Raw genomic sequence first — 72,089 nt, forward strand, 5'->3', positions numbered from 1 at the left:
ATACAAATATTTCCTCAAAGTATATGTCTTCTCTTTTCAAAAATCCCTTTGCAACTAATCGAGTCTTATGCTTGATTATTTCACCCTTGGGATTTTCCGTTACTTTGTACACCTATCTTACCATAATCGGCTTCTTTCCTTCCGTTAAAAATACTAGTTCCCATGTATTATATTTCTCAATTGACTTCGGCTCCTCCTTCATAACACATATCCACTTTTGATCACTCAATGCCTCCTCTGTTTTCATGGGTTTTGAACCCACCATGAATGTAAAATGGACAAGATCACCATAATCTTATAGTTTTGCGGGAATGTCTCTTTGCCTTGTTGATCTTCTCACATTTTCTTGAACTTCACCAAATGTATTTTCTACATTTTCAAACACTGCAAAAACAATTCCAGCACCATTGAGTTAAATTTTTCACGTTGCGTGTCCTTCAATTCATCAAAAATCACATCTTTATTGATTATAATTTTGTTGAATGCATCATAGAGTTTGTAGCCATCTGTAGAATGGCATCCAACAAGTATCATTTACTTTCCCTTTCCATCTAGATTCTTTCTAAACTGGTTCGGAACATGTCTATACACTACCAAACCAAATACCTTCAAGTGACTTAGGTTTGGCTTGAATCCAGGCCAAGATTTTACGGGTGTAATATTTTTCAGCTTCTTTGTTGAACACTTATTCAACAAATATGCACTCGTGGACACAGTTTCTCCTCATAATCCTTTTGGCAAGTTCTACCCATTCAACATGCTTCTGACCATGTTCATAATTTATTGATTCTTCCTCTTGAGGACTCCATTTTTTTAGGCGTATAGGGTGGCACTACCTCGTGTGCAATGCCCTTTTGATCATAAAATTTTCCAAAATCATTTAATATATAATCACCTTCAGTATTTTTTTTAGTTTTGAATTTGTGATCGCTTTATCTTTCAACCATGGATTTAAACTTCTTGAATACTTCCAGCATGTCATCTTTTCTTTTAATCAAGAAAATCCATAATTGTGTATTAAAATCATCAATGAAAGTGATAAAGTACCTATTGCCTCTGATTGAGTCAACTTGCAGCAGTCCGCAAATGTCTTAATATACCACCTCAAGATGACACTTGGTTTTGCATGCATCTTTGCTAAAGTTGCCTCGATGTTGCTTGACTTGCACACACTCTTCACATACTTCGGTTGACATATCGATCGATTGCATCCCCGTAACTACGTTATTTTTCTGCATAGTATTAAGGTCCTTGAAATTCAAATGCGTACGCCTATGGTGACATATTCATTCTTCTCTACTAGCAACCGTTGTGATACATCTATGCTCCATTACTTTCAATTCAACTTTGAAAGTTCTGTTTTGAGCCATATGATCCTTTAGAATCAAATTCTCATTTGCATCTATAACTTTCAACACTTTGTTTTCCATGTAAATCTTATAATTTCTTTCAAGCAATTGGCCAATGCTCAAAATATTACATTTTATTTCTGGAATATACATCATATCTTTAATCAAATAATGCTCACCATTATTCTTCTTGATTGATACGTCACCAATACCTTCTGCTGCAAGTATGCTATCATATGTTAATTTCACCTTGTTCTTGAATGCTTGATTGATTTTAATAAATCAATATTTCTTTCCCTTCATGTGCGTTGAACGCCCAGAGTCAAGGTACCATTTATTGTTGCATTGTGCATCTTCTTGCGTAGTCACCATCATGTTTTCAAGCGATTGTATTCGGCTTTGGCTGGATTTTTCAGCATTATTTTCTGCTTTAGAAATCACCATTAATAATGTGCTCTCATCATCTTCTTTCCTTGCAAACTTTGCTTCATCTTGTTATGGATCATTCTTGTTGACGTGACATTCGCGAGTAAAATGTCCAAGCTTTTAGCAGCTGTAACACTGAACATTGTTATTTTCATTCTTCCATCTTCCTCTTCTTCCTCTATTGTTTCCACTTTTGTAATTGCTTAATCCACCACCTTTGTTTACACTACTTTCACCCTTTTAGAATGTTAAATTTTTGGAATTTTTGGAGTCTCTCCCACCATTGTTGTGGTGGTTTCCTTTACCTCTACTCATGGACCACTTTCCCTTCACTTTGTTATCCTTTCCAACGAAACAAGCTTATAAAACTATTTCAGCCTTCACTTTGTCAACATTCCTCTCCTTCATTCTCTGCTCATGAGCCTCAAGAGAACTTTGCAACTCTTATTTGCTCATAGTTAAAATATCTTTGGACTCTTCAATGGAAACCACTACATTATCGAATCTTGATGTCAACGGTCTCAAGATTTTACCAACCACATATTGCTCAGTGATTGTCTCTCTGCAAGCTTTCACTTGATTCGTCAATCTTATGATTCTTGTAGTAAATTCACTAATGGTTTCCTTCTCCCCCATTTGAATTAACTCCAACTTTCTCTTATGATTTTGTAACTTCACCATATTTGCCTTATTAGCCCATGCATAACTCTTCTCCAAGATTTTACAAGCTTTCTTTGAGGATGTGCGGTCATAACCTTCTTAAAATTATCAGCATCAACACATTGATGAGGAGATACAAAGTTTTGATACCTTTTGTCTTCTCCTCCTTGTGTGTGGTTCTTTGTACAATCGTTGCACCTTATACAAGTGGATTAACATCGTTCTTGGTCACTTCAAGAACATTTTGGTAACCAATCAGCACTTTCATTTGGTTGCACCACTTGTCATAATTCATCGCATTGAGAATTGAGAGATTTGCAGGGATACCTTTGTTGGAGATGGAAAGCATTTTTGCAAATTAAGTAAGTGTTCTATTTGTTAACAGTCTCACGTCGGATAATATATGGCATGAACATGTGCTTATAAGTGGAGGCAATCATCACCCAACAAGCTGGTTTTGTAGGGTTGAGTTATGCTCAACCATATTTCTTTACATGGTATCAAAATTATTGGTTTAAGATTCGGTGGACCACCTGCTATCAGGTTTACGCTAATGGACCACCCACCATTTATTTTCACACTCTAGTTATCTAATCCTAAGCGTGAAAGGGTGTGTTGAGAGTCTCACATCGGATAACATATGGTTTGAACATCTGCTTAAAAGTGGGGGAAATCTTCACCCTACGAGCCGATTATGTAGGGTTGAGGTAGGCTCAACCACATTTTTTTAACACTATCAAAGAACGAGGCGCTTAATGTCAAATATTGGGTAAAACCCCAATCACAAGAATAATGGTGAATAATTGAGAGATGGAGAGAATGAGAGAATTAGAAAAAATTAAGGCGAAAATATAACATTCTAACATTAATGACCCAACATGGATATTTAAACCAGCATACAAAATAATACAGTTAACCAACTAATGAGAAAAACAAACTTCTCAGACTTGCAACTGGTTGCACATTTTGTGCAACCGATTGCACTAAGTCTCTGCCTCAAAATACAAAAATTGGAATGGGTGCAACCTGTTGCACATTTACTATAATCTATTGCGCCAAATCTTTGTATGAAAACTGAACACTACATAATAGAGGTGTAATTTGTTTCTCACACATATATATATATATATATATATATATATATATAATATATATATATATATATATATATATATATATATATATATATATTATATATATATATATATATATATATATATATATATATATATTATATATATATATATATATATATATATATATATATATGTGTGTGTGTGAAAACATAACGTATATGCTTTTTCAAATGGTAAAAAATGCATATATAATACAATAATCACTTCAATTATGAAAATTCTAGGGTTTCAACAGTAATTACAACATACATGCATTGCTTCAGACACATAGAATAGTGTGTTGAGAAACTCTCATCGATGTTTTTTTCGCAGGTCCACCAATTATATCACGTACATCACAATAGATGAACAACACGTTGAGTTTTCGAAATAGATCTAAAAAAATTAAAAGAAATATGTTGTGCACAAAGTGAAGTTTAGCTTTGATACCGCCTCGCTTAGGGATTTGGAGTTTAGTTTCTATTTTTTATCTCCAGTGATTTTGCGTCTCTATGTTAGATTTTTGTGGAGGTGTGAAAAGAAGAAGTGTGGGTTGTATTGGAATTTTTAGAAAACAGATTGTCTCCAAACCAAAACACGGAGGAGAAGAAAGAGTAAGAGGAAGAAGGAGATGAAATTGGTAGTGCAAAGGGGGAGAGAGAGAAAGATGAAAGTTGAAAGTGCATAGGAAGAGAGAAATTTTTGGGAAAAAAAAGCATTGATGTGATGAGACAAAAAGGTAATCAATCTGATTTGACTATAAGTTGAAAACTCATTGGAAAACAAAAAAAAAAGAATAAAAAGTTGGAATGAAGTAGTTCCATCGTAAGTAATAGGAGGAAAATTAGTTAAAAGAGTGTAAAATGAAAGAAAATAGAAACATTATCAACCAAATTGATTCAATATAGTAGTTTGGTTGCAAAAAGTAAATTTCGGATCAAAATTACCCTTAATTTAATGATGTGGCAGAATTATAGAAAAAGGCAAAATTTAGTTTACCAGAACATCTTATTTTTTTATATTATAGATTGAATTTCGATGTCTACATAAAAAAGTTATAATTATAAATATTAATTTTTATGTGTAATTTTTTTTAAGTAGCTTAATAAATGGAATTTAACTTTTAAAGATATATAAGTGAGATGTCACTAAGTTTGAATTTTCATTTATAGTTGATGTTTTTAAATAACTAACAACTAAATTGATCAATATGTGCAATTTATTTGACTTCATTTAAACATCTAAAACTATATATATATATATATATATATATATATATATAAGGGCTGCTTTTGAATCAAATTTTAGCATTGTGCTAAATCAATTAAACAAAACAAAACTTCGGAGACTATTTGATTTATCAAAAAATGAAAATAATAATACCTTATTTTATCTAACTACTATTTATTCAACATAACTTTTAAGAAAGAAACTAAACAATTGCCTCAAACGATTCTAAAAATTACATTGGATGAGGTATCATCACAACTCCGTTCTTAATAAGTTGTCTGTCCTCAAACAACAAATCTTTCAAAATGATTGAAACTTGAACTTCAAACATCATATTAGACTCTTTTATCAACTTACTTTCAAACAAAAAGAAATTAAACTTATCATCATCTTAAAAAAATCATTCTCAATAACGACAATCAATTCAGCTTGTAATAACTAATTCAACAATTATTCCTCAAGTTCACTTCATTTTCTCACAAGAGATTTTACATCATTCAAGTTGAAAATAGAGTTGCATATTGTGCAAGACCCCGAAATCCTCAATCATAACAGCTAATTATTAAAGTCAATTAATTATGTCACCTTTTTCTAGCTTATGATTAAAAGGATTTTTCTGAGACAAAAATTTTACAGACAAGGCTCTTTATTCAAAAAGTTACATGGTTAAACATCTACATTTCAATTTCATCATCAATGATTGAATACCTGAATAATGATACAAGTACAACTAACTTTCAGTGGACCAAAGCTGTTTCATGTACATTCTTAAGTGAATTTCCTAGACAATGTAGTTAAGGATATGTTGTCTGGTATGACTTACACAGTGTCCCTGTCTTTCCAAAGACACAGAACCTTTTTCTCACTCTTTTTACAACATGAGTAATGTTGGTCTTTTTCCAAGTGGGTCAAAGGGTCAACTCAGGGTGTGAGTTTTATCAAGTGCATCAAATTCCCATTCACTTATCTCTTCTGCTGAGTCATCCTCGCTTGATTTATCGAGTTCTTCAATTGATATTGTTCTCAAAGTAAATGATGGAGATTTTTTCTTTTTATCTTGCTTGTTTTTATTAGGCAACTTGGAAGTAGGGGATGGAGTTGAGTGTATTTGACTTGAGGGTGTTTCTGACTTTTCAATTGGTGCCTCAATTTGCAACTTTGGTCTCTCAATTGATTCAAAATCTTGTTTTATTTTCTCAATGGCGTGTGATAGTTCTGTCACCTTGTCCTTATCTTTTCTGTATCAAAACCGTAATTGTATAAGCAAACAACGCGTTATAAGTGTAACGCGTAACATGAGAAAAAGAGACAATGATAGAGGTAGTGTAAGAAAGAGAGTAAGAAACATCGACCACCACGAGAATCACACATTTATGAAATCAAGAGATTTCAGTTGTTGGATAGAGATGGGATGATTCATATTGTGTCTTCATCAAATAGATTTAACTGATGGCGATACATGCATGACTAGAATCCAATTCCAAGACACAATGGATTTTGACCTCCACGCATTAAATGTATGACGCGGTAACTGATTTTGGTTATTGATCTCAGATCAGTGGTGTAGACGATTTAAAGATGATTTGAAGGAGGTCTAATATGATCCAAATGATCTCAAATCAATGGTCTAGATCAATAGTAGGGAATCTATATTCAAACACAGCATACCTGAAAATGCCTTGCTTTTGAATGTGAAACTGCTTGTTCATGAAGTCCACTATATTCAAAGTGGTTAAAAACTGACAAGTCGAAAAAACAAAGATCATTAGTTTTATGTTATACCTACCTTAGGAGTATATGATTACCTTACATTAAAGCTATGACAGGTTATAAATTCACATAAGGAGATAAAAACAAACATTATAAATATAAGTTACCTTGGATTCTATGTCCAAATACTCTTCTTCAAGCTTTTTCCTTGGATTCTCTACTTTGGAACCGTCATTATCTACGTCTACTGGTATTTCTAACCTGATAAAAATCAACCGTTGAAGGCATCGGTTTGACACAAATAACAATTCAGAAAGGCTGAATACAATACATACCCTTGACTTGATCTTAAATTCTCCACAAGTGTTCTTATTTGAGTAACAGATGAACCCAAATTTTCCTAACATAAGCGTAAGCCAGTGATGTGAAGATGAGAAAAATGAAATAAATAAGTTTATATTAAAAAAATTAAAAAGAAATCTCAAGTTAGGATTGTTTATTACCTTATAAGAAGACAGAAGATTAACAACCAAATTCACAAAATAATCTCCATATCTCTCCAATTCAGCACTTCAGATGTAAAAACAAAACAAAAAATCAATAGATGAAAATACACATTTTAAGTCACATAAAATAACTATCATGCCATATATTTATTTGTAGAACAAACTCAAAAAAAGTATAATTTCAAATGTTAATTGATCATATTTGATTGTTAAAACTACATGACATACTTGATCTGCTCTTCATTTCTCTTGGTAAGAGAGGTTTTAAATATCCATGTGTGCTCTAGAAAATTGACCCATGTATCAACAACCTTGGCTTCGGTTGTATAAGAAGCAATGGCTCGTAACATCTCGTCTTCCTAATATAAGGAAAACTTTAATAATAAAATGGTATGGTTGTATTACGAGCTTCCTAACGATCTGCATGGAATAAAAAACTTTTGTACCTTTGTTTTTAAATGTAAAATAATTTCATTGCTTGCATCCTCAAATTGGTCTTTTTCTTCTTTTGCATTGCGGAGACGTGTACGAGCAGATGTCAACAAAGTGTTCACCTACAATAATATCTTAGTCGCGTAAACTGGATATAATCAATGCAGATGCTATGCAACAAAATATAAAAAGGTGCAGTCCCTGATTTCAACTGTTTTTTAGCATTGTAATTAAAGCATTCAAGAAGAGGTGAACTAAAAAACCTTTTTAAGTTTGTCTTCGAGCTCATTTTTCTGCTTCTCGAGTTCTTCAATCTCCACTCCCAGCTCCTGAAATAGTACTTTGGCATGTAACTTGACATATTCATCGATTTCATTTCATATATCTTAATTCTTTTCTATATCTACATCAAGACAAAATAATCTGATAATGTACCTTCTCAATTTCGCTAACCTCACTGGACTTGGTTACCCGAAAATGAAGTGCATCTTCTTTCTGAGATCTGCTTGAGAATAAAAACAACAATAACATTTATGGAAGAAAAATATTTAAAAAATTCATTCAACATTTTCATTGTTTCCATACAAACTTTCATCTAACCAAAAGATTAGTTGAGATGCAACAAGTATCAAAACTTTACTTCAAAACGAAAATTATATGTATCGTGCAACATAAAGTCTGTTTAGTACCTTTGCGCGATATGAAAGCAGTTGAATATACAAGAAAAAAACAGTTTTATTCTTTTCTTTAATCTTAAGAAACTGAGAAGCATAATAACTATTCTGTCACCTGTGCTCCGAAATGCGACTCTGAGCTTTTGTGGTAGAATTTGCAAGAGATTCTGACAAAACTTTCATTTTATCAACCTGGAAGTGATTCAATCACCCAGCATCACCCACAAAAAGTTTAACATCAAGAGCAGGAAATTGAGCATCATTTCACTGTGAATAAAAAAAGTATGCCTACTTACAAATGCAATTGAAGTATAAATAATACAACATTGATTAGTGTAGAACACATAAATGTGTTCAAACTTTAGGACTCTACAAGTTTATGGCAAATAATTGATAAAAATGAATTTACATAATTATGGAAATTCCAGAATTCAGGTTAGATCAGCCTAAAGCAGGTGGAAATATTAAATGTTCAACCAAACCGAAAACACTGAAACATTGCTTGGTGCCCCCTCAAAGCCACTTATTTAACGAATTACAAATACATTATCAAATTTGATTAGTTTTTATGCTCTTTTCGGTGAATCATGAAGAAACCATAACGTAATTAGATAAAACGCTTCATTAGTAGAAGAGATAAGAAAATGACCTTTTCAGCATGAAGTTCTGGAGAATCACCAGAGCTAAAGTCTTTCTTTTTCAATAAGAGTTCCTCCAACTTAGAACACATTTGAATATTTTTCATAGCTTCATCTAAAGCCTGAGCATAGACAAAAATGCTCAATTGCAACTAAGGTATAAATTTACATATAGATACATGATCACGTGATCTTAATCCATTAATAATTGCCAAAAATATCTCACCTCTATTGTAACAGACTTTGTCTCGACTGAATTTGATGCCTTCATCTTGTCAATTTTATCTTTCAGATTGCAGGCTTCAACTTCTATTCTGAGATAGGAGAGTGTATCACATACAAGAGGAGAAAAGAAAAGTAAATTTACTCTTGAGTCTCAACATTGGTTCAAAGCATATTAAGTCAAGAAGATCAATATTCTTTTGTAACAACCTCATAAGATCAGCATTTACTTTCAGCCCTGAAATCGAAGCTTGAACATATTGAAGTAACTCTTCTCGTTTTGCCTGTTGAAAATATAAAGTGGAAAGGGAAAATGAGTATATGCGTACATGTTCCTCACAATGTGTGTAGGTTTATATTAACGATAAACGAATAAGTCTATAGAAAAGTATATTAAAACACTTACCAGTACTTCGTCTTCATATCCAGAAAATGCTTTTGCCAACTTCTGTACACTGGTTAACAAGGCAGTTTGTTCCTCCTTCCCCCCTTTAATGCAAAGCCTAAACAAAACCGAACCGGAAACTATTTTAAGGAAGTTAATCCTGATGTGAAAACCGCTAACTATCTTCGACCAACATTTGGCTTCAGAATATCAGTTAACCAAAGAAAAGAGATAAATAAAGACAAATTTACCCATATATCTCTAAAAGTAGCGAAACTTCTTCCTCATTTGGTTCTTCAAGAATCTGAGTCACACAAAAGAGTTAACCTGCGGTTAAGTTCCATAAATCAGCAAATATAAAGCTAAACTTTGAGCAACTGTAAATTTGAAATATATTGCGTCAAGTAACTCACCATTGACAATGTTATGCCCTCAAGAGCTTGACTGTGGAGAAAAACATCTTGAAAAGTTTTTGGTTCACCCGGGACACCAGGGTCTACATAGTAAATCTGTACATGGTTATATACTATGAGAATAAATAAATTACTTGGCTAACAAGTAAACTAAAGCAAAGTTACAAAAACAGTAATCTTGTGAAAAAGAGATTGGGGTAACTTAGCATATAATGATATAACTGAGGCCATAAAATAACACAAATGATGAAGGGCTTAACAAACCAATGTAGGTGCTGTAGGCGAATCCTTATTATCATCAGAAACAAAGTGGTCGTCTTGATCTTTTGCATTGGCGGTGTCAGTGACGGTGCTTGTAGCAGAAAGTCTCTCAACTTCTTTGAGGGCAACTAACCACCTTCTAAGCAACTGAACTCTCTCTATCCCTCTACATGAAACAGAAACTTCTTCTAACCGTTTTACAGTATGCCTAAAACTTTGCATATTCCGCGATACCTATTCATTCATCAATAATAACAAAACCATATCAGACCTAACACGAATTTGAAGGTTCGTGATTCTACTATTGCTTACACTACAAGGTACACAGCCAAGTAAAAACTTTTCACCAAACATACTATTTTAGAGACATTCTCTTCTATTGATTGAAATTGATATGACTCATTCAGCCGTTTCCAAAACACATTGAGTCATTTGTCACAATCTCAAGTAATAATAACAATCTCAAGTCATTTGTCATACATTGACGCATAAGATAACAACATTTGACTCCAACGGAATAATGTTTAAGAAGAAAAGGAAAAATGACATACAATGCGATCCTGTATGATTTTGGCACCTCCGGCGACGGCGTTGCTTGCATGGTGAACGACGGTGTCGGCGTAATTGCGAACAGTGCGGGTGAGATTGCTCTGGCCACCTGCTTCGACGGCTCTGTTGACCGCCGATCTTACCCACGACATTGTTCTTAATTGTTTCAAATTCCTCCACCTTTTCGTTGCATGCATGTGTATGTGCGATTAAAGGGGAAAAAGGTGTATCTGTTTTTGATCGGTGATTATGGTATAGAATGGTGATGAAGAAAAATGGAGAAAGAAAGGAAGAAGAAGTCAAACATGTTGAGATCAAAGTTCTATGCTTTGGCATCAATTTCGATTCCTTTGCCTTCACTTACGCTCTCTGTTTATTCAAATTATAATTATAATTATTCTGTTCTTACTATTTTTACCTCTAAAATCTCTATCAATTAACGTTAGGGATAATTAACTTCTTGCAATAAAATAAAATATATGGGACAAATTCATCCCCCAAAATTTAAATTTAAAAAAGTAGATAAAATATCTTTCCTTTTTTTTTCACTTAATTATGTTTTTGGATTCAGATTAGTCCCTTAATTTTTTTTCGTGTCACTTTGATTTTTTAACTTTTGAAACATCGTCACGTTTGTCCTTCCGGTAGTGCCGTTAGTCAAAGTCAAAAAAACAACTTTCAAGTGCAAGTGACGTGGATATGAGATTCAACATAGCAACCAAAATGTTATGGTGTTGTTCAAAAGCTAAAGATACGATTTAACCCTAAGCTGAAGATACGGTTGAACCCTAAGCTGAAGATTTCGAAGAAACGATTGAACTGGCGTTTGAAGCCGCGCAGTCTAGTGAAATCAAGGAATTGAAGAATTGAAGACGAAGTTTCGAATACAGGTATGTTGACCATGCCGTGACTGTATATAAAATATAGTCTATCAGATACTTGACTGCAAGTGCACAGTCTAGTCGTTTAGTTTTAAAAGATATCGAACCCACAAGGACCGATGGTCAAACTAATGCTATTGATGTTACTCTCGTGGCAAAACCGTATTAAATAGCTTCTCACTCTCATGACAAAGTTAATTAAATTCAAATTAAAAACCACAGTCAGAAAGATTATTTGAGAAAAGAAGTTTACACCGATTATTATTAAATCCCGTCTAATTAAATTGTTTACATACTGATACTGGTAGTTTAGCCGGACATGTTAAATAATGCAAATGCAGACGAACATAAACAATTTAACAATAAATCAAACATGATTATTTAATAATAAAGCAATAATAATAATTGAATAAAAAACCTGGAACTTTGATTAATTGAATAGGCTGAATCTTGAAGTACTCGAGCAGTCCTCCACAAGTCGGTAGGATTCTGCTTCTTCGAAACAAATGCTTAAACTAAACTAACTAAGTTGCAGTAGTTCCCCAATGTAGGAAACTACTACTTTTGGCTAAGTGAAAAATGGAAAGGAAAAAGGGAAAAATCAAAGCTCTGAACGGAAAGGTAAACAAATTGCAGTCAAAGAAAATAATGCTTGCTGAAGAAAAATAACGTGAAAATAAAATTGCAGGAGCGGAAAGAAAAAAAACAGAGAGATAGGACGAGCGAGCGGGAGTCCTGGAAGTTTCCAACTTCCATTCTTTTATAATCCCTCTTGGTCTTCGTGCTTAATAAAAGTAAGGAGGACTTAGTTGAGTGAGGGATTCACGGGAAGGTGGTTTAAGGAGCGAAGACTGGGTTGAGTTGAGGGCGACGTGGACCACTTCTGTTTGAAACTCTAATTTTGCATACCTGACGGTCGTGATGGACTTGTGGCGTTCGTCACACTTAATGGTAGCGTGACAATCGTGATGGTGTGTGACGGTCGTCATATTCACAAAGTTCATATTTTCTGATTTTTCTGTTGTTTCTCTTATGTTTCTTCTTATTTTCCTTCCTTTTCTATACTTTGCTCATTTAAGCATTGGAATTGAAATACCTGCAAAAATTACTTAAACACTTGCGGAATAATCGGAATATAAATGAAAACGGTACGATTTTTGAATGTAAATCAAGGCGAATATACGATACATTTTCGCGTTATCAAACTCCCCTATACTTGAATGTTTGATTGTCCTCAAGTAAATAATCAGTATAAAATTCGAAACACTAGTTAAACGCGAATACATGACACATTTCCAATTCGTACGTGGTTGTTAGGTATTTCGTTAGAATGACAGATACTCAAGTAAAACACTAAAGATACAGTAATGACACAAGCAACAAGCATTAACATAAATCTCTCCTCTATACAAACTAGTTCGAATCATGCTATTATAGCTCAACCTAATGCTTCTTGTTTCTATTTCACCCGGTTTCATTCTAGCGCAATCACATTAAGCCCTTTGCCTTTACACGCACTTAGTGAAGTAGCCAGTTAGTGACTTTGATCCTTTTTTAGCACAGTGTCTGGTACACGAGTGTGGTAACCCTTTATATATCCCAATTGAAGGTTGTGGGGGATCGAACCGTAGTTCGCCTTACCGAGTCCAGTACCAGGTACCTCTGAACCAACCGACAACTGGTTTTTCTTTCCTTTTGTATATCTTGCAACCGTTTATATGGTGCATTTTCAATTTCTCAATAGCAAAAGTATGAAGGATTTTTTCAATTTGTAGGTACCAATCACTTATATTTATCGGCTCTTCACATGGTTTGTGTTTAAGACGGTGATCACTGCTAGTATAAACTACTAGGGGTTAATCTAGAACGGAAACTTAAGGTATCGGTATAATGGGTATTCAAACTGATCTCACAAAAGTGAGAGATCTAAGGTTTCAGGACGGTATCAATCATGTTAGATTTTTCTCAGCTTCCTAACATAACCTATGTAAGACAACCTATATACTCGTAGGGTATGCATTTAACATAAAAAAAATAATTGTTATGGCTAATTAGAAAGAAGCAAATAAACGAAACGGTAAGGATTCCCTCCCACACTTAGACCGAGCATTGTCCTCAATGCGACAAAATAAAGTGAGAAAAAGGGAGAAACGGGATGATCACTACTCTTCGCCACGACGTTGGGCTCTACGTGCTCTAGCTCTTGCTCGTGCACATTGACTTCTACCATGCTGGTTAGGATCCAAACCTACATGCTGAGTGTATTCCTGGATGGCATCAACACGATGTGTCAAGGCACGTATTTCTTCGGATAGTTTCGTCATCCCTTGGTCATGCCAGTTTGCATAGTCACGCTGGTCTCTTTGTATTTACTGGATCGCTTGCATCATTTCGATTTGGCACTCTTCCGTCCTTTGGTTATGTCGCAACATCTCAGCATAGATGTCTTCCATGGTGGTGGGTTAGCGCTCATTTCTTTGTTGGTTTCGGGAAGATGTCTCTGCAGCATGCTCAAGAGGTGGCTGTGGGATCTCAGCAGGTATAGGCTGGGGCACCTGTCGGTCTAGCTCTTCTTCAATTTCATCAGCTCCATTATTATTAGGATCTTCTTCAATGGGCTCAGGAGCATTCAGATCAAAAGTCCAATTTGCCATGTTCTACGGATCTATACGATTCCTATTAGGCAAAATGACGCATCGGACTATCTTGTTCCGAACCACAAGGTGATATCTCCCATCGTCTCTGATTTTGATAAGGTGCGAGGAGCGGAAATAATCGGTATTAAGGAACTCGGCCGGCAAGGAAGGTAAGTTAGCAAGCCTATCTCCCAGATTCAGGCCCAATGCTATGGAAGTGATGATTCCTCCAAAACAGAATGATGTGTTGCCTCTCATGCAGTTAGCCTGGATGTTGGCCAATAAGAACGGGGTAGCATTGAACGCCACCGGAGTGAACACACAGTGAAGAAAGAAAAGCTCCTTAGAGTTTACTTTATGGTTGTTGACTCTTCCGAAGACCGTGTGTCCTAAAACTCGGTAGAAATATCTGATAGTCGGGTTGTGAATGTATGTTGCGTTGAGTGCATCCCAGCTTGTGACGTTAACATTGGTAATACTATGCCATAATCCAAACACTATTGCAGGCCATCCGTCAGGGATACGACAGTGAACTCCATCTCCATGTCGGAAACCAAGTATTTGGGCTATTTGTGTTTGGTTCAAAGAATACTCAGTGCCGAACATTCTGAATGTGGCGAGCCCGGTGAAAAACTGAGTTGCACCGGGAGGTGTTATGTAGGAGAATGAACTCAAGAATTCTAGGGTTAAAGCTTCATATGTTGGTTGTGGGTTGGTACAGAGCTGCGTTAAACCAGAGATGTTTAGCATCCATCCCACGCCATCTAAAAGCCCCAACTCCTTAATACAATCATTATCAACATACCTCGTGGGTTGAACTGAACGTTGATAGTACTCGAGGTAGTTGTCTCTTTGTCGTTCATCAGCCTCTCCCTCTCTGGATATGATAGTTGAAAGGTCGGGAGCAGGTCTCTCTTGATGGGCCATGGTGTATGCAAATTGAGATTAGGAATAGAAGAAGTGGGTTTTGTTTGAGATTAGGGTTTCGTGAGTTATAGAAAACTCACTTGTTTATGTTTAAGTAGGGAGTGACGGAAGGGGTAATGGAGTGAGTAATTAGGGGTTAATGGAGAAACAAATGGGTGTGAGTGGGACGGTTATGGTGTGGGTGGAGGGTTAAGGAAACAAAAACGAGTAGATGAGGAAGAAGAAAAGGATAGTGCGCCTCTGTTTTAATTAAAACAGAGAACACACATTCTGGAGGCATGACGAGCGTCACGTACCTGTTACGGTCGTAAGACGCATAACGGTCGTGACGTTCATGTGACGAGCGTCACATACGCAGATTTTGTTTTCTGATCTGCAACGATCATATTTTTGCATAGGAAAAATGGAAAAACTGAATGCATGTTTTATGACTACTGACATTAATTTTTAACTGTTTGCATGTTATGAGTAAATCATATTGTCAGAACCATAGCAAAAATAGACATTATAATAACTAGAAGAAAGTAAAGACAGTAACAGTATAGAAACAGAGTAACAAAACAATAGCAGCAATACAAATAAAATAGCAGCAGTATGGAAACAAAATAACAAGACAGTAACAGCAGTAAAAGTAACAAAATTGAACTGAGTAAGAACGGAATTTGTCTAAAGCGAACACAACAGCTAGAAGTTCCTTTTCAGTGGTGGCATAGTTCATTTGGGAAGGATCTAAGGTTCTACTTGAATAGTAGATCGCATGATGTTTTTTATCCTTCCTTTGTCCTAGCACTGGGCCTACGGCATAGTCACTCGCATCACACATGATTTCGAATGGTAATCTCCAGTCAGGTGGTTGCATGATAGGTGGGTGATTAAAGTTGTTTTTAATTGTTCAAACGTTGTTAAACATTTCTCATCAAAGATAAAGTCAGCGTCTTTCATTAATAAACCAGTCAGTGGTTTGGTAATTTTCGAGAAATCTTTGATAAAGCATCGGTAGAAACCAGCGTGTCCTAAGAAGCTTTGTATTTCTCGTACGGTTTTTGGAGGTTGAAGATTTTCTATAATTTTGATTTTAGCTTTGTCTACTTCAATTCCTTTATCAGATACTACGTGTCCTAGCATGATTCCTTGTTGGACCATGAAATGGCATTTCTCCCAATTCAATACGAGATTCACCTTTACGCATCTTTCAAGTACCATTTCAAGGTTTGATAGACATCCTTCAAAGCTCTGCCCACAAGCAGAAAAATTATCCATAAAGACTTCCATAATGTCGTCTATAAAGTCAGCGGAGATTGACATCATGCATCTTTGGAATGTTGCGGGAGCGTAGCATAGTCCAAATGGCATTCGTTGATAAGCAAATGTACCATAAGGGCATGTGAAGGTTGTTTTCTCTTGGTCGTCAGGATGGATAGGAATTTGAAAGAATCCCGAATAACCGTCTAGATAGCAGAAGTAGGAATGCTTAGCTAATCGTTCAAGCATTTGATCAATGAAAGGCAGAGGAAAATGATCCTTTCGAGTGGCTTTGTTCAGTTTCCTATAGTCGATGCACATTCTACTTCCGGTCACAACTCTTTGTGATATAGATTCGCCTTTCTCGTTCTTAACAACTGTAACACCCCCTTTCTTGGGTACTACATGAACGGGGCTAACCCATTGACTATCGGAGATCGGATATATGATTCCTGCATCTAATAACTTCTTTACTTCATCCTTGATTACAGTACTTAAGATTGGGTTGATCCTTCTATGGTGTTCTCTAGAGGTTTTACAATCTTCCTCTGGCATAATGCGATGCATACAGATAGAAGGACTTATTCCTTTTAGATCAGCGATATTGTAGCCTAACGCGGTTGGATATTTTCTTAAGACATCTAGTAACTTTTCAGTTTCAATTTGTCCTAAGTCTGCATTCACTACGCCAAAAAAGACCTATGAGAGCGCTTTTTTTGGCCTTTAAAAGCGCTTAAAAGCGCTGTCGTAGGTGGCGCTGCTATAGGTTTTAGCAGCGCTTTTTGTTTACTAAAAAGCGCTGCTAAAGGTTGTCAATAGAGAGCGCTTTTTAGTAAAAAGCGCTGCTAAAGGTGGTATATAGACAACCTTTAAGAGCGCTTTTTACTAAAAAGCGCTCTCTATTGACAACCTTTAGCAGCGCTTTTGAGTAAAAAGCGCTCTTAAAGGTTGTCTACATACCACCTATAGCAGCGCTTTTTACTAAAAAGCGCTCTCTATTGACAACCTATAGCAGCGCTTTTTAGTAAAAAGCGCTCTCTATTGACAACTTTTAGCAGCGCTTTTTACTAAAAAGCGCTGTCTTTTCCTCTAGTAAAATAACAAAACGCTGCCTTCAGTTTAAGCCTACCATTTCAACCTGTAATATTTTTTGGGAATAATCCCATAAACCTGTAAATCAAGCCTCTCTAATTCAAGCATTTGGAGTCATAATTCAAGCATTTGTAATTTTTTAAACCAACACAAGCAAACCAACACAAGAATGAACACATTTGGAGTCATAATTCAAGCAAACCAACACAAGGATAGATAGGCACTGAACACATTTGGAGTCATAATTCAAGCATTTGTAATTTTTTAAAGCAAACCAACACAAGAATGAACACATTAATCTATCCATGAAATTAAAGATATCACTAAAATTATAAAGAACTATACACAAGTCAAAACTAATATGTTATACGGCCTATTTGGAGTCATAACTAATCTGTTAAAAATATAAAGAACTATACACTTGCCAACCAGAAACCATTCTTCATCAAAGTATTCATGTTATTTTGAAACCATTATATACTAATTAATCTTTTCTCAATAAAATATTGACACAATTCCTCCTTGATTTGTTCCAACTGCAGTCTCGTGTAATGAGCACACTTGTATTCATCAAAGTACTACATAACAAAACATAATATGCATGATTTAGTTAAAAGTAATAAATAATATGAAATATTCGATAAATATTAAAACAAATCCTAAGTTATAAATCCATACCGTGATTGGAATCTCTATTTGAGTCATAAACCTCATTACAAAATATAAAAATCCATAATCAATAATCCATATATATATTGAATAATATAAAATGACATAGGCTATAATTAAATTTTCTTGAATGACATAGGCTATAATTATACTATTACCTTTTTCAGTAACGTCTCTTTCTTTTCTTGGTAGGAATATGTTCTACTTTTCTTTTAACAACGCGGACGGTTGGATTGATCCAAATACCAACTCTAACACTCTTTTATTGGGTGAAACTCGTCTAAGTCCCACTATTTTGAGTCTTTTGTCTGTCTCCTTTCCAAGAACTCAAGAGCTTGTTGCGACCAAAACACAGTTCCAAATATCATAACTGCTTCCTAATGCATAACTAGAGCTAAATAATATAAAACTGTCTAATTAGCTCAGACCAATCACTTTGAACCTCTAGGCCACCACTCATGATCTTTACTAGTAAGAGGTCATATAGATTTAAGACGGAATACATCCCACACAGGCAGTTTAATTGGAACAGTACCACATATAACTGGTTGTACATAGTTACTGGTTGTAAACAGAACTATATTAAGTGCACAAGTACCTGAGTTTGTCGCTTTGAGATTAAAAAATATAGGACAGAACCGGACAGCTACAACAGCTTTGCTTGCGCAGGGAATCTGTATAGCAGGCCTGCATATCAAGGTCAAATAATAAAGCAACATACATAACTAACATATTTTGGTAACTTGATTCATTAGCTTAACATGAATAATTGAACATAATGATTCATTCTAGATACTAAATGATTAAACACATGCTTTGGGTTTGTATAATATTTAAGCTGAAAGACATACCGAGAAAGATCTTTTCTAGAAAATATGTAAGCTGCATTAACAGATTCAGACGCAGTACCGATTTTGTAAGAACCTGAAATGGGCAAAGACGTGAAGTTTTCAATTAGACGCAAACCATGTAATAAAAGCTAAGCAAGAATTTATCTATAAAGGAAGAAAACAACATATATGGTTCCCTCAGATCCTCAAGACCTCCTATTTGCTCACCACGATACTCAACAACCTGCAGACAAGCACATGAAAAATGTACATATAGTCCATCAGGGTTCATTTTACACTACAGTGACCATCTTAAAAATTCACATAATATTAAAACATCATTTTACAACATTAAATAGGATTGCCAAAATATGACTGTAGCAGACAAAGTTATGCCAAAATATGAATGTACATTTTGAAGTTTAACTGTTCATTCAAACCAACATGTAATAGGATTGCCAAAATATGAGACATTGCTCTAAGTTCTTGAAACCATATCACATATATCACTGTAGCAGACAAAGTTATTCCATTTGAGTATCCAACATTTAACATCAAAATCACTTTCTGAAATTTCAGTAATAGTTAGAATATGAGGATACAATGGTGCAAACATATCAGTTCATTCCTTCCTACTTTCTCAGCAAATTTAAACAAATGTTGAAAAGGCACTGATTCTATTAGAACTCCCAACATTATTTCTAAGTCAATGGCGATGCAAGTTACAGAATATCATTTATATCAGAACAAGATGAAACTTTCGGTAAGTTACAGAATATTAAGCAAACATAGTCACAAACTCTAATAATCGATACTGACAAATAAATAACCCATAATGTAGCAATGCAAGTCCATTCAAACCAAAATCGACCACCTATTCTTTGACTTCTAGGGCAAAACAGAAAGACACGAAAACCTAACCTTAAAACGCAATGAGATTTCCAGGTATTGAATCCTTCTCTTTCGAATGCAGTCTCTTTCAAATTTGCAGTGTTTATCGTTGAGATTTCCAGGTACTCTGTGGAATTTTTTCCAGGGCAGCGAGAGCTTCGAACGAGAGAGAGTGAAAGAGGGATTTCTGAAAGTCAGGGATTTTGTAATATTAGATTTATTATAATTTTTATAAATGACCTATGAGAGCGCTTTTACCTTAAAAGCGCTTTCATAAGTGTGAAACCCATGAGACCTATAAGAGCGCTTTTACCTTAAAAGCGCTTTCATAAGTGTGAAACTCATAGATGTGAGACTGAGACCTATAAGAGCGCTTTTACCTTAAAAGCGCTTTCATAAGTGTGAAACCCATGAGACCTATAAGAGCGCTTTTACCTTAAAAGCGCTTTCATAAGTGTGAAACTCATAGATGTGAGACTGAGACCTATAAGAGCGCTTTTACCTTAAAAGCGCTTTCATAAGTGGAGACCTATAAGAGCGCTTTTACCTTAAAAGCGCTTTCTTTACATAGGCGAATTTTTTTTCAAGCTATTACAGCGCTTTTTTTAAAAAGCGCTTTCTTTTTGGTGCTGCCAAAAGCACTTTTTGGCGTAGTGATTGACTATTACTGGTCTTTTGAGTTCAGTGTCTAGGAATTCGTATCTTAGGTTCTTGGGTAGTGTTTTTAATTCTAAGTCTGGTTTCTTCGGGCATGGCATGTGATTGGGTGTAAGTGTTAAGCATTCGCTTAGACTGTCATTTTGGTATGGTTCACGTCAATTATCATCTTTAAAGATTGGAGGGATTCGGTTTTTCATTATATCAGAATATGTGGTTTCTTGCATCTCCATCTCTCTTACGCACTCGTCTATGACATCAAGTAGATAACAAGTATCGTCTATAGCTGGCGCTTGTAAGAATTGTGTCAAGATGAGTTCAACTTTTTCTTCTCCAATTTCGAATGCTAGCTTGCCTCTTTTCACGTCTATTATGGCTCTGGCGGTAGCTAAGAATGGTCTTCCTAATATAATAGGTGTAGTGGCATCTTCTTTGATGTCCATGATTATGAAGTCGGTAGGAATGTAGAATTGTCCTACACGTACTGGAACATTCTCTAGCATACCAACAGGATATTTGATTGAGCGGTCAGATAGTTGAACAGACATCTTGGTTGGTCTTAGTTCTCCCATGTTGAGCCTTTTAAATATTGATAAGGGCATTACACTAATGTTGGCTCCTAAGTCGCATAGAGCTTTGTCTATGACGAACTTTCCAATGACACAGGGTATGGAGAAACTACCTGGGTCTTTCAGTTTGGGAGGCATGTTGTTTTGGATTATTGCGCTACACTCAGCAGTAAGTGTAATTGTTTCGTTACCCTCGATGTTTTTCTTATTGGATAGGATATCTTTGAGAAACTTGGCATATGGGGGCATTTGTGTGATAGCTTCTGTAAAGGGTATTGTGATATTCAGTTGCTTCAGAAGTTCAACAAATTTCTTAAATTGCCCTGCAGTTTTAGAATTTGCGAATCTTTGAGGATACGGAATGGGTGGTTTATAAGGTGGTGGAGGCACATAAGGTTTTTCTTTCACTTCGGCCTCTTGGGTATTATCTTCCATCTCCTTCACCCTCTTGGGTGGTCTTAGTTCTTTTTCACTTCTCAATATAACGGCGTTTGTGTAACACCCTTCTAAAATACCCCAAATATTTAATTAAAATAACAACATATAAATCAGAGTAATCATGCAATTAAGGGTGTCACACAAACACTTCACACCATTCACCATAATATTTGGTCATGCTCATTATTTAACTCAAAACATAAAGTATTGCACAATACGCAGCGGATAGAGATCAAATCGATCATTCAAAACATGTAACATACTACATGTAAACTGGTTCAGCAAACATCAACAACACAATTAAAATGTTCCCTCCCGATGTTACATCTATCAGAGCATGACCCACTAAGGAGACTACACTAGACTCCAAGCATTAGCTTCTACTCAATCACTGCTCGTTACCTGAAAAATAGTTGTAAGGGTGAGTTCCTCAATCGATATAATAAGCATTATAGAATATAATGTCATGTTAAGTAATTTAACACATTAATCACCCTAATCGTATCACACATTCAGTAACGGCACATCAACTCAAACATCATACTCAATATCAACACAATTCATACTCATGCTCAATGCCAACACAACACACGTATAACATTGGAATACATCCATTCATATTATACACTACACATATATTATGCAATGAGACTCCATGCATGCGGTACCGACTATTTGTGAACATATAGTTCAACTTCACCGACCAAATCCAGGTACGGCTACCAAGCTCACCAGTCCCACTCATTTGAGACCTAGTGACTCACATCACTAATTCCTCACCATGGGAATTAGCTACCACCCCAAGGGCCATGCTATGCACGCTAATTCACCTAGCATCCAAACATCAAAAACAGTCCAAATGACTAACATCACTAATTCCTCACCATGGGAATTAGCTACCACCATAAAGGCCACATTATGCACGCTAATCACCTAGCAATGCAACATCACAACAATAATCCACAATGGACCGATGCTCACTCTCTAAGCCATAAAACAGTCCATTCACAACACATGCATAACATACACATTCACAACGTTATGCATACCATCATACAGTATCAACACATGTATCACACATCATATCATGTCAAATAATTAAACACAGTATTAGCACACTCTACTAATACCTATACTGCTCAAAACAGCGGGAAATAATCCCTACTATATCACACGCCGATATAGGCAACCATCAATTAGGCACACAACATTTTAATTAACAATTTTTCCACTCTGCAACAGTGTTAACCGGTTAACGCCCTGGGTTAACCGGTTAACGCAGCACAAACACGCTTCCTGCCCAAAACTTAACAGTGTTAACCGGTTAACGCCCTGGGTTAACCGGTTAACGCAGCACAAACAGCCATATCTCAGCATTCACAACAGTGTTAACCGGTTAACGCCCTGGGTTAACCGGTTAACGCAGACAAAACAGCAATTATTCAGAATACATAACAGTGTTAACCGGTTAACACCCTGAGTTAACCGGTTAACGCAAGACAGAAGCTGTTCCTGCGCTAACACAAGGCAGAATGCAGAATTCTCCGCATTTTCCGCCGTTGGAGGACTTCCGGACCTCCGATTCCAATCCCGTAAAAAGCTATACGTTCGGAAATTCACAACTAACCCAAACACAGATTCAATTACAGCCTAAACACAGTTTATCCAACATAATTTTCCAGCATTCATGATCCCAATTAGGGTCGATTCAACGGCTTATCACTACCCATTACATGCTAACCCATAATACCCATTAAACGACGATAAACCCCCCTTACCTGAGTTAATCCGGAAATCTCTAAGCTCCAAGCTTTTCTCTTCTCCAACCTTTGCCCTTGCTCTTCCTCTTTGCCCTTTCTCCACTTTCCACTTTTCAGCCGCTTCTCTGTTTCACGTAAAACTCTTTTTACCAAATGGGATTCTTTTTCCTTACTTCACACTTATATATTTTCCAATAATTATTATTCCAAAATAATAATAATAATAATCCAATAATTCCAATTATTTAACTAAATTAATAAATATAACATTAATTTAAATCAAATAATTATCTTATTTTTATTGGGGTGTTACAACTCTCCCCCACTAAAAGAGTTTTCGTCCTCGAAAACATACCTCAAGCGAATAACTCCGGATAAGACTCCTTCATCTGACTCTCCAGTTCCCAAGTCACATTGCCACCTGCTGGTCCTCCCCAAGCTACCTTCACCAAGGCAATCTCTTTACCCCGCAACTGCTTCAACTCTCGATCCTCAATCCTCATAGGTGATGTTTCAACAGTCAGGTTATCTCTCACCTGTACATCATCTATTTGGACTACATGCGACGGATCATGAATGTACCTCCTCAGCTGAGACACATGAAAAACCTCATGCAAATTCGCAAGCGACGGCGGTAAAGCGATACGATAGGCTACCTCCCCTATCCTCTCCAAAATCTGATAAGGACCAATAAATCGAGGTGTCAACTTCTTCGACTTCAAAGCTCGACCAACACCAGTTATCGGAGTGACACGAAGAAACACATGATCTCCCTCTTGAAACTCAAGTGACTTCCTCCTCTTGTCGTGATAACTCTTCTGACGACTCTGAGCAATTCTCATCTTCTCCTGAATCATCTTAATCTTTTCCGTGGTTTGTTGAACAATCTCCGGTCCAACCACAGCACTCTCACCGGACTCATACCAACATAAAGGTGTCCGACATCTCCTACCATACAAAGCTTCAAACGGTGCCATACCAATGCTCGAATGAAAACTATTGTTGTAGGTAAACTCAATCAAAGGTAAATAACAATCCCAAGCACCTCCCTTTTCCAAAACACAAGCCCTCAAAAGATCCTCTAATGACTGAATCGTCCTCTCAGTCTGACCATCAGTCTGCGGATGATATGCAGAACTCAATCTCAGCTTAGTTCCCATAGCCTTCTGCAAACCTTCCCAGAACTTCGATGTAAATCTAGGATCTCTGTCCGAAACAATACTCGACGGAATACCATGCAAACTTACAATCTTCTCAATATACAACTCAGCTAATTTCTCTAACGGATAATCCATTCTGATCGGAATGAAATGAGCCGACTTTGTCAATCTGTCAATAATCACCCAAATAGCTTCACAATTCTTATTTGTCCTCGGCAAACCAGACACAAAATCCATACTGATACTATCCCACTTCCACTCCGGAATAGTCAACGGTTGCATTAGCCCAGACGGCTTCTGATGCTCAATCTTTGACTTCTGACAAGTCAAACAGGAATAAACAAAACTTGCAATTTCTCTTTTCATTCCCGGCCACCAAAATAACTTTTTCAAATCATGATACATCTTCGTAGCTCCAGGATGAATACTCAGGCCACTACGATGTCCTTCCTCAAGAATACTCTTCTTAAGTTCGATAACATCCGGAATACACACCCGATTACCAAATTTCAAAACACCATTCTCATCAACTCTGAATTCACCACCTTGACCTTGATTCACTAGAGTCAACTTATCAACCAAAAGCACATCGGATTTCTGACCCTCTCTGATATCATCCAGAATACCACTCGTTAACTTCAACATTCCCAATTTAACACTATTGTGAGTACTCTCACACACCAAACTCAAGTCTCTAAACTGTTCAATTAAATCCAATTCCTTAACCATTAACATAGACATATGCAATGATTTCCGACTCAATGCATCAGCCACTACGTTTGCTTTACCCGGATGGTAATTCAAACCAAAGTCATAATCCTTCAGAAACTCTAACCATCTCCTCTGTCTCATATTCAGCTCTTTCTGATCAAACAAATACTTTAAACTCTTATGGTCACTGAAAATCTCAAATCTTGACCCGTACAAGTAATGCCTCCATAACTTCAGAACAAATACCACAGCTGCCAACTCTAAATCGTGTGTCGGATAGTTCCTCTCATGAACCCTCAGTTGTCTCGAAGCATAAGCTATAACCCGCTTATTCTGCATCAACACACCACCCAAACCCAACAATGAAGCATCACAGTAAACCTCAAATGATTCCGACGAACTCGGTAATATCAGAACAGGAGCAGTAGTCAACCTTCTCTTTAACTCTTGGAAACCTTCTTCACATTTTGAGTCCCAAACAAATGCTTGCCCCTTTCTAGTCAACATCGTCAACGGTAACGCCAACTTAGAAAATCCCTCAATGAATTTCCTATAGTAACCAGCCAATCCAAGGAAACTTCGAATCTCAGCAACAGACTTCGGAGCTTCCCACTTAGACACCGCTTCTATCTTAGAAGGATCAACAGCAATACCACCTCTTGAAATCACATGACCAAGAAAACTAACCTCCTCTAACCAAAATTCACACTTGGATAGTTTAGCAAATAACTTCTTTTCTCGTAGAGCTTCTAAAACCACTCTCAAATGCTCAACATGCTCTTCTTCAGATTTCGAATACACCAAAATGTCATCAATAAACACCACAACAAACTTGTCTAGGTACGGATGGAAAATCCTATTCATATACTCCATGAATACTCCAGGCGCATTAGTCACACCAAAAGGCATTACAGAATACTCATAATGTCCATACCTTGTTCTGAAAGCAGTCTTCTGAATATCCTCAGTTTTCACACGTATCTGATGATATCCCGATCTCAAATCTATCTTGCTGAACACACTCGCACCAACCAACTGATCCATCAAATCATCAATCCTCGGCAAAGGATACCGATTCTTGATCGTCACTTTATTCAGTTGCCTGTAGTCCACACACAACCTCATAGTACCTTCTTTCTTCTTAACCAATAACAGTGGTGCACCCCACGGTGACACACTCGGACGAATAAATTTCTTATCCAACAGATCTTCCAGCTGACTCTTCAATTCAGCTAACTCAACAGCAGACATACGGTACGGAGCCATCGATATCGGTCTAGTACCAGGTACCAAATCAATCGAGAATTCAACTTCACGCTCTGGCGGCAATTCATTCACTTCTTCAGGAAACACATCAGGAAAATCACACACCACGGCTAGATCGCCAATCACCAGTTTATCTTTAGCCTCCAAAGTCGCTAACATCATAAACAACTCTGCCCCACCTGCTACTTCCTCATTCACCTGCCTTGCTGATAGAAACAAATCCTTACCTTCCTCAATCTCAGGAAATATCACAGTCTTATCAAAACAGTTGATAGAAACTCGGTTAAACACCAACCAGTTCATACCCAAGATAACATCAATCTGCACTAATGGAAGACACACAAGGTCTATCCCAAAGTCTCTACCAAAAATACTCAAAGGACAATTCAAACAAACTGAAGTAGTAGTCACTGAACCCTTCGCAGGAGTATCAATCACCATACTTCCATGCATCTCAGATATCTCTAACTTAAGTTTCACAGCACAGTCCAAAGATATAAAGGAATGAGTAGCACCGGTGTCAATAATAGCTACAAGAGGAAAGCCATTAATATAACACGTACCTCGGATCAAACGATCGTCTGCAAAAGTCTCAGAACCCGATAAAGCAAAGACCTTGCCTCCCGACTGGTTCTCCTTCTTTGGCTTAGGACACTGTGGACTGATATGACCCACCTCTCCACAGTTGAAGCAAGTCAGAGTCTTCAACCGGCACTCTGCAGCCAAATGACCACCTTTACCACACTTGAAACACTTCTTCTCAGCACTGGTACACTCGTGGAAACGATGTCCCGCCTGACCACATCTGTAACACTTAGCAGGAGCACTAGAGTCTCCCCCACTAGGCCTCTTCATCCCACTCTGTCTCTGGAAACCTTTGCCAGCTGCATACGGTTTCCCACGATCATTCTGATTCTTGCCTCTCCTATCAACCCTCTGCTGATAGCTCTCCGCTCTGGCTTTGGAATCCTGTTCAAAAATCCTGCAACAGTCCACCAAATCAGAAAACACTCTAATCCGCTGATACCCAATAGCCTGCTTGATCTCGGGACGTAACCCGTTCTCAAACTTCACACATTTCGAAAATTCCCCAGTAGCCTCATCATAGGGAGTGTAATATTTCGACAGCTCTGTGAACTTAGCAGCATACTCAGTAACAGACCTGTTACCCTGCTTCAATTCTAAGAACTCTATCTCTTTCTTTCCTCTGACATCCTCTGGAAAGTACTTTCTCAGGAATCTCTCTCTGAACACAGCCCAAGTGATCTCAGCATTCCCAGCAGATTCCAACTCAGTGCGGGTAGCAACCCACCAATCATCAGCCTCTTCTGACAGCATATGCGTACCGAACCTGACCTTCTGGTTATCGGCACACTCAGTCACTCGGAAGATTCTCTCGATCTCCTTCAACCACTTCTGAGCGCCATCTGGATCGTATGCTCCCTTGAACATTGGAGGATTGTTCTTCTGGAACTCACTCAGTTGACGAGCAGCTCCCATTCCCACAACATTCGGATTCCCTCCAAGTACTCCAGCTAGCATACCCAGAGCCTCAGCAATCGCAGCATCGTCTCTACCTCTTCCAGCCATCTCTATTCTGAAAACCCAATCAAGCTAAAACAATAAGTACTGATAGGGTTACACAACACCTATCCCGTACAGGGGAAACAGAATAATTACGACTCGACTCGACCGACTATGCTCTGATACCACTAATGTAACACCCTTCTAAAATACCCCAAATATTTAATTAAAATAACAACATATAAATCAGAGTAATCATGCAATTAAGGGTGTCACACAAACACTTCACACCATTCACCATAATATTTGGTCATGCTCATTATTTAACTCAAAACATAAAGTATTGCACAATACGCAGCGGATAGAGATCAAATCGATCATTCAAAACATGTAACATACTACATGTAAACTGGTTCAGCAAACATCAACAACACAATTAAAATGTTCCCTCCCGATGTTACATCTATCAGAGCATGACCCACTAAGGAGACTACACTAGACTCCAAGCATTAGCTTCTACTCAATCACTGCTCGTTACCTGAAAAATAGTTGTAAGGGTGAGTTCCTCAATCGATATAATAAGCATTATAGAATATAATGTCATGTTAAGTAATTTAACACATTAATCACCCTAATCGTATCACACATTCAGTAACGGCACATCAACTCAAACATCATACTCAATATCAACACAATTCATACTCATGCTCAATGCCAACACAACACACGTATAACATTGGAATACATCCATTCATATTATACACTACACATATATTATGCAATGAGACTCCATGCATGCGGTACCGACTATTTGTGAACATATAGTTCAACTTCACCGACCAAATCCAGGTACGGCTACCAAGCTCACCAGTCCCACTCATTTGAGACCTAGTGACTCACATCACTAATTCCTCACCATGGGAATTAGCTACCACCCCAAGGGCCATGCTATGCACGCTAATTCACCTAGCATCCAAACATCAAAAACAGTCCAAATGACTAACATCACTAATTCCTCACCATGGGAATTAGCTACCACCATAAAGGCCACATTATGCACGCTAATCACCTAGCAATGCAACATCACAACAATAATCCACAATGGACCGATGCTCACTCTCTAAGCCATAAAACAGTCCATTCACAACACATGCATAACATACACATTCACAACGTTATGCATACCATCATACAGTATCAACACATGTATCACACATCATATCATGTCAAATAATTAAACACAGTATTAGCACACTCTACTAATACCTATACTGCTCAAAACAGCGGGAAATAATCCCTACTATATCACACGCCGATATAGGCAACCATCAATTAGGCACACAACATTTTAATTAACAATTTTTCCACTCTGCAACAGTGTTAACCGGTTAACGCCCTGGGTTAACCGGTTAACGCAGCACAAACACGCTTCCTGCCCAAAACTTAACAGTGTTAACCGGTTAACGCCCTGGGTTAACCGGTTAACGCAGCACAAACAGCCATATCTCAGCATTCACAACAGTGTTAACCGGTTAACGCCCTGGGTTAACCGGTTAACGCAGACAAAACAGCAATTATTCAGAATACATAACAGTGTTAACCGGTTAACACCCTGGGTTAACCGGTTAACGCAAGACAGAAGCTGTTCCTGCGCTAACACAAGGCAGAATGCAGAATTCTCCGCATTTTCCGCCGTTGGAGGACTTCCGGACCTCCGATTCCAATCCCGTAAAAAGCTATACGTTCGGAAATTCACAACTAACCCAAACACAGATTCAATTACAGCCTAAACACAGTTTATCCAACATAATTTTCCAGCATTCATGATCCCAATTAGGGTCGATTCAACGACTTATCACTACCCATTACATGCTAACCCATAATACCCATTAAACGACGATAAACCCCCCTTACCTGAGTTAATCCGGCAATCTCTAAGCTCCAAGCTTTTCTCTTCTCCAACCTTTGCCCTTGCTCTTCCTCTTTGCCCTTTCTCCACTTTCCACTTTTCAGCCGCTTCTCTGTTTCACGTAAAACTCTTTTTACCAAATGGGATTCTTTTTCCTTACTTCACACTTATATATTTTCCAATAATTATTATTCCAAAATAATAATAATAATAATCCAATAATTCCAATTATTTAACTAAATTAATAAATATAATATTAATTTAAATCAAATAATTATCTTATTTTTATTGGGGTGTTACAGTTTGCATGTCCTTTTGAATTAGGTCGTGGTTGTCCAGGAAATGTGCTGGCAGGAGCAGCAGTAGATGCTTGTTGTTGAGCCACTTGTGAAATCTGTGTTTCAAGCATTTTGTTATGGGTGGCTAAAGTGTCTACTTTGTTTGCTAATTGCTTAAGCTGTTCACTAGTGTGTATGTTTTGGTTCAAGAAGTATTTGTTCGTTTGAGCTTGGGTAGCTATAAAACTTTCCATCATTAATTCAAGGTTGGAATTCCTAGGAATGTTAGGAGAATTAGTAGTTGGCTTTTGATATCCAGGTGGAATAGCAGGTGCTTGGCCAGGTGCATACAAGGCGTTGTTGTTCTTGTACGAAAAGTTAGAATGGTTTTTCCAACCTGGGTTGTAGGTATTCAAATAAGGGTTTCCTTGAGCATAATTCACTTGATCAGTGGAGACTCCTGCTAATATCTGACATTTTGGTGCAGTGTGTCCAGGAACTCCACATAACTCGCAGTTTGGAGTTACGGCAGCCACGGTGGTTGCGGGTGTTATGGTCAAGTTATCTAAATTTTGAGCAAGGGCATCTACCTTAGCATGGACATGGTCAAGGCTACTGATTTCGCACATTCCACCTTTTGTTTGGGACTTTTCTACTGGAGTTCTTTCACCTCCCCATTGGCAATGGTTTTGGGCCATGTTTTCAATGAGTTGATAGGCTTCGTTGTATGGCTTGTCCATAAGTGCACTGCCCGCGACGGCGTCTACTGTCAATCTTGTGTTGTACAGAAGTCCATTGTAAAATGTGTGAATGATCACCCAGTCTTCGAGACCGTGATGTGACACATCCTCATCATGTCTTTGTATATTCTTTTTGTGTGTGGTATGTTTCATGAGCATAGTCCATTATATTATGTCTCTAACATGCATTAACACCAAAATTCTATTGCCCGACCTCAAATAGTTGTGACTTCTATATAAGTCCAATTACGATTGCTTAACATAGCGTTAAATTTGTGACATAAAAGGCATAAGCATTCTAGTTAGTGAGATTGTAAGTCTCCCCTCTTTCATGATATTATGTGGAAACTTGGCCTTCTTTCCTTCCTTTGGAAGATGTTTTGACTCAAAGATTCATGCTTGTGATAAGTGGGTTAAGTGTTCTCCAAAGAATGTCTTAAAATGAAAAGCAAAAGCAAAACAATACTAACTTCTAACCAATTAACTACTAACTTTTAATTTCAAGCTTTTACTTTAATGCAATTTACTTTTAGCACTCTATTTTATTTACCATTGTTCATATCATTCTAATTGTTTATGTTAATGCAATTTTCACTTTGTCCATTTGGACCATATTGTGTGATATATTTTGTTTGTGTATACTTTGCTTGTTTGTGTGGTCTTTGACCATTAATGTACATAATAACAACAAAAAACCCTAAAAAACTTTTGAGTGGACTGTTGGCTTGATCTTGGACAAATGGACTTAGAATCTAGGCAACCTTCCTATGCTAAAGGACTTGGCCAATGCCAACTTGTTGAGAAATCAAGTGCTTGCAATTTGAAATTCATCTGATACATCTTTGAAGACCTCTCTAAGATTCATCTGCAACATAACCATTGTGAAGCTGTTATTTTGAACCTGTGACTTGTGGAATTCATCTGTTACATGGGCTATTTTTGAAGAAGATCATGGAATGGATAAGCTTGGATGTGGTCATCTTTATTTGATCCCTTGCTCTTCAAGATAATATAATTGTGCATTTGTGTGTTGCTTGATTCTAAAAGTCCAAGGGAATTCTTGGTTTCTATTGACATTCTTGTCTATTGGATTGCTACCCACTTGGTCAGATCTTTTCAACTCTAAACTTTTAATTTGGTGCATAGGATAGTCTCTTCATCTTCTCCCCATTTCTTTAATTTCAAAATCTCTCCCTCCATTTTTCAAAATCTTATTTGTGTGAACTACTTTTGTTCTAAACTTTGACCACTTTTTGCAAAAAGATAGAAACTTTGGCCTTATGTCATTGCATTTTCAAACTTCTTTTCTTAAATCAAACTTGTAAATAGACTTAACTATACTTGACTTAAACTTTCAAAAAGGCAAAAATAATTAACTCATTCAAACCATTTTTAGGCCTTTGTGCCTTTTAAACTTAATTTTGTTAAAAGCGATGCATCCAATTTGAAATTTGTATCACGAACTACGAGGTTTTGATCCCTCATTTTTATGTTGGTATGTAGGCACAAGACCGGAGATCTTGTTAAATACAAAAATATAATTAATGAATTCTTTTCTCATCCCCCCATTCTATTTGTTTGTAAACATCACTTTATACCAAGTACATATGCACACAAAAAGGGCTCCCTAGGAGTACCTAGGACACTTTGGGTGCTAACACCTTCCCTCTGTGTAACCATCCCCCTTACCTGTGATCTCTGACTTTTTATTAGTTTTGATTTGAAAACTTCTTACTTTTGGATTTTGTTCGTACTTTTTCCCTTTTCCCTTGGAAACAATAAAAGCGCGGTGGCGACTCTTGTTATTTGATCTCTAGCTTGTCAATAGCTTGATGATCATGAATTTCCCGCTACAAACGTCTACACACTTCTAGGATACGATTATAATTGTTCCTTAAAATCAACCAACAAATTCATATTTTCTACCATGAACTACGGAGCTATGATTTTCTCATTGCACTATGAGAATACGTAGGCACAGGGTTTGAATCTTTGGCGAGCACATTAAATATTAAACCTTTTTTCCCCATTATCATTGCAAGTAACCTTTAGATAGTAACACTCATTCGTACAAAAAACAATCAAAATGATTCTCGTTGAATCAACATTTGTGAAGGATGTTAATACATTCTTCTTGCATAACCAACTTCCTTATCCTTTTTCTTTTCCCATGGATTTTATCGATATTTTCCCTTTCCTTCGAGAATAAATAAAGTCCAGTGATAACTTTGTTGTATTTTCGAACGTGCGATGCGCTCAGATATTTTTCGCGACGCGATAGGACTGTACGATTTGATAGATCTAATTGGCCCTCGTGGAGAGCATGATTGTGAGTTACAAAGTGTCATGTAGTATAGGCGAAGAAAATGGCATGGAGTTAGAGATACCTAATAGTTTATGTATGTATGTATTATCTTTTTTTATTTTCGAACAAATGTTATGTATGTTCTTGACTTTCTGAGTTAATGCATGACTTTTTACTTTCATTTAACTTTAATATAAACTTTGTTTTACTTTGATTTTACTTTAATATAACTTGACCTAAAAAAATTACAATGTTAGGATAATAATGATGCTCTGTTAGGATAATAATGATGCTCTGAAATGATTTAGGGGATTTTCAAATATGCATCTCCGAAATATTCTTCCTTACTAATAACATGCTTCCAGTACCTTTTAAAGAACTTCAGGGAACATTTAAAAGATGCATCTCCGAACACACTCAAATAATCTCTCCGGACCATATTTTGTTCAAAATGAAATGGATCTCAGAAAAATGAAATATCGTATGATTTTGGATACGTCCAAAAATACATCTCTGGACGCAAATAGGGCATTTTTGAGGTGGAAAGAGCATTTCCCGTAACAAAATAAAATAACATAAATATACACAAACTTATCCATTATTTTTTTAGGCTCGTCTGCTATCAACCAGGTTAAAGCATCATCCCCTAGTTTTTACTAGACAGTTTTTGTTCTCCATCTCTTTTGTTCAATTATCTTTTTTTGTTATAGAAAATTTAGTTGAGTTGAGTTAAGAGGATTCATCAGGATTAGGTGAGTTGAATTAAGAGGAAGAAAAAGATGACAACTAGAGTAAAATCCTAATTTATAGGTGAAAAAACAAGATATTGAAATATACAAAAATAACAATCACTCACAACTAATGCCCGCATATTCAAAAGGCTGACATATTTGTAGGAAATGAATAACAATAGTGAAGTTAAAAGACCAAAATGGAACAAATAATGGTTATAGGCCAGAGTGTAATCACAAAAAATAGTCACCAAGTAAGCACCAAAACTCTCCAACTGTATTTTTATATGCTAATATGAACTAGTGCCTCAAATTGTAGAGGGGCTGCCCAATGATATGATGTTCCCCAAATTGTTTATAATTCAACTAAAAATTCTGTTATTTTGGTTGTTGATCACAAACAGTAAAAATCAGGTATAAACATGTTCAAACTTCAAACCTTGTGTCCGCTGCACCACTTGTTGAGGTATCATTTGTTTTAGGACTTGTGTTAATTCTCAAAGTGAATTTTTTTTGTGTACCGAAACAGAAGCTCTCAGTCAAGGCTACAAAAGTTAGTTGCGACGGTTTTTCTAAAGTAAAAGTATTGTCCGCTTTGGACATTGTGTGACCCCTCGCAGTTCTGCTCTTTAATTAAAAGGAATTCAATTGAATCGAGCAGAGCAGGTGCTTATAAACTACCCTTAATCCTGACTGTCAAACAACGTGCGAGTTTTTTTGTGAACCGGAAATTTCTTATTGATCAAGAAAAAGCAACTTAATTTCCATAACAAAGCATCAGAATCACAGGAAAAATGAAAAACAGAAGCCAAACAAATCATTAAGCTAATTGAGTAATCCATACTAATATTACAATGCCTAGGGTGACATATTTTCAGAATCTACAATTTAAACACACCCTAAAATAATCATAATCACCGAGTTAAGACTAAGACTTAACAGTATTGCAAATCATGGCATGAAAACACAAACTCTAATGCTTGGTGACCACAACCACAACCACTGACACAGAACTAGAATTAGAATTAGAATTAGAGAGAAAAGATAGTTGTTTTGATAAGCATGTATGCCGTTGTTTCATAATAACCCAATGAAAAAATATACAAGATGTGGCAGTTACCATGTAAGCCGAATGTTATTCAACTCTGTTGATGAGTAGAAATGAATCAAGATTTAATGCAGATCAAAAAAGAAGTAAAACATGGGCATTGCCTTCATAATGAATTATGTCCTTGGATAACTTACATGCCCAATCATCAATGATTTCTGGGATAGAATGTACTCTTTGCTCAGTTATGGCACATAAATGCGTCAAATTGGTCGATTTGTCTGGCTTTTTGGTGGACGTGGTGAATTGTTCCGCACCAACGGATCCTTATCAAAGGGAAGGGAATAACTTAAACCGAAAAATTAGTCAACATCTGGCAATGGCATTCTCCAATAATTCCATGCATTGTAATCCTCCTGCAATGTTCAGATATTTAAAGTCAAAAATATCCGGGGTTAAGTTCAAATATAATATTAAAATGGGATTATGAGATTATTTGGCACCTGCTCGACCAAAGAAGTAGGCGGAAACATGTCATTGACGAGGGTATGTAACGATGTATATGACTTTGCACCAATACGTTGACTAATAGCCACCTCACCCTGTTAGTTTTCACAAGATTTAGTTGGTGTCAGTGAAGAACTAAAGAAAATCTTAACCATCTGAAATATTAATCAAGAAAATACTAATCATCTGAAATGTTAATCAAAAAAACAAACCTTAGGGTTAATAATGAATATTTTGCCCTTTGGGATTCCAATCTTCCTGTAACTAAGCTCATCTGTGTCTCTATTGCCAAACCCCGCATAGAATGGATTATAATCAGAAGGGAAAAGTCTTTTGATATCCTGCGAAAAAATATAAATATACTGTTGGTAAGAAGATACATTTTAAGAGCATTTCCGAGATATACAATGACATGGTTTTGTGCTCCAGCAGTTACCTCTAGACAAGCAATCTTGAATTCATGAGGTGCTCTTCTTATCACTTCCATCCAAATAGGTCCAAACACACAGAATAACAAGTTAGAGACTTAAAATATCCCGCACGTAAAAAGAACAGATGATCCGAACACAAAGGTAATGCGTTGTTATTCTTAGGTTTCTAGTAATATGCAAGTCTATCATCACATAGTTAACAAATGATTACGTAATCACATGAAGTACATATATAGTAGTATCCAACACATCTTCAATTAAGCTCATTTTAAAAGGGCCTCACCTTCTCGGAAAAGTGAAGGAAATAATCCATCAGGAGAAATAACAACAGGTCCATTAGGTAAGGTTTTTCCATCCTGCAAATGATTTTATAATAGTCCTTCAATTATGAACTTTGATATATACAATTCGCTTATAGGAACTTTGATAATATAATACCTGTTTCAGGTTAAGTAGGAAGTTCCTCGTTAGATATGCCTGGACAATTGCGCGAGCACTCAGAAACAGCAGCTGGTATCCGTTTTCCTGACATTAAATCCAAATTAAGTATTAAATATTTATTCTCTTGAGATAAATCACTGTAACTATAGGTGTCATTATAACATCATCCGTAGCTGTATTTTACATTTGAAAGACAGTAAAATTTTGCTACTAACCATTTAATTTATTTACATTTTCATTCTAGTAGAAATAAAATTAACAGAAACATAACGAACAAACTGTAAGAAGAAAGCGGAAATTAAATTACACATTCACAGTATAAGATGCATCTTAAGGAAATACCCTATAAAGATCTGTTTCCATATACATAATCATATTTTGGCCTTAAAAGTTCTACTCCAATTAAATTGAATAAGTTAAATCTGCATAAATAAATAAATAAAATATATACCTTAATGGCAGAGAAAAGCCTTGCCACTCCAGATTGTGTCCAATCTTTGCCAACCAAAGGCATGAACTGTCCTAAAACATCAGACCTAAAAGAAGGGAAAATAAGAATTTGATTTTTATTCTCAAAACTATTGAGTACTTTTCTCAAAACTTTACAATAATAGCTTCAGGAAAGAAAAAAAACTAAAGGTGTTTCATAGAATCACTTTTCTTTAAGCTTCAAAACCAAATGGACCCTTTGTAGCCTAAGATGCGTTATTAGTGGCCTTACTTTGTAATAGTTCCATCAACATCTGAAATTACAATTCTTGCATTCCACTTCCATAAGTATATATGAGCATCAACCTGTTTGCACAATTGGAATGTCTCGTTTAATAAACAAAACTTAATTACTGTATATATAACTTCATTTGAGAACATAAAGAGTCAATGAATGTCACAAAACCTGTTGTGTTCCCAGAACCCTTGTAGAGAAACTGAAGGTTACTGTATTTTGACCGTCTTTAAGATTCAACGATGCTATCTGTTCATTGGTGGGAACATTTGTCCTTACAAATTGCTTACGAGGAGAACCCTCGGAGCTCGATGTTGGAGTTGGTTCTACAAGGGCCCCGGACTCGGAATCTAGAAATACCTCCTCATTTGATGCATTGCTATAATTGTGCTCAAGTGTCTTGACCCTTCGAAAAGGAATAGGCCAAAGTCTCCATCTACGTCCAGATGTAGGTGATTGTTGATCTTGTTCCACAGGAATTGCATCTTTCTGCTCAACAGGTAAATTTGAACCAAATACAGCCGTTCCAAGAACAAGAGGAGCGGCCTTTTCCCACGTCAAGTACATCTCTTTAAACTTGATAACAAGATTTTGATTTTTGATTATTGACGGTGCAGAATTTGCAAAATACTCTTCCGATATTCGATGCGCTTCAAACACTCCAGCAGCAGCTTCCAAACCCATACCCGCCTTAAGTTCATGACCACAGAGAGAAATCTCAAATCCTGCATATCATAAGATGAATCAAAAGTAAATAAATACCGAGTAATATAAGACAAGTCTGAATCCAAGATTAACAACTTTGCAGCACAGGGCTTACCCAAACCGGAATGGATTCGGTGACCTTTACTTGAAGTTTCGGTTTGAGGTTCCACCACCTCACTTGCACTATTACTAATATTTTCGAGTGAAGTGGTTTGACGACTATCATCTTCCCCGCCATTCGATACCGACATGGGAACTTGTTCGTTATTCCTTTCAGTATCATCAATGACAGAAGGAGAGGTGGAAGCAGTTTCAACTTCTCCTGATGCATCCTTTTCAACCTCTTGATCTTGAAGTCCCGATTCCGACTTTGGAGATTTATGACCACCAGAAGAAGTAGGACTAGTTGTGGAGGATAATCCGTTAATATTTTGAGATTTTTCAACGCTCTCTTGTTTGTTTTCATCAACTACAGAAGAACTTGCATCAGATTGTATAACTATCTCTTGTTCATTTTCATCAACTACAGGAGAACTTGCATTAGATTCACCAGATGAATTTTTAACCTCCAATAATGACCTAGAACCTTGCAAGTCAGGGCTTTCGAACTGCTGCACAAGATCCTGTAGTTCCAAACAGCTTTTGAAGACACTCTCCCTCTTGAGACCAGATGCAACCACACCTTCTGAATCAGTTATCGTATGAAGATCTTGAATTTCGACCTCCAGAGTTTGTTGTGATTGACAAATACTCACCTCCTCTCTTTGACGAACTTCAAGCGAGGCCATGGAGGTGTTACCGTTACCATTAGTGTCACGTCGAATGGATTGGACATCATCTGTTGAAACATCCAGCTTGGTAATATAATCAGCAGCCCAAGCAGTTTCGCCGGAACTAAACTCTTCATTTCCTTCACATATGTCAGTCTCCTCAGCCGGGCCAAGATGAAATTGAGGATTTCTCAACTGGACATTTTCCTCAGTCTGCTCTGATTCTGAGATAGGAGCCGTCAATATATGACCATCGACACTCACTAAAACCATCTCAGGGTGAGGACCCTTTGAGTCCACGGAATTTTCACCCTCTAGAGTCTCATACGAGTTAGACCCGTAATCTGATAAATCAACCGAACTGTCAAAAGAATCATGGAAGTCATAATATCTCCCATCGGATTCCGTCCTTTGAATCCGAGGCACAACGGATGAATCAACCTTATCTTTCAACCGAAGCACCCCAGAATCCGAGATACTATGATCAAGTACATGACCATTACTCAAAAAATTACCAGTTTTGTTATCAGAATCTTGATCAAGATTAATCCCTTTCTCCTCATCCACCTCCTTCACAAAATAAGCCTCCCCAGAATTGTCAAGATACATATGGAAGTCAGACTCAACACCATTAACACTTATTCTAACAACCTTTTCAGCACCTTTGAGAACACCTTGGAATTTACCAAACCTAACATACCAAGGTGTGCTTCTAAATGTACCATCTTGTTGCTGAACAACAATCACATCAACAGCACCACCAAAGGGGTGAAAAGGAGTAGCAACTGAGTACACACCTTGGCTTATCAAACTTCCAACTCTCCCTACCACATTCATTTTTTTTCCTCACACCGAAAAAAGAAAAACCTCAAAATTCAACAGACATGAATTTTTCCTCCAAACTTTGTCTCTAGTCTTAACAATGATTACTGTTCCAAATCAACAGCAACAACACTGCATGTCAAACATGAACTAGTTTTTTTTTGGGAAAAAAAACATAATGACCGATGTAATATTTAAAAAACAAAACTTTACATCCAAATTGAAGAGGAAAGAAAACAATACACAATTAACAATTAACAATTAACAATTCAAAGTTGAAAATAGAGTTACACTTACAGATTCAGAAAACAATCTGGGGGAACCAAGAAATTGATGCGATTTGGATGTTTTCTCTTTGTAACGATGTTGAATTAGATTATACGAATAACTATTTGAATCATTCACTTCTGTTCTATGGTGGTTATGAATTATGAATTCTGAATTGAATTTTCGTGGAGGCTTCAATGAAAGTTTGAATTTTCTGGATTTGGATACCAGAAAATAAGAAACCCCACCCAACCCCGTTTCAGTCCCACGTACTATTAAATGGTTATTCCTATAATCTTCGATAACTCCGTTTTTGCAAACTATATTACGGGAATTTTGTGGATAATGTATCCTACTTAGGACTTTTTGGACATTTTTGTTTGTTTTGAGGGTGTGAAGTGCACCGACCACCTCGTATGAACGACTGAAAATGAGCAAAAATGTAACAAGATGTTGTCGGAAAGACGAGAATGTCCCGCAATGTACAAAATTATTGTCTTTGTCCCTATTTTGTTTTAAGATGGTTTATTCTTCGAATATTATTTCTATCTTTCTATTTATCAAATAGATAGTACATATGAAAGACCATGAAATAATTCAAATAATCGATTTTTTAAATAAATATTTAAATTAATTTACATTCTCACATATTTTTCAAATTAATTTATTTATAAAAAAAAGAATTTTAACATAAAAATGACGCTAATTCAATCGTCAATAACGTATAAAAATTAAAATAAGTCGTTAACCTAATTGATGACATTGTACGAACACATTTCTCTTATGTATTTGTACCCTACTGTCAATTGGATTGACGACTCCTCTTAATTTATATATATTATCGCTAATTGAATTGACATCATTTTTATATTAAATTTTTTTTAAGTGGATTAGTTTTAAAAATACGTAAAAATATGGATTAGTTTGGATATTTATTTGAAAAGATTGATTATTTCAATAAAAATTTCGTAAAAGATTATATATTTTATTATTTTAATAGACATTTACACTTGTCTATATAAAATTATCATTATCATTAGGTTATGTTATATAAATAATTTTGTACCTATGGTCCATATTTTTTCACAAGTATCCAATCAAATATATATTTATAAGTATATTTTAAAAACTAAATATAATAAAATAACATTTTAGTTATAAAATAAATAAATTAAATCATACAAATAAGTGGGTTCTCTCCTACACCTCATTTCTTTAAAGTTATTTAATTTAACCGTTTGAATCTCTCAATCAAATCAAATAAGCATGTCTTTCAACTTTGGTTAATATAAGTAAATAACATGAAAATAAAAAAGAAAGAGATAGGAAAAGGCACATAAATAACATGAAAATAAAAAAGAAAGAGATAAGAAAAGGCACATCAGAATTTATATTGGTCGGTAAGACACGTCTAATCAGTTTGAGATTTTATTTTAATTTTAAAAATGGATATAAATTAAATAAATATACAATTTTAATAATTAGAAAAATTAAATATAAATACAATTTTAATAATTAAAATTGATGCACCAAAAATACAATAAAAAAATACAATTTTAATAATTAAAAACGATACACTAGAAATAGAATTATAGATTAACCAAGTAAAGCACTAAAAATTCAAAGTATTGTTTAAACTATAAATACAATTATAATATAATGAATAAAAGAAGCCAGAAGAAAGTGAGAGATTTATAAAAATAGATGGGAGAGTGAGAAAGTATGATCAAATACTATTTTCTGAGTTATTTTAAATGATAGGCGAACTCTCTATTTATTGGTCAACGCATGGTATAAATTTGAAAATAATACATGGGTTATTTAAGTGTCATAATCGATTAACCTAATCAACCATTACATCCCAAAATGGAATGTTTTGATTTCTAGTCGTTGTCAACCATTAAGAGACTGTTGCAATCGATTATAGGCATTACAAATTTGAAATAATTGATTATAACACTTGATTAATTGATTGGACACTTGCAAACATACTTTTAATTAATCAGACAATTTCATAATCAATTAGCTAGGCCTTTAAAACATTTATAGGTAGTTTTAACAAATTGAGAGAGGCTCCTCAAAGATTTTAAGCATGTGTGTGATTTTTCCATAGTAATTCTAGAGATACTCATGTGTCTTTAGAAAACTCAGGTAACCCAGTCAGACATGACCATACAAACTTTCACACTTCCTCTATTTCACAACTCTGAAGCTTCAAGTCTTCACATCATTATCTTTGACTTTAGTATCACTTAATAACTTTGAATTTGTAGCTTGATGAGGTTTGAGATGTCTTTAAGTTAATTACCATCATCAGAGAGTTGAAGGACCAAACTATTGGAGAATCATGAAACAAAAGTCTTCACTTGAACATCATTGGATGGCAGAGTAAACCTCAAAGAGATGACTTGATATTTGACGTAAGTCTTCTATGCATGTGAATAAGATCATCTTCAAAAGAATAGTTTCATAAAACATTTTGGTACTGAGAGCATCTTAAACCGCTTGAATCATCTTTAAGAGATAAATACTTCACTGGATATCATTGGATATCAGTTGTTGTCGACATCAAAATCAAACAGTTGACTATAGCTTTGATATCAATAAACTTCACCACTTTGGATAACATTGAGCTTGTTCATATTGAGAGCAGGTGGAATTTCAATCAATCCATTAATGAATTTGAGCTTTTTCTTAGCACCCATGAGTCACTTCATTAATATGCCTCAAGCCAAGTAGTTTGAACCATCTAATTTTGGTGTCAAAGTAACAAAGTTAAGGCATTCTCTTTGTTTAACATGGAAGCTAAATTCAGTGTCATTCTGAGGAACTTGAGAAGTGGCGCATAAAGACATGTTGTGGAGGATCGATGACAGAAACATAAAATACAGAAAAGATCAAGATGAAGAAAGATGAAATGGGAAATTAAGTACAATAGAATTTCTAGAATTTGGTTGCAGAATCAAGAACAAGCATAAATCAGTGGGCAAAGAAACTTGTAATAGATTTCAAAGTCTAACAAACTTTTAAATGAAAATAAAGAACACTAAAAACATGAACATTCAATGATGTAAAATTGACACCATATTATGATGAAGTAATTGATCATTCATAATGTAAATAATTTCTCTTAAATGAACGTAGTTACATGGTTTTGGTTATATAGTTAGATATGACTTGTACCATAAACTACTACGGATGTACTCTATCACATACTTTTGTGTGAAGCAAACAACTGCACTAGCTAACTTCTAACAACTTTTGTAACTAAGTTATTGTATCATCCTTGTTTCTATTTGATTTGTTTTCATGCTCCAATACAAGTTTTTTATAGGAAAATAAACTTCAATATAAAAAGCACAGGGAATGTTCAACATAACAGTACAACAACAAAGCAGCGAAAAAAACACCACCAACAAACTACACAAGGCAAGCAGATGGATTAACACACCAAACAGACCAATCAATATGCATGTTTAAACTATTAGTCACTTACAACCACTCCCATAGTAAGAATTGAACCATCCTTAAGACATCAAAATTACATAAAATCCCCTATCTGAACAAGATAAAGTTCTTACAATTCCAAATATCCAAACAAAAAGCTAGCCCAAACAACCAATGAAAATCTACGATAAACTTAAATTTCAACTTCCGCTTGAGATCACGAAAATGCAATAACACTGAACCTACATGATTATCTAATTCCACCCAAGCCACTTGGAGAAGTTCCTCCAACACGAAGAAGTAATCACAAGATAAGAAGTTATCAAAATCTTATCTCCATCAAAATACAACATACATAATGTGTTATGTCTTCCTTCGATAACACAACGCTTACTCAATTCCATCTGACACGAAAAGATCTTATGAATTAATCTCCAACCAAAAATCCGAATTTTACTTGGATCCTGTTTTCCACAAAGTCGCAACATCTCTCTTTAAATATGCCTCTAAAACGTACCCCACACTACACAACTCGGACATCCGCAAATAACTTGCATTAACCGAAAAACCATCATTGTACTGCCACCAAACACATTTGTCTTTTACCTCAACTGTCAGAGAAACATTGTGCAATAAAACCCACATTATTTCCATGCTCGCTGCAACATCTCCCGAATCCGACTATTGCCGAATATTGAAATTCCAATTCCAAACCCCATCGCACAACTGTCCCATGTCACAAATTTTGATTCCTTTAGCCCCCGCACACATGAATAAATATGGAAGAAAGCTTGAATAACAATTTCACCTTTATCCAACAATGCCTCCAAAAATTGATATTGCTTTCATCACCAAGATTGCAAGAAATATACTTTGAAAACCAATGCTCTTGATTTTCGTCCAAAGGATCTCATACAAAACAAATATACTTCCACCATGAAGATATTTTTTTCCAATGTTTGCCAAATGAGGGATCAATGTTGAAATCTTTATATCATCGTAACTGAAAAACAAAAAATCAAACCACACCAAATTTTGCTCGCTTAGAATCCTCCATTTCCATTTGCTAAGAAACACTAGGTTGAATCTCCCGTAATTCTTAACTTTAAGGCCTCTTTCATCCTTTGACATACAAACTTTAGGCCAAGTTACCCAAATAATTTTCTTATTTTCCTCGACACCACCCCAAATAAAAACTCTTTGCAACATAATGATTTCTTTAATAATCTCTTTAAAATCCTTATAAAAAGAAAAGAAAAGATAAGAATGTTACTCAAAATTAAATCCAACGGTACCCCTTCCTCAAATTGACAAATTCATATTATTCCAAGCCACAAGCTTACTTTTAATCTTGGAATTAACCATCCTTCATACTTCCCTTCTTCTAGGGTTAATACCAATAGGCATGCCAAGGAACACAAAGAAATGAGAACCAATATCTCAAGCCAAAAAAGACATTACTGATAGTAAGAAATCAACATTCGAGTTATACCCATGGATTTTGCTTTTAAGCAAATTAATTCGCAAGCCATACACCAATTCAAAACCTCTAAGAAAAGCCTTAATACTCCAAATTTGTTTTCCATAAATCTTCACCTATCAACATTGTATCATCCGTAAATTGAAGAATCTCACAATGAAGAGATTCACTAACTTGAAAACCATGATAATCACCAATCACTACTACAAAATAAACCTTCTGTAACACCATTTTTACAACGGTCTTCCTGCTAACCGTTGTAATATTTTTTGGGGGTGTTTTTTTTTTTGTATTTACTAAAGTACATTTCACAACGGTCATAGGTACCGATTGTAGTGAAAGGTACCTGGAGTGAAATGGTTCGAATCCCAGCACCAACAATTTTCCATTTATCGTAACATAATGGGCTTGACCTTGTATATCACCACAATTATTATAATCAACCGTCTTATAACTTGCAATCATTTCATCACGGTTCGTATTTTCAACTGTGGTGAAATATGTTACTTATTTATATATAAGTGAAATTATCTTTCACTTTAGTACATTGCAACCGTCTCTCTCAAAATAAAACCCTAACATCTCTTTTACTCGTCTCTTTTAAAACGAAACCCTAACATATCTCTGACTCGTCTCTCTCATATGGAAACCCCAAACATATCCATCCAACTCATCTTCTTTGAAGTATTCCTTTGTTTTAGCAAATCTTAGAAAATGAATACTTTACAGGTTCGTCTTTGTTTATGTTGCAAAATATGTTTATCTATTATTGTTTATTTTTCAATAGCTTGTTTCATAATATTTGAACTTTCTGCTTGTTTTGACTTATAGGTAGGGATGTTTGTTTCAATAACGAAGACGAAGCTAAAGTGAGCGTTGCAAACTTGTGTGAAAGATCCAGAATGACATCCATTCAAAATAGACACAAGCTTGCAACTCTAACTTCAACTTCATCCTTAGTTCATTGTGGATACCATTATGGGACATGTAAGTTTCTGAAACATTTTTCGTGTATGTTGTTTATGGTTTATTGTTGATGAATGTTATTGTTAATGTTTGTTTAAAAGATGAGTTTATTATATATTATGTGGTTTGAGTGTTTTACCAATCTCTTACCATTTTCAGATTGCATTAGAAAATTATAATATAATAGATAAAGTTATATTATAAAACAAGTACACGTTCATTTCTTAACAAGAATTATGTAATTTGTTATATGCATGTTATTCTTTAACTGTTAGAACTTTATTTAAAGATTATAGATCTTCAACCGCCCCTCTCTCCACCTCTATTTTTGTTTTCAAAGTAGATAATATTTTGCAAAATGAATTAGAGGTGAAGGAATGGACGGTTGAAGAACTAGGATCATTAAACAATGTTCTAAATGTTAAAGAGCAAAATGCATATAAGGAGTTGAAGAACTCTTGTCAATCATTGAACATGAACTTGTTCTTCTAATATAACTTAATTTGTCATATTATAATGTTCTAGATTAAATTGAAATGTTATATGTTTAGTGAGCATTTGCGAAATAAGCACTCCAACTAGTTTGTAATAAAATCTGTTCTATATATCACAATGGTTGTTTATACCAACCATTGTTAAATATTATACATTAAAGAATGTCACAGCGGTTGTTTAAAGTAACTGTTGTGGTAGGTAGCACGCTACATAGCTTATAATCATGATGGCCCGATCATGGTGAAAGTATCATACATACAATCACATCTTACCTCACAACAGTTGGTATGGCGTGTTGGTATCTCTTTTCCAACCGTTGTGATATGTGTTTTCTGTAGTAGTGAATCACCATCATATTTAGCATCAAACCGGTTAAACCCTCAGTCACCAATAAAGAGAGAAATGGTGGTAAAGAATCCCCATAGTGCAAAATTCAAGGGACCTTGAAGTCTTTGGTAGGACTACCATTGATCAAAATAAACATATAGCTATTAAAAACAAGGCCTTCCATCCAACCTAGCCACTTCGCACCAAAACTCAATCTTCTCATCATAAATCTCAAGAAATCCGAAGAGACGCAATCATAAGCTTTTTCAAAATCAACCTTCACTAACATAAAACTCCTTTTATGTCTCTTCACATGATCCACCAACTCATTAATGATAAGAACACCATTTAATATTTGTCTCTTAGGAAGAAAATCCATTTGGCAATTGAAAATCAAATTAGACAAAACCTTTTTTAAACGGGAAGCAAGCAACTCAGTCAAAATTCTATAAAGAACTCCAACCAAACAAATAGATATATACTCATCAAAATAGACTTAGGTATCAAAGATAATAAGGAAGTCGTAGTAGATTTTGGTAACGAAGAATTCTTATAAAATTCATTCACAAACCAAAGAAGATCTTCTTTCAAAAAATTCCAACAAGCTTTAAAAGAACTCGTATTGAAACCATATGAACCCAGGATTTTGTCCCCTTCACAAGACCAAATAACATCCTTTCATTCATCCAAAGAGAAAGGAATCTCCAAAAACACTCTCTCGTCATCAAATATCTGCTTTAACAACACTTTTGATAAAATTGGCCTCCTATAACCAACCTCCTAAAATATAAACTCAAAATGATTCTTCACCTCTAATTTGACATGTTTCACATGATCCACCCAACCATTATCCATCCTAATACCCAACAAATTATTTCTTTTAAATATTTTCTTCATAACTCTATGAATGAACTTAGAGTTAGAATCCACTTTTGCGATCCACTTATGTTTTGCTTTTTGTTTGAGCATACTCTCCTTCGCCAACGCCGTTTGCCAAACCCGACTAGAAGCTTCCGCCCTTTTCTGACCTAACACATCTAGATCCTGATATGAATCATTAGCTACCAAGAAATCTAAAGCGTTTAATTACTAAACCGCCGACTCAAACTCCATATTCAAAATACCGAACACTTTTTTGTTTTATCTTCTTAAATGATTCTTAAGCAACTTAAGTTTTTTTGGAACAACATGATTATCCTTCCCAACCAAAAGAAAGGATTTCCACATATTTTCCACAAAGAGAAGAAATTCAGGATGTTGAATCAAGCCGCTATTTTTTTAAGGGTTTAAATCCTCAATTGGTGGCTTTTCCTTTTATCCAAATTGGATAATGATCAGAAAACTCCCTACTACCAGCAACTTGAACATCGACCTTCCACTTCTTAATAAACCCCTCCGATAATAAGAACATATTTAACCAACTCACGTGAAGGCGATAAAAAACACAAAAAGAGGGGTTGAATTATGTTTTCTTTTCTCATTTAGGCTCTTTCTTCTTCTGCTTTTGATTGATCTTAATCAGATTTTAAATATTTAGTTCAGAGTCTGACTCATAATGACTAGGTTTGCTTCTAAAAGTCCTTATCAGATTCTAAACCAGAATCTGACTCAGAGTTGCAAAGTTGATAGCAGCAGAATGATAAAATCATAAATCAGGAAAGTAAAAGCAAAGACACACAACAATTATCATGTTTTATCTCACAAATTGAGAGTAGTCTAGTCCCCTTGTACTCCCAAGAGATTTTAACTATAACCAACAAGATTATAAATGCTCAAGCACTAAGCAAGATACTTCCAATACTCAAACCCTAAAGTAAGAGACTTATATGCTCAAGCACATAAGAAAGATACTTTCAATGCTCAAACCCTTAAGTAAGAGACTTTTATTCTCAAGCACACAAACAAGAGACTTCCAATGCTCAAACCCTCAGGTAAGAAACTTCTATGATCAAGCACACAAGCAAGAGACTTAAAATGCTCAAGCACTAAAGCAATAGACTTCCAACTCTATAATAAAATGATAAGATATTTTGGATAAAAATACACTTGATATGCAATCAGAGGTGTAGATAGAATACAACTTGTTAAGACTCTTAATACTTTAAGAACTTCTAAAATATACAGTTGATAAGATATTCTAAGGCTAGCTAATTTGACAGAGTGACTTCTATTTGAAATGTCAAGGTTTAGAGTCTTGTATTGCAGTGTATTAGTCTTCTTCTTCAAGTCCATATGCTCCTTATATGGAGAGAAGGAAAAAAGGCATTTGAAGACTTTCACTAGAAAGTTGGATAAGATTTGTATGATTGGACCAATCAAGAAAGCACATTTCTGCAAGAGGAATTATCTGTTGAAGCTCAAACAACTATGAAGAGATTTTTCGTTAAGTCTTCACGTGAACAAAAGATCTTTGAGTCAGTCAGAGTTTCCTCGATTGAAGAGATTTAGAAAACCTTCGGATTCTAGAACCCAGGTTCTGATCATTCAGAGGTTGACTTTCTTCAAACTTCACTCTTTAGAGGCTGATTTCTTCAGGGTATGTTTCTTAGCTTCTAAAGCTTCAAAGTCAGGATCACCAGAAGGTAACTTTCTTTAGGTGTTGACTTCTTCACAAGCTGGATCTTCCATTAGCGTCATAGTCTTCAGAAGTGATCTTCAGAGCCAGAGTCTGAACTTCAAATTCAAAATCTTCAAGCTTCTCTTCATCGGTTCTTAGTCTTATAAACCTTCATACTTGAACAAATGTTAGAATACCTAATTGTTCTTTAAATAATATGTTATCATTAAAATCCAAGGGACATGGTTTCAACCAATTTTGTTCCAACATCATGGTCTTACCGCTCAAACAAAACCACATGAATTTGCTTCCAACAACTGAGACATCAATTAATTCGACATCCGTAATAAAGATATGAAATTCGACATCTCATTCCTATATAGCTATTTATTCACTCATTTACTTCCCCCTTTTTTCTTAACTGCATTAAAATCACCACAAATGCATTCCTCACCCAAAGGGAATTTGCTTTTAAAATCTATTAGTTTTTTTTCTAACAAATCATTTTATGAAGCATCATACACGAGGAATAAACATTAACCAGATACAAATTAAAACCCTTCCAATTAACATAAACCTTCCCCTAAGAAACTAAAGTTGAGACCAAACACACCTTTTTTATATGATGAGAAGTCCTCCGAATCGACCATCCACACCTTTAAAAGACCACTCTACATCTAAATATGCTTTAATACAAATGTACGATGTTTGCATATGATTGTATTTATAAGCAATTATCTCACTTCTAAATATGTTCTAGTACAAAAATTTAGGGGTACTAAGTATTTCTCATTTAAGAATTTATTATTGAGTAAAAAAACAATATACTTTATTAGCATAACTTAAAAGGAATGAATACCAACAATCCATACATTATTTAATATTCCACCTCATTTAATATAAGATATCTTAGTTCGTGTTCAATCACGTTGATAGACTGTCTAAACCATCAATATAGATATTGAGTCAGTGTGGGTTCAATAAAGTGATTGTAAAAAGAGGTTGGTGTATTTAGTAAAAGGTACCAGTGTAAAAATTAATTACAAATGATATCAAGACTGAGTTGGGCTACAATTTTCGCTCTACAGCCCACGAAACCAGAATGCAAAATTGGGCCAGTGCGCACCCTCAAATTGTTTCCGCAAATAAAAATTCTCAGCGTCACGACCACGACGTCGTTTTAGAAAGACCAAATTCTTCTTTCACATCTCAATCATCAACCGATTCAACACTGAATCGCTACCTTCAACAATACGCCAACAACAGAACTAAACAGAACACAGTTTCACTCAAATCGCTTCTTCAGAGTCTCATTTTTCATTCTAAAAATGGACAAAACGACGATCACCACCGTCGTTTCACTCATCACAATTCTCTTCCTCTCAATCACACCTCCATCAACGGCTGAGATCAAATCTCTCACCATAACCTCCGATACCCGACCCATGATCCTATTAGAGAAATTCGGGTTCACGCACACCGGCCACGTCCGGATCGCCGTATCGGAAGTCTCCGTCGCCGCCTCCGGATCACAGCCGGATCCATCTCGTCTCGGATTCTTCCTCCTCAGCGAAGAATCGCTTCTTCAAGTCCTAATTGAGATCCAACAAAACCCTAGCTTCTGCGTTCTCGATTCACGTTACATCACGCGTCTCTTCACTTTCCGTGACCTCTCACCTCCTCCCACGGCGTCGTTTAACCGTTCTTACCCCGTTACATCTCCGAATGAGTTCAGTCTCTTCTTCTCTAACTGTGCGCCTGAAACCTCCGTTTCCATGGCGGTTCGCACCGAGCTTTTCAACCTCGACGCCGATGGTTCCTCTGATTATCTCTCCGCCGGTCAAACACAGTTGCCTTCTCTCTACTTTCTCTTCTCCATCGTTTACTTCGGTTTCTTTGGTGTATGGTTATATGTCTGTTACAACAACAAACTCTCCGTTCACCGGATCCATCTCCTCATGGCAACTCTCCTCCTCATGAAAGCTCTTAATCTTATCTGCGCAGCCGAGGATAAACACTACGTCAAGATCACCGGAACTCCACACGGTTGGGATGTTCTCTTTTACATCTTCCAGTTCATTCGTGTGGTGTTGCTTTTCACCGTCATTGTATTGATTGGCACCGGATGGTCATTCCTCAAACCATTCCTGCAGGAAAGGGAGAAGAAGGTTCTCATGGTTGTTATTCCTCTTCAGGTTTTGGCAAATCTGGCTTCGGTTATAATTGGTGAAACCGGTCCTTTTATCAAGGATTGGGTTACATGGAATCAGGTTTTCTTGCTTGTTGATATCATTTGTTGTTGTGCAATCATTTTTCCTATTGTATGGTCGATTAAATCACTTAGGGAAACATCCAAGACTGATGGAAAAGCTGCTAGGAATCTCGCAAAGCTAACACTTTTCAGGCAGTTTTATATTGTTGTTATTGGTTACCTTTACTTCACACGCATTGTTGTTTTTGCTCTCAAAACCATCACTGCTTATAAGTATAGGTGGGTTAGTAATCTTGCTGAGGAGGGTGCTAGTCTTGTCTTTTACATTGTCATGTTTTACATGTTTATGCCTGTGGAGAAGAATGAGTATTTTGTGCTTGATGATGAGGAAGAAGAGGCCGCCGAGATTGCTCTCAAGGAAGAAGAGTTTGAGCTTTGAAACAAACAATGGGTTTGGCTCATTCACAGATATTAGGTTCGCGGTACGCCTATAACTGCAAGTGCAACTACAATTGTGGTTCAAGTCTGCTATGCTGTTAGTGCCCTGCTGTTCCTTTTTTTCTTCCTTTGACCCCTTTTTATTTTCTAACATTCTATTTTACAGTTAGAGATATTGTAATACTGCCTGTATGTTTTTAGATTTTATTTTGTATTTGTTTGGATTGCTCAAATTGTATTGTGCCGAATAGAAAAAGTCTGTTCATGTTTGTACTCAAAATCAAATGCTTCTTTCACTCTGGGAGATGATTGCTCAGGTGCTGTCGAGTTATTTTGTTACTTGTTGTATTTGAATTTTCCATGTTCACCACATTCTTCTCGATTGTATGGTTAAAACAAGCAATGTACCATAACCAATTGGACATACATTATTTCATAATCTACATTCCACACCTTACATAGTCTTGTAATTTGTGTTTTCCTTTGATAGTTTAACACATCTTGCTCTTTTCTACAACAAGCTATCACATTTTATATTGTTGATTGATTCTTAGTTTTCATTTCCAAGGTCTGATGTTTCCGTATAAGTGTAATATGGTTTCATTTGTTGATAACATGTGAAAATTTATTTAGAGCAAGTTAAGTGTGCAATTGTGTAGATTACCTATTAACGGCTCACCAGAGGCTTTGCTCATGCCCCACTTGGTTACTAAAAATGAAACTTGTTGCATAGCAAAGTAACTGCAAAGTTTGGCCCTAACTATTTACGTATTAAATCAGTTCGTACTTCCTGGTTTATACTTCTGTCATTTTGGTGTAAAATCTGCTAGAAATAGCAACGATTTTAACACTTGAAATTTAAATTGAGCACAAACACAAAGGCACCAACTTGACCTTGTGTAGAGAAGGAGTTGGACTTGAATTTGTTGCAGTTAGCCATGTTGGTTTTTCTACATTTATTATGGCATTTCTCTTCTAACTTCAACAATATAAATTGCATTGCCATAGAGAGATTTTAGTTCTGTATGAGAGTGTCTATTCTTATTCATAGATAAGTGAATGTTCTGGAAGAAACAGAGTGAGGCTCTAGAAGTTAGTTGGTGCAACTCAGAAGTGTATGGATAATGGATTTCAAAAGAATGCAATACATGTTATACCTGATGGAAATGCCCATGGTTGCTCACTACCACATAGTTTGAAAGCATGTATGGCCTTCCATTGAACTTGAGCTCATGCATCCGTATGCTTTTGACTTTGAAGTCAACATATTTTATGGCCATCATTTGACTACTATGATGATGTACAGTGTTTTCAGTTTTGTCAAGTACATCTTTTTACAGTTATCAGGTTGCATATGGGACTTGTTAGCTGTTCTAGGGATATTTTGAGCTGAAAATGGTTCTAATTTGTGTCTTCCATCAAGATACAGATTATTCCCGGTGAACTTTTTAGTCAACTAATTCTGTTTGATTAGTTGGTGTCTAACTGCTGGTGTGGCTTCTGTTTAGGCTTGCAATTGTAAATGGCTAGTGAGGATGTTAGGTTCTAGGCTGATTAGACAAAACATAAATGAATGTTTGGGTTTTAACCTTGAAGTTGAACAGTCAACATCATCACCTTAGGGGGAGTTTCTTTGTAGATTGGTAGTGGGTTGTCTTGGGTTTTATACAACGATATTCCCACTTTCCACGGTATCCAAGTAAACTACAAAATAGAAGTGTGTGTGGGATGGAAGGATTATAACTCTTTGTAGTCTTCTATTCTTATGAATTCGTAAATGTCAGCATTGGCCTAGTTACATGCTGTGCAACATAACCCCCACATCCTCCGCAGTATATCTAGCTTGTGGGAGTTCCCATGCGAACAAATTTGAGAATCAAATTAAACTTTTGTCGGGCTTAATATTTTAGTTGTAATCTCACCCATAATCTCACCCATTTCCACATTCCCTCAGTTAGATCTTAATACTAGTTATCGTTTAGGTTATTATTGCGATTGCTCATTGACATCTTTGTTTTGTCAAAATACATATGATGTTTTAAGAATATTCTCATCAGTTTTGATTGGTTTGTCATCCCATCTTTGTTTTGATTTTGAATGTTGATCTATTTTTTCATCCCTCTAAAATTGAGGGTGTTTTTTTCTTTCTTGGTCATGGAGGTAGGGAAAATCTGAGCTGACCCGCTCTATTGTCATCTGAATATGCTAATAATTCAGAGCAATTTCTTTTTTCACCTTTATAGATTCTTCCAAATCATTGGTGAAAAGTTAAAAATGTTCTCAATTTTCAGAGTTGCATCTCCGGATACATCTAATTCGTATAAAATTGAACGCTAAGTGAGACACTCCAATTATACATATTTTTTGTTCGGAGTTGCATCTTCGAATGTTTTTTTGATATACTTTGGAGATGCATATTCGAAAGTAACCCATATATTTCAAACCAGAAATAAAGACAGAAAGAATAAGATTTCAAAACAAAATCAACTTGACATTAAATTAAAACACTCAACATTACATAGATAGTTAACATAAATTTAACATTATATATTGTTATAAACGGGTAGTTAAGGACATTGCAATATATTGATAATATTGTCGCCAGATCTTTCAATATTCACATCCACTTCAATCATACCCTTTGACGTGTAAAGCTATAATGTACTCCACATCACATGTAAATCTTCATCCGTCTTCAGTTCAAAATTGGTGAATCGTATCTTTCCTTCGCTGTTAAGCAATGGTGAATGATACTTGAGTTTGACAACTCTCTGATTTTTTGAATATCATAGAGGAGAGTATTTTATTTTATTTTCAAATCGACGAGAAGTATGGCGTCGCAGATCCAGAATTGAAGTAGGGGTTTTGCACCATTGAAATACACAATTTGGTATTCAATTTGTTTTTCAGATCGACGAGAAGTATGAATGAGCTATGGAGTGTGAAAGAGATGATTATGCAAGGTGGTCATATATTTAATTTTCTGCTTGAGATTTTCAGAGATGCATCTCCAGAAATATTACTCAATGGTTAAATGATAAACTATCTTAATGGGAACCGTTGTTTAAATGGTTTTAGGAGTCTTTTCAGAGACGCATTTGCGAATTCACTCCAAAAAGTTTCGCATATGCATGTCTGGATTAAATTTTGACAAAAATGGGCTTTGGTGTGTTCGAATATGATTCTCCGAAAAAATTTGAGAGTATTTTTGGATTTTCAAAGGTGCAACCCACACCATAAAGGTGAGAAAATAAATGACCTAATTTAGAATTAGAACATTGAATTTAATGGGCCCATGAACTTCTAATTGTAATTTGGTCCTTATATTTATTACTATTTTATATGAACAAGATTTGTAAATTGCTGATGGATATATTGCCAACTATGAACACAATTTTTTCAATGGTTTCTTAGCATGAAAGGCAAGAAAATTTGGCTCATGTTTATGAATCACAAGCCTTGATTAATGTCGTGGGATTCAAGAAATTCAATTATAAGTCAAGCAATTTCAATTTTCATCATAACACTTCAAAGTACAAAATTTGCACTAATTGTGGTAGGACTGACCATACAATTGAGGCCTGTAGAAAACATTTTTTCCACCTTATTTTGGTAAAGGTTCAACGACTAACAATGTTTTCACAAATGATGATGATGCTTCTTTTCAACAGTCAAATGCCAAGAGAGGTCCTTCTATGATTACTTAAGATTAATTTGAGAAGCTAGTGAATCTTCTTCAAAATTTCTCTCATAATCAAACTTCAACACCCACAATCTCAATTCAGGTTGTCTCTTCTTCATTCACTGGTCCTTCACATAAGAATGACATAAGTATTTCTCATTCATTTGTCTATAAATGTTGTACTTTGGACGATTGAATAATAGATTTAGGAGCCAATGACCATATTTGTTCTTGAAATTCTTAGTTTCATTTAGGGGTGTTAAAAATTTTGATTAACTGATCCAAATACTTAATCTGAACTGAATTGAATCATAAAAAACTTAAATCATTTAAATAGTTAGTAAATTGAATTGTTTATTTTAACCAATTCAATTAATCTAATTGAATTTAAAAACCAGTTTAAACTCTTATAAACTCTTTCCACAATTTTATCTAAAATATAAATACTATTATTTCTCAAATTCAATAAACTTAATAAATCATTATATTAAAATGATAAATATTTTAATTATAATCTTTTAATATTTTTTAGTCAGTTACTATTATCATAACATTTTCATTTTCACATTACGTGTTCTTCCCCAAATATGAAATATGAACCCTAAATCATCTTCTTTCCAATTCAAATTCAACATCAATTTCAATTTCACCTTCTATTTGTTTTGAATCGATTTCAAAATGATTCATAACTGTTTCTATATATTTTACCTTCTATTAAATGTTTATATATAACTGTTTCTATATATTTTACCTTCTATTAAATGCTTATATATATCAAAATCAATTTCACATTATATATATAGTTTAATAAATGATTATTAAATGTTGAATAAAATTAAATAATCAATGTCAATTCTAATTGAAAAATTCTAAATATATCAAGATCAATGTTTCTATATTAAGACTTATGAATCCAAATACGTACCAAGATTTCTAATACGGAGTATATACTAAAACTGATACAATAACACCTTTTTATTTTTGATTCTTTTTGTAATCACAAGTTTATGTAGTGTTTTTAAATGTGAAGTCAAATGTTCTGATATGATATAAGTGCATAGCAGAAAAAGTTGTCGGCTGTGGCATTCGCTGTGATGAATATGAATTCAATTTTTTTAAAAACAAAAAAGAAACAATTTTTAAAAAATCCAGATTTGAATTCAATTTTTAAATTCAATTTTATTATAAAAACAAAAAAGAAACAGTTTTTTTAAATATATAAAAAAAAACCAGTTTGGAATTTGGTGAAAAAATTAATCTAATTTTTTAAAAAATTGGTTTTAAACTGGTTTAAATAAATTAAACTGGTTTAAAATTATGAACCAGTTCTGAATTGGTTTTAAACCGAATTGAATTGATTAAACAGATTAACCACTTTTTGCTAAAGTGGTTTTTAAAAACTGGATTGAACCATTAATATGGTTCGGTTCAATTCAATTCAATTCATGAACCACGAACACCCCTAATTTCATTCCTATAATAAAATTAATCCTATAAATGTTGTTTTCAAATGGACAATTTTCTTTTGCCAAATACATTGGTATAATCAACTTGTATCCTAATTTATTCATTACAAATGTTCTTTATGTACTTGATTTTTCTGTCAATTTAATATTTGTATCAAAATTATGTCAAAATTCAAAATGAAATGTAAGTTTTAATGATAATAATTGTTTCATTCACGACCAATAATCTATGAAGATGCTTGATTGAGTTTAGAAGTTTGAAGGCTTGTATCATCTAATTCTTATGGACTAGTATAGAGATGCCTTTAGCATAAACAATTCTTTTGTTTGGACATTGTCAAATAATGTCTTATGGCATTTTAGGTTAGGTCATTTATCCCCCTATTAGAATGAAATCTTTACATTATTTTTTTCCTTTATTGTTATTGATCAAAAGGTTGTATGTGATGTATGTCATTTTGCTAGGAACAAAAAACTACCTTATATTTCCAGTTTTAATAAATTCAAACATCCATTTGATCTTATTCACCTTGATTCACCTTGATGTTTGGGGTCCTCTAGCAATCAAGTTTAATCATAATCACTCTTATTGTTCAATAGTTGTTGATGATTTTAGTAGATACACTTGGGTCATTTTAATGAAAATCAAAGCTGAAATTAGACAAAATATTATCAATTTCATTAAAATGGTGGAAGTGCAACATAAATTGTTAAAATCACAATTGGTAATGAACACAAATTTATCATGCCAAATTTTTATTCTTCTAATGGAACTTTACATTAAATCAGTTGTTAGGGAGTCTATTGTCGAGATTCACCAGGCGATACCTATTGTCGAGGTTTTATTGAGAAAATACCTACTGCTGAGGTCTAATGGGAAATCTTCTATCGAGATCAACCAGGGAATTTACTACCGAGATTTTTGTTAGAGGAAATGTACCTTCTACCGAGGTTTAACTGGGAAATCTTATGCCGAGATCAACTAGAGAATCTACTACCGAGATTCATTTTGAGAGAGATATACCTACCGTTGAGGTCTATTGAGAAATCTTCTACCGGGATTAGCCATAGAATCTACTGCCGAGATTCTGCGGGGAAACACCTTCTGCTGAGGCCTACTGGAAATCTACTGTCGTGATTAACCAGAGAATCTTCTACCTAGATTCAATGAGAAAAATACATGTTATCGAGGTTTAACTGGAAAATCTTCTACCGAGATCAACCAGGGAATCTACTGCCGAGATCCTATTGACAAACTTATAGTAGGTGACTGTAGTAACAATGATTATTTTCTTATGTGAATGAGACATAGTTCATGTTATGCTTATGATTGAATATGCTTTGATGTGCATTTTTCATGTAATGTTATGGTTACTCAGTGTAGTACTCCACACTCGTGGGTATACCACACATGTAATGATGCATGAAATGTAAAAACTGATCAATGCATGTATGTGTGCCAATAAAGAAGTGCCAAGCAAGGCTTGGACTTTTATTTTTTTAATGTTAGATTTTCAAGGCTTCATGCAATGAGAATATGCCAGATGAATACAATGATATGCATGAGAATGATCTATGTAATGACTCAAAGACTTCCAAAGGTACCCCTATGGTGGGTAACTGATGGAAGGTTCTTTTGCAACAAAGTTTCATTGCAGCAGAGCTTCTTTGCCAAATGCAAAAGGTTATTTGATGGGGTGATAGCGTGATTTCCCGGTATTCGTCTTGAACTCAATTGTTACTGATATATGGCCATGTTTTCTTGAGCAACTTAAAGGCATGGAGAAGACTTGCCCCTCTGTGGCTTATCTTACCCCAATATGTTGGGTTTTGAAAAGGCTCACCTTAACAGGAATTTGGAAATTACTCGTCATAAACTTAAGGTAAGTTACCCCAATGTTTTAGTATTACAGTGGTCTGCCCCTGACTGGTCAATTCTTGGAATAAGAGGATTCTAATTGATTAATCTTTGGAGAGATTGACTCATTGTGCTCTTTGTGGTAGCTTGCCCTAGTATGAGTCTTGAAGATTTGCTTTTGACTAACCGACTCTCGGGGTGATCGACAGAGGATGGCCGATGCTCACAGTGATTTTCCCCTGACTGGACTTATTTCACATGATCGTGTTCCTCAAACTGACCGCTCTAGTTGGAATTTCCTTGATGTTATGTTGTCTTGCAAATAAATTTGTTCATTCAAAAATGGTAATATAGTGAACATGTCAATGATCAGGATACAATACTAGTCTAGACATTCACAGGGTAGAAATTGATGTGATAAATATAAATGATTAGCAAAGATATTGTGGAGTCAGGTTAACGTAACCTTGTTGTAGTATGTCTTCAAAACGAACCCTGCCTCAGTTAGGTCTTTAAAGGATGTAATGTGGTCTGGTTCACGATTTTCGAAACAAAGAATATAAGGCTCAAAATTTAATTCTTACCCTTCTATTCTTCTTGATAATCTTCAGTTCCCATGTTCAAATAATTCAACATGCCCATTCAACTTCCAAGAGGATTTGAAGGTGTGATGGTAAGGATGAGGATTCAAGATGAGTTTTTCCTAAAATGGAAGTCACCTTTTTTTGTTGAGGATTTGATGACCTATTTTGATTAATTCTTTTTGTTTTGATCCTTGATTTTTCTTGGATTGCTTCTTTAAAGCTTTTGGTCCACCAGGATGCCCTAATTTTTGCCTAAGTCGTCTTTTATGGTGTTCAACTTAGCAGACTTTTTTTTTGAAAGGTTGGTGACTTCCATGTTATTGGTTATTGAGGAACAACCACTCTAATTTCTCTTAGCTTTTTCATGACTTCTTCGACACTTTATGATATGTGTGAAGTGCGGTTGATCCTCAGGTGGAATGGTGATTAACGAATTCTCTTTGAAGATCGAATGCACAGTTAAACTATCTGGACACAACTAACATGCCCCTAGTTAAGATTAATGGTTTTTATTCCTAAAGAAAACACAAACTTCTAGGCTCAAAGTGGTTAACTAGGGAATAACTCCTTACCTCTTTGGTGTTTGGGGATTAGAAACAATGCCTTACATCATCGGCAAAGTTCTACTCGAAAGCATACCACGATAATTATAGGTAATTTTTTATCATTCTCCCTCAAATCCTCGCTAAAACAATAGTTTAAAAAAAGAAATGAATGAGAGAAATATTTTTATTTTTGTTTTTGTTTTTTTATATAAATGGAAAATGAGTGAATACGACATGATTGATTCAAAAAATGCATGATCACTTCATTAATATTCTCATTGAAATAAAACAACAATGCTTAAAAGAAAAGAACGTTTAACATGCTAAGAAAATTCAAATGAAAAGCTGAAACATCCAAATGATTGCCAGTGTCGAGGACGATCTTTTCGGCTTAACTTGTTGTCTCTGGGAAATGCCTCCTTAAGTGTTCGAACTCATCAGGGTAATGGACCGTTCACAACATTAGGGCCATCGAAAAACAACTGCCATTTTTTGATCATATGTTGCATTTCTTCTTGGAAGACCTTACACTCTTAGATTGAGTGCCCAATTACTCCATCATGAAACTAACATTTGACATCCGGGTTGTACCAAGGAGGGAATGGAAACTTCATAAATCTTGTCTCTCTAGGAGCTATCGATGAGTTTTGGACCAACTGAGACCATATTTGGCTATACGTTATTGGGATTGGGTTAATTTATATAGTCCCTCTTTCTTTCTGGTTTGGAGGTCCACATTGATTCTGACGCTGTTGTTGATTATTTGGAATTCGATCCCGATGATTCTGACGTTGATGCTAATGCGGAACATGAGCTGGATGATTCGGCAGACCTTGTCACGGTTGCTGGTACTTAGGACCAGAAGGTAATGGTTGCTGGCATTGAATAACCGCTACATATGGATGCTGATAATAGGGCACCAGAGACATAATATGTGAAGCCTAATGAGTTTTCGAGGTTAAATAAGTTTCATCCTCCTATTCCTCTTGGGAATCACTAAGGGATTCACTTTCAATAGTCTTCACACTCGAGACACCTTGGAGTCTTCCACTTTTAAGGCTGCTCTCGATGCGTTCTCTAACTTTCACCAGGTCAGAGAAGTTTGTTGATGCACTGCCTACCATCCTTTTGAAGTATGGGCTCTGCAGGTGTAGCGGGGTATTCGTTACCATTAGAGATATTGACTAAATCCAAGGTAAACCATACAAAGTCGAGTCGCCACCGCACTTCTATTTATCCAAAGGAATGGTTAGAAAGCGAGCAAAAACCTAAAAGTTTTAACAAAAACTAGTAAAAGAAACAGAGATCTGGGTAAGGGGGTTGGTTATGCAATGGGAAGGTGTTAGGCACCCAAAACATCCTAGGTACTCCTAGGGAGCCCTTTTTACATTTGTTGTAAAGGTTATTGTTTTGTGAAATTTTGTTTGTGCAAACATGATTGAAGGGATGAGAAAAGAATATACAAGTTTATTTACATTTTGTGTTTGAATGGATAAACTCATTGCCTACGTACCATCTTAAAAAAGATTAGGATCAAAACCTCGTAGTTCGGGGTAAAAATCTCAAAAGAGGTTGGTGAATTGATTGGTCCAAAAGCCTTAAGGTCTTTTGTTATCAAAGGGAGAAAACTCAACCAAACCACAAATCCACCATGTGAGGATAGCTTCAACATGCTAGTGAGGGGTTAACCCTATAATAAGCATGGAAGGCTTATTGTCCATCACTAAGGACATAGGTGAGTATTATATCTACCACAAGGATAACTCAAACCTAATAGCTAAAGGTTATGGAAAGTTTTTGATTAAGAAGGTGGCCATTGGAACCACAAAAAGACATTTGAATGGGTTATGTTTACCAATTAGAAGTATTTACAAAATGGTCAAAGTTAACTTAAAAGTTTCAATTCAAAATAAGTATTATGAAAAGAAAGTTTGAAAATCAAAAGCATAAGACTTAGGTTTCTAATGTTGAAAACAAGTGAAATGTTTGCACGAAAAGTTTTGGCTTGGGTTAGAGTGGAGAGAAGAAGAAGAATGGCTAGATCTTAAGGAAAATAAAAAGGTGAGGGATAAGAAATGAAACCACACTAGGAGTTCCTCTCTTGAGATCATATTGATGATCCAAGTAGCTCCCATCCTTTGGAATAAGCAACCACAAAGCAAATATTTCAAGCAAACAAACACAAGGTCATGCTTCCAAGAATCCTCAAATGGCTTTTGTATTTCTCACTTTGGATGCTCATGGTAAAGGTCCTCCAATTAAGCTCAAATGGAAACTCCTAGCACAAAAGCACACACATCAAAAGTTTCATGGAGTAAAACAAGAATGGACAAGAGTGAGTTTAGAGATTTGGTCCTTCTAATCCAACATCTTTAAGATCCTTTTACTCCCATTTTGCATAGGAAAGGTCCTAGAATCTAAGTCCAATTCTCCATTTCTTTGCATAGGGGAAGTCCTAGAAACTAAGTCCATTTCTTTGCACTTTGGTCCACAACAAACAAAACAAAACACAAGCACAATAATATATACACAATTATGTGCTCAAGTGAGCAAAAGGCAAATGGCATTAACATAAACATGTGCTCAAATGAGCAAAGGAAAAACAAATGGATAATATGTGCAAGAATAGTAAATTGCCTTAAAGTAAATTGCATAAAGTAAATTGCATTAAGTAAATGTTAATTGTCAATAGTTAGTGTTAGTAGTTAGTGTGCCATAAGGCAAATTTAGCGCTATGTTAAGCAATCGTAATTGGACTTATGTAGAAGTCACAACTATCTGAGGCCGGTCAATAATAATGTAGACAACAAACACAAGTTAGGAGTCTTGATTAGTGAACCAAGTCCCAACAACTTGCCATGTCAAAAAGGAGAAGAGAAATGATCTTGTATTGGTTTAAGCCTTTTGCATGATTTAGAAGACAACATATCCTTAATGCAAAGCCATTCACTTGATCAATTAATCAAGATGAATTAGATTTGAATCAAGGAATGTTAAGTCTCCCTAATCAATGCTAACTTATCAACCTTTAACTCATTGATCAAAAATAAAAGAAGTAGAAGAAGAAGAAGGAGAAGATGGATAACTGAAAATGGAAATAAAATGCATTAATTGGAATAAAATGTACCAATCCTCATATGTTGACCAATAACATTGAAAGTCAAGGTCAAACAATCAAAAACAGATGTGAGATGAGAATTAGAAGTCAAGAAATGAATAGAATATTTTTGGCATTTTTTAATATTAAAAATAAACTTGAATTAAAATATTAAAGAAATGTCAAACTTCAAAATCACTTCAAATCAAGGTCCAAGTGATTTATCCTAAGTCCAACAAGGTCAAGCAAAGTTTGACAAAAAATTTCAGCATTTTTAAAAGTCAGAAACTATTTTTAATCAATAAAAAATGAATAAAAATAACCTAATTGAACTAAAATCTCAAATAAATCTCAAATCAATTCAAAAATTGATAAGAATATTTTTCATAGATCCATCATCATTCAAATAGGTTAGGAAAATATTTTTGCATTTTTTGAATATCAAAAACTATTTAAAATGAATTAAAAATAACCAGAAAAGAGAAAATTCACAAAAGATATCAAATGATGAAATAAAAAATATTAAAAATCAGAAATAGAAACTAGAATTTATTTGGGAAATAATGCAATTGGTCCCATATTTTTTAGATAAAAAATGAGAGAGATATTAATTTTTGAAAACAATTGGAATTAAAGAAAATAAAATGAAAATAAAACAGAAAATAGAAATTGGAAAAAGCGTGGACTGTCTGATCTAAGCTCATTAATTGAGCTGGCAAATCATGAGGCCAGGAAGCGCGCGCGTATGGTGGATCCAAGTCAATGCGTGCACATGTGAAACAATTAAAAGTCATAACAAACAAGGGACGAGATTCAATCTGGAGAATGGATCAAACGACCAGGATTTAAACTGGCAATGATGAAGCCACCGGAGCCACCGTCTTCTCCGGTGAGCTTCCCAGATTCCGACCAAGTTGCAGAAAAAAAAAGGTAACCAAAACGCGCGATCTATACATCAATAGAAAGTTAGGATGATGTACATCATCCCTATACCATCCATTTTCCTTCTAGATCTCTATAATGTGAGAAATCAGAGTTGGAAAAATCTGGTGTTCATCATGAACTCAATGAATTGCAAAAATCAAAAGCATAAATATGATGCCTCTATTGAGAGGACTTCAGCCAACACAAAATCACAGCCAATAGGTCAAAGGATTAGGAGAATCGAAGAAAATACCAGTTGGAGTTCAAGTTTGAGTTTTGGTGATTTGAGCTTGAAACCTTGCTTGCTTTATCAAAACAGAAGTTCAATGGATCAAGGTGAAGAGGTCTAGGAACTTTTAGATATAAGAAAGCAGTCGAGGAAACTGAATTCTAGATCTGAAATTTTTAGAGAAAAGAGAGAGTTCCTTTGGTGTGAGGGTGGGGATTCAATTCGGCAGAGGTTCAGGCGCCTTCAGGTTGAAGAATTGAGAGGGCAAGGCATTGTATTTATAGATGGAGGGAGCTGCAAGCATCATCATACTCGTGTGCATAGGAGAAGAGGGCCTCCATGCATGGGCCTGTACATGCGCATGGAGGGCCCAATTTTGATTGGAATTGCAAGATATACATCACCAAATATGAATTGGACGTGCAGATTGGATGTTAATGGATCATGCATGGCAATTGGAATGATTTTCATAAAATGTACTATTTCATTGAAGCCTTCGAAAATGCCATGTCCAAAATCAAAATGCAAGCTTATGAGTAATGGTTGGAAAGCTTATTGCATAAGGAACAAATGTCATGTTGATCAAAACTTCATTTGGGCCTTGGAAATTAGTGAAATTTGAGCTTGAAGGGTGATGTGCAAAATATGTCAAGGCAAGGTTTCTAAAATTGGCCAACTTTCAAGCCTTTCTGTTTTGATGATGCAAGCTCCAAATGGAAAAATCTCCAACATCAAAGTTGTAGATCTTTTCAAGAAAATCAAAATGGACTTAAAGTTTGAATCATTTGGATTTTTTATGAAAAAGATATGGGCACTTGAAGTTGGACTTTTTTGACTTTTAATGCCTTTGACCCAAAAGGACCTATAATGTCTTGCATTATCACATGTATTTTCTTTGAGATTTTGGAATTTTGTTCAACATAACATTTGAAGTAGACACCTCAAACTTTACAATGAATTTGATCCCACCTCAAAATCATAAAAAATGAGTGAGTTATGTCCTTGGGAAGTTGACCCAAAATTAGGGTTTCAGTCAAAATGACCTATAATGTATTGGAATGGAAGATGGTCTTCCAAGCTTCAAATCAAATTTTTATGAACATGAAAGTTGTTAATATTGTCCTTAAGAACAGTTTTGCCTCTGGAACCATCTCCATTTAACCAACACATAAAAAGTTAGGCCTCAGTGCATTTCAAAATAGTCAGATGAATTGACTGATCATCTTCTCAAATCCATGACTCATATCTTGATGAATTGATGATTGAGGACACTCAAATAAGTTCAAATATGCATGAAATGATAAATTAAAGAACTTTCCTTGATTGTATTTGACCATGGGTTGAGGTTGCTTCATGAGCAAGGCATTGTGGTGCACAGATGAATTAGGGCTTCTCTGGGGAACAAACCTCAAACCCTTTGACTTGCTTTGATCAAACATGATGAATTGAGATACTAGGGAGGCATATTTGATGGATGAGAGCCTTGGGAACCATTACCATGCTTGCTTTCATCTCCTCTTGACCAATGTCTTTGTACCAATGATCTCCTAGAAGCTTTTGACCTTGTGATTGCTCAAGCTACAAACAAAAGATGTTAGTGACATATTTTTGTGCTTTTGGTTAGTAAATAAAAATGAGAAAGGCAATGATATACAATTCAAGCATGCTTGATGATCTCAAACCACTCACAAGGAGTCCCACCCAAAGGTAAGGGGAACCAAGATGCTTAATGATCCTTGAGGCTATGCAATGCAATGTTATGATGCCATGAGGGATCTTAGGGACAAAATTAGGGTCTTACAGATGCCCCTATTTAAGGTCATTCTAGCCGGAGAAGGGAAGGTTAAAATCTTTGTCTCAACGAGGTAGAATGGGCTTAAATAATAACAAAGAGACGAATTTTGGTCCCTAAGAGACCTCATGATGCAAATGTATGTATGCAAAATGGTAACACTCTGTGGGGATATGTGTCCACAAAGGAGTAAAGAAAAATAGGAGACACCAACAATCCACATTCAATGTGACAAAATCTTGGGGACTCTTTTGGGGATAAGAAAGAAATGCGTGAGCAGGGCACGACTCAAAGCTTGGGGAGTAGAAATACAAAGGGAAAAGATCCATTGGAAGGACTCGAGCTGACTCGAAGATGCATGTATTGGGGAATGTGCCAATACTGCGGAGCTATCTACAAAGGATACTTCGGATATGAATCCGGACAACAACAATCCACTAAGGGACTTCGCTGGGGAAGTCTAAAAAGACTCTCCTGGGGAAGCAGCGAGATGAGGTATTACCGGTTACTGGGTAATAAGCTCAACTAGATATGTGATCTGAATACCGGTATAAGGGTGAGAGATACAACATGCTCAGGAAGAAATGAATATCTAAGACCGGTATAAGGGTGAGAGATATCAAAACTTCAAAACATCTAAGGAAGACCTAAAAGGTATATTTCAACTCAGGAAAATCTGACTCCACAGGGGATAAAAGTCATAAAAGGGAGCAGAAAAGGAAGGAACACCAGGGATACCGGTTACTGGGCATATAATAGGTGACCAACCAAGGCGTGAATTGGGGAAAATTTCCAAGACACTCATCATCCAACAGAGGGCTAAAAGCAAACTCGATCATAGGATGGACATTCGATTCCGCAAAGGGGATACGAATCTTACTCAACTGGGGAAGAATAAAAGGCTTCGACCGAAGAGTGCATGAGATATACTATCTATTACCGTCGGAACGTAGATAATATACTCGCATGGAAGATTATCCACAACCGGTTACTGGGTTAATAACGGATAAATCAACCGAAAAGAAAAAGGCATCGGGATACCGAAACGAGGTATATAATGATGACCAATTCAGGAGAGAAACAATCGTTACCAACAACAGGGTAAACGAGAGATGACCCGCTGGGGATAAATTGCATAATTAGGGCAATTATCCAGGAAAAAGAGGGAATATCAACATCGAATACTGGATGAAGATAACCACCAGGGAGGGGATTACATTTACCAGATACTGGGTAGGAAACCATAGAAAAGTAACCGTCATCGATTATGATGAACCAAAGGTTAACTCTGCAAAGGGGAGAAAATAGGGTTTACAACTACCGGTACAAGGGTAGAAAACCACAGGCTCCGTCGGGGATAGGTTGAATGATTACTAATTACTGAGTAATTATTCATTTATACCGCGGGGAAATAAAGGAAATGGCTTCAAGAGGCCAAATTAGGAACAAACCAAAAAGGAAAACTGAATCAAGACTCGTCCTAATGAGGATATAACTCAATAGGGAAGCCCATCCCAATATATGTGTTGGGGGGAAACAGAAACAACCATCATCCACGAGGACATAGCTCGATGGGGAATATGGAAGAAAGGATAGACGCTTTCTGCCTATGGAGCTGACTCTATATGGAGAGATCAGACACACACATCTGCTTGGGGAGATCTATATCACCAATTAGCAGGAGACAACAAACAAATGATATATGACAAAGAATGCAACATGAATATCTGAATGTTATGATTTATGCATGCATATGCGTGGTTTATGTATGATGAATGCTGACAAACAGACATATCTAACACAAACGGATCCAGGAAGTAACCACCCGGTACTACATCTCAGGAGAGAAAACCAGGATCACCGGGGAGTAACCAATCTGCCGGGGATCAGAGACAACAATATCTCTGCAGGGGATGAATCATCAGTCTCAGCTGGGGAAAGGAGTTTAATGCACAAATAGAATCTGTCACATAAGCAACTCTATCGGGGAATCTATCTGAGGGATAAAGGGATTCTGGGGGCCAACCACCAAGAATCGAATCTTCCAGAGAGAGCACATCTACTGAGGAGGAAGGATCACTGCTCTGCCGAAGGGAAAGGAAGTAAACAACCTCAACGAGCACTCCACTCGGTGGGATAAACCACAACAATATCTGGGAGGAAGAGGATACAGTTATGCCAGGAATGTGAACAAAGGTCTTACCCTGTTGGAGATCATACTACCATTGGGAGAGCACTGGGGATCTCTTAAGTATCCTTTCGTCTTTGTGAGTGTTCACTTTGTTTAAAAAACGATTTATGGAAGATTTTATTGTTTAAAACAATGATATTTTCTCAACTAAAACATGCAAAACATTTGTTGAATAGAAACAAATAAGAGTGCAAATAATTGGATAAAGGCTCAAATTTATTTGATGGAATGATAGTCTGCAAATGGCAAGACTCCATGGATCTTTACAAATTTGAAATTGGTGATATATATTGGAAAAGGGCTACATTGAACATAATGACCATTTCTCCACCAATTCTGAATTCGATGTATTCGAAGCTTCGGTTGATGACGAATGAACGAGAATCTCTGACGGATGATAATTGTAGAACAAAGTCTTGTCAAGATGCAGTTACTTGCCAAATCCCTAATTTTTGCCTAGATTGCCCCAGGATGAGGTACTCAATCTAGCGGGATACATATATTTTTTATGTCTCTAACTTTTGCCTGGACCGCCCTTTCGGGTTTTCAATCCACCGAGATGCTCATTTTTTCCTAAGCCGCCCTTTCGGGTTTTCAACTTAGCGAGCTATTCTGTTTTTATTTTTAGGCGAAGTATTTCTTGACTGCATCTGAATTCACAAGACGAGTGAAATCCTCGCCACCCATAGTTGTAAGTATCAAAGCGCCGCCTGAAAAGGCTCTCTTAACAACATATGAACCTTCATAGTTTGGAGTCCACTTGCCCCTGGAATCGGGCGCGAAAGACAAGACTTTCTTGAGCACAAGGTCACCTTCTCGGAACACACGAGGCTTGACCTTCTTATCAAAAGCTTTCTTCATCATTTGCTGATATAACTGACCATGACACATGGCAGTCAATCTCTTCTCTTCAATCAAATTCAGCTGGTCATAACGACTCTGAACCCATTCAGCATCAGTCAACTTGACTTCCATCAAGACTCTCATTGATGGGATCTCCACCTCTACTGGGAGTACGACTTCCATGCCATAGACAAGAGAGAAAGGGGTTGCCCTTGTGGAAGTGCGGATAGATGTACGATATCCATGTAAAGCAAATGGTAGCATCTCATGCCAATCCTTATACGTGACAACCATCTTCTGAATAATTTTCTTGATATTTTTGTTAGCAGCTTCAACAGCCCCATTCATCTTGGGTCTATAGGGAGAAGAATTATGATACGCAATCTTGAACTCACTACACAGCTCTTTCATCATTTTGTTGTTCAAGTTAGATCCATTATCAGTAATGATCTTATCTGGCACACCATATCGGCATATGAGTTGATTCTTGATAAACTTCACGACTACCTGCCTAGTCATATTTGCATACGAGGCCGCTTCAACCCACTTGGTGAAGTAATCAATTGCCACGAGAATAAATCTGTGTCCGTTAGAAGCTTTCGGCTCTATCATGCCAATCATGTCAATTCCCCACATGGAGAAAGGCCATGGTGATGAAATCACATTCAGAAGTGTCGGGGGAATATGAATCTTATCTGCATAAATCTGACACTTATGGCATTTCTTCACATATTTGCAGCAATCAGACTCCATTGTCAGCCAATAGTAGCCTGCTCTCAACATATTTTTAGCCATGGCATGTCCATTGGAATGAGTACCAAATGAACCTTCATGAACCTCAGTCATCAACAGGTCTGCTTCGTGTCTATCCACGCATCTGAGCAGAACCATGTCAAAATTTCTCTTATAGAGCACTTCGTCGTTGAGGTAGAAACTGCCAGATAATCTCCTCAAAGTTTTCCTATCTTTCACAGATGCCCCAGGCGGGTAAAGCTGATTCTGAAGGAAACACTTGATATCATAATACCATGGCTTATCATCTTTCGCTTCTTCTACTGCAAATACACGAGCTGGTCTATCCAAGCGCATCGTAGTGATGTTGGGAACTTCGTTCTAGAGTTTAACCACAATCATTGAAGCAAGTGTAGCAAGAGCGTCTGCCACCCGATTCTCATCTCGAGGAATATGGTGAAAGTCCACCTCAGTAAAGAACGTTGAAATCCTCCTCGCATAATCCCTATATGGAATAAGACCAGGCTGATTCATTTCCCATTCACCCTTAATCTGATTAACAACAAGGGCCGAATCACCGTAAACATCAAGGTGTTTGATCCTTAGATCAATGCATTCCTCCAATCCCATAATGCAGGCCTCATACTCAGCCGTATTATTCGTGCATTTGAAAGTTAGCCTTGTTGTAAAAGGAATATGTGTACCCTGAGGAGTAATGATTACTGCCCCAATACCATTTCCATACTGGTTTACAGCGCCATCAAACACCATACTCCATCGGGAACCAGGCTCTAGCCCTTCATCGAGTGTAGGCTCATCGCAATCTTTCATTTTCAAATACAAAATTTCCTCATCCGAGAAGTCATATTGAACTGACTGATAATCCTCGATCGGCTGGTGTGCCAAGTGGTCAGCCAAGATACTACCTTTAATAGCCTTCTGAGCTCGATACTCGATATCATACTCAGATAACAACATCTGCCAACGGGCAATCCTCCCAGTTAAAGCAGGCTTCTCAAATATGTACTTGATTGGATCCATTCTGGATATCAACCAAGTCGTATGATTTATCATATACTGGCGTAAGCGCTTAGCAGCCCAAGCCAAAGCACAACATGTTTTCTCAAGCATTGAGTATCGAGACTCACAATCAGTGAACTTCTTACTTAGGTAATAGATAGCATACTCTTTCTTCTCCGATTCATCTTGCTGACCAAGGACACAACCCATCGAACCTTCAAGAACAGTCAGATATATAATCAATGGTCTTCCTTCCACAGGTGGGGACAAAATCGGAGGCTCAGACAGATACTCCTTAATACTGTCGAAGGCTTTTTGGCAATCCTCGGTCCAATCATGAGACTGATCTTTCTGGAGGAGCTTGAATATCGGCGCACATGTGGCAGTCATATGGGATATGAATCTGGAAATGTAATTCAAGCGACCAAGAAAACCTCGGACTTGCTTCGCAGTTTTGGGCGCAAGCATCTCTTGTATTTCTTTGACCTTTGCAGGGTCAACCTCAATACCTCTTTCACTGACGATAAAGCCCAATAAATTGCCAGAACGAACTCCAAATGTACACTTGTTGGGATTCAGACGAAGCTTATACTTCCTCAGACGCTGAAAAAGCTTCAACAGGTGCTCTACATGTTCAACTTTCGTTCTTGACTTAGCAATCATATCATCAACATATACCTCAATTTCCTTGTGCATCATATCATGGAACAAGGTAGTCATAGCTCGTTGATACGTGGCTCCGGCGTTCTTCAAACCGAAGGGCATCACTCGATAACAGAATGTTCCTCAAGGTGTGATGAATGTTGTCTTCTCCATATCCTCGGGTGCCATCTTGATCTGATTATATCCGGAAAATCCGTCCATAAATGAGAAGACTTTGAATTTAGCTGTATTGTCTACCAACATATCAATATGTGGTAGAGGGAAATCATCTTTCGGACTAGCTTTATTCAAGTCTCTATAGTCCACACACATCCGGACTTTTCCATCTTTCTTAGGCACAGGCACAATATTGGCCACCCATTGAGGATATGTAGAAGTCACCAGAAACCCCGCATCAATTTGCTTATGAACTTCCTCTTTAATCTTTACTGCCATATCGGGATGAGTTCTTCTGAGTTTCTGCTTCACAGGCACACACTCAGGCTTCAAAGGCAGGAAATGTTGCACAATATCAGTATCTAGACCAGGCATGTCTTCATATGACCAAGCGAAGACATCGACATATTCTCGTAGTAACTCAATCAACCCCTTCTTAACAGATTCTTCCAGGAGTGCCCCAATCTTCACTTCTCGCACACAATCCTCAGACCCCAAATTGACTGTTTCCAGATTCTCAAGATGCGGCTGAATGATTTTCTCTTCATGCTCAAGTAGACGGGTAATCTCGTCAGGAATCTCTTCAACATCATCTTCTTCCGCCTCAAATACAGGGAACTCAAAATTGGGAGATGATGTTGGATCATTATGTTCAATGGGTCTAGAAATCAACCTGCATAATGATTTTGGATATGAAAAGCTTTAGAATTCAAACAAGGCAAATCATTATGCAGATGAAAAGATTGATTTTATTTTGTTTTTAGGGTTTTATGTGATTACCAATTTCATGCAAAAAGCAAAAAGGGAAAATAATTGGAAAAACAAACATTTAACATGAATTTATTGAATGAAAATATCATTGTATTTATGTTGCCAACAATGTC

At 36.0% G+C, this 72,089-nt stretch overlaps 3 protein-coding genes and 1 long non-coding RNA gene across 5 annotated transcripts; 1 reads left to right on the plus strand and 3 right to left on the minus strand.

Annotated features, from left to right (window-relative positions):
• Positions 1-5,203: 5,203 nt before the first annotated feature.
• Positions 5,204-10,910, minus strand: LOC127092610 (uncharacterized). Its single transcript, XM_051031493.1, has 18 exons — positions 10,573-10,910; positions 10,025-10,255; positions 9,761-9,856; positions 9,599-9,651; positions 9,369-9,465; positions 9,173-9,246; positions 8,967-9,054; positions 8,752-8,862; positions 8,218-8,294; positions 7,864-7,930; positions 7,692-7,757; positions 7,443-7,550; positions 7,225-7,355; positions 6,994-7,060; positions 6,826-6,890; positions 6,658-6,751; positions 6,449-6,519; positions 5,204-6,018 (listed from the first exon to the last, which is right to left on the minus strand). Exons 1-18 carry the CDS (start codon positions 10,765-10,767, stop codon positions 5,697-5,699), a joined length of 2,013 nt encoding a protein of 670 aa, XP_050887450.1. The 5' UTR covers positions 10,768-10,910; the 3' UTR covers positions 5,204-5,696.
• A 7,702-nt stretch (positions 10,911-18,612) lies between these two features.
• On the minus strand, positions 18,613-19,888 carry LOC127097545 (uncharacterized). Its single transcript, XR_007793081.1, has 3 exons — positions 19,769-19,888; positions 18,869-19,091; positions 18,613-18,704 (listed from the first exon to the last, which is right to left on the minus strand). It is a non-coding gene; the product is annotated as an uncharacterized LOC127097545 (long non-coding RNA).
• Positions 19,889-34,581: 14,693 nt separating this feature from the next.
• Positions 34,582-39,952, minus strand: LOC127091275 (phosphatidate phosphatase PAH1). 2 transcript variants are annotated; one of them, XM_051029868.1, is made up of 11 exons: positions 39,532-39,952; positions 37,758-39,341; positions 37,109-37,662; positions 36,935-37,008; positions 36,665-36,749; positions 36,211-36,297; positions 36,056-36,128; positions 35,778-35,821; positions 35,554-35,682; positions 35,338-35,436; positions 34,582-35,250 (listed from the first exon to the last, which is right to left on the minus strand). In XM_051029868.1, exons 2-11 carry the CDS (start codon positions 39,247-39,249, stop codon positions 35,197-35,199), a joined length of 2,691 nt encoding a protein of 896 aa, XP_050885825.1. In that variant the 5' UTR covers positions 39,250-39,341; positions 39,532-39,952; the 3' UTR covers positions 34,582-35,196. The 2 variants fall into 2 exon arrangements, with proteins under 2 accessions (XP_050885825.1, XP_050885824.1); XM_051029867.1 differs by having other exon boundaries at positions 37,758-39,366.
• A 9,981-nt stretch (positions 39,953-49,933) lies between these two features.
• Positions 49,934-51,750, plus strand: LOC127090945 (protein CANDIDATE G-PROTEIN COUPLED RECEPTOR 7). The gene has a single exon (XM_051029420.1). The coding sequence runs from the start codon at positions 50,102-50,104 to the stop codon at positions 51,422-51,424; it is 1,323 nt and encodes a 440-aa protein (XP_050885377.1). The 5' UTR covers positions 49,934-50,101; the 3' UTR covers positions 51,425-51,750.
• The last annotated feature ends 20,339 nt before the right edge of the window (positions 51,751-72,089 follow it).

Source organism: Lathyrus oleraceus, chromosome 6 (genome assembly GCF_024323335.1).
Source record: "Lathyrus oleraceus cultivar Zhongwan6 chromosome 6, CAAS_Psat_ZW6_1.0, whole genome shotgun sequence".
Taxonomy (NCBI): domain Eukaryota; kingdom Viridiplantae; phylum Streptophyta; class Magnoliopsida; order Fabales; family Fabaceae; genus Lathyrus; species Lathyrus oleraceus.

Excerpts from the sequence above, each read along its gene's own strand:
- LOC127091275 (XM_051029868.1), bottom strand. The coding sequence starts at position 39,249 with ATGAATGTGGTAGGGAGAGTTGGAAGTTTGATAAGCCAAGGTGTGTAC. Across the intron at positions 37,009-37,108 it reads GGGTTCTGGGAACACAACAG|GTTGATGCTCATATATACTT; the intron begins GTTTTGTGACAT and ends TTGTGCAAACAG. Across the intron at positions 35,822-36,055 it reads TCCTTCACTTTTCCGAGAAG|TGATAAGAAGAGCACCTCAT; the intron begins GTGAGGCCCTTT and ends TTTGGATGGAAG.
- LOC127090945 (XM_051029420.1), top strand. The coding sequence starts at position 50,102 with ATGGACAAAACGACGATCACCACCGTCGTTTCACTCATCACAATTCTC.
- LOC127092610 (XM_051031493.1), bottom strand. The coding sequence starts at position 10,767 with ATGCATGCAACGAAAAGGTGGAGGAATTTGAAACAATTAAGAACAATG. Across the intron at positions 9,857-10,024 it reads CGCCTACAGCACCTACATTG|ATTTACTATGTAGACCCTGG; the intron begins GTTTGTTAAGCC and ends AACCATGTACAG. Across the intron at positions 9,247-9,368 it reads GATATGAAGACGAAGTACTG|GCAAAACGAGAAGAGTTACT; the intron begins GTAAGTGTTTTA and ends TATTTTCAACAG.